The 72089-nt window shown below is 43.0% G+C and overlaps 1 protein-coding gene across 2 annotated transcripts; it reads right to left on the bottom strand.

Annotated features, from left to right (window-relative positions):
* Positions 1-22860: 22860 nt before the first annotated feature.
* On the bottom strand, positions 22861-50741 carry SLC34A2 (solute carrier family 34 member 2). Of its 2 annotated transcripts, XM_077136534.1 has the most exons (13): positions 50510-50741; positions 41154-41265; positions 40927-41061; positions 37621-37749; positions 36027-36170; positions 34618-34729; positions 32217-32412; positions 31330-31425; positions 30375-30495; positions 28557-28724; positions 27023-27139; positions 26805-26929; positions 22867-25927 (listed from the first exon to the last, which is right to left on the bottom strand). In XM_077136534.1, the coding sequence occupies exons 2-13, from the start codon at positions 41260-41262 to the stop codon at positions 25310-25312; spliced, it is 2070 nt and encodes a 689-aa protein (XP_076992649.1). In that variant the 5' UTR covers positions 41263-41265; positions 50510-50741; the 3' UTR covers positions 22867-25309. The 2 variants fall into 2 exon arrangements, with proteins under 2 accessions (XP_076992650.1, XP_076992649.1); XM_077136535.1 differs by lacking the exons at positions 40927-41061; positions 41154-41265; positions 50510-50741 and adding an exon at positions 38280-38924 and having other exon boundaries at positions 22861-25927.
* Between the last annotated feature and the right edge of the window lie 21348 nt (positions 50742-72089).

Here is a 72089-nt window from a genome sequence, read left to right as displayed (position 1 = left end):
AGTCTCATGTCCTACCTGAGATTCCAAGTACTTACGATGTTCAATCAAACTATCTACATAAGTTATATTAGGAAATGAACTAGTCAAAATATAACTTTTGTAACAAATAAATATTTTTTACTTTAGTCTCACACATAAGGTGACATTTTAAAATATTGATAACCATCTATTTTCAGCACCCTGCAGTAATGACATTCCTTTGTTCTGCCTCATGCACATTTTTAAAATGTGTACATTTAGTCACAATTATTATACACTCTAGGAATTCCTAGATCATACCATCTTAATCTTTATCACCTATCTTTCTTTCTGATTTCATTTATGTTCCTAGCTCTCCTCCCTCTATCATTCTCACATTCAGCTTCATTCAGTGTTTTAACATAATTGTATTACAGTTAGGTAGTATTGTGCTGTCCATTTCTGAGTTTTTATATTCAGTCCTGTTGCACAATCTGTATCCCTTCAGCTCCAATTACCCAATATCTTACCCTATTTCTATCTCCTGATGGTCTCTGTTATCAACTGTAATTCTCCAAGTTCATTCGCTAATGTCAGTTCGTATCAGTGAGACCATACAGTATTTGTCCTTTTCTTTTTGGCTAATCTCACTCAGCATAGTGTCCTCAAGGTCCTTCCACGTTGTTACATACTTCATAACTTTATTCTGTCTTACAGCTGCATAATATTCCATCATAGGTATATACCACAGTTTGTTTAGCCACTCGTCTGTTGATGGACATTTTGGCTGTTTCCATCTGTTTGCAATTGTAAATAATGCTGCTATAAACATTGGCGTGCAAATGTCCATTTGTGTCCTTGCCCTTATGTCCTCTGAGAAGATACCTAGCAATGGTATTGCCAGGTCATATGACAATTCTATATTCAGCTTTTTGAGGAACTACCAAACTGCCTTCCACAGCAGTTGCACCATTTGACATTCCCACCAACAGTGGATAAGTAAGTGTACCTCTTTCTCCACATCCTCTCTAGCACTTGTCATTTTCTGATTTGTTGATAATGGCCATTCTGGTGGGTGTGAGATGATATCTCATTGTGGTTTTGATTTGCATTTCTCTAATGGCCAGGGAAGTTGAGCATCTCTTTATGTGCCTTTTGGCCATTTGTATTTCCTCTTCTGAAAAGTGTCTGTTCAGGTCTTTTTCCCACTTTATAATTGGATTGGATGTCTTTTTGTTGTTGAGTTGAACAATTTCTTTATAAATTATGGATACTAGACCTTTATCTGATATGTCATTTGCAAATATTGTCTCCCATTGTGTAGGCTGTCTTTTTACTTTCTTGATGAAGTTCTTTGATGCGCAAAAGTGTTTGATTTTGAGGAGTTCTCATTTCTTTCTTTCTTTCTTCAGTGCTCGTGGTTTGGGTGTAAGGTCTAGGAAATCACCTCCTATTATAAGATTTATAAGATATTTCCCTACATTTTCTTCTAACAGTTTTATGGTCTTAGATCTAATGTTTAGGTCTTTGATCCATTTTGAGTTCATTTTTGTATAGGGTGTGAGATATGATTCTCTTTCATTGTTTTACATATGGATATCCAGTTCTCTAGGCACCATTTATTGAAGAGACTATTCTGTCCCAGGTGAGTTGGTTTGACTGCTTTATCAAAGATCAATTGTCCATGGATGAGAGGGTCTATATCTGAATGCTCTATCCTATTCCATTGGTCAGTATATCTATCTTTATGCCAGTATCATGCTATTTTGACCACTGTAGCTTCATAATACACCTTACAGTCAGGTAGCGTGAGACCTCTGACTTCATTTTCCTTTCTCAGGATACTTTTAGCTATTCGGGGCACCCTGCCCTTCCAGATAAATTTGGTTATTGGTTTTTCTATTTCTGCAAAGTAAGTTTTTTTTTGGATTTTAGTTGGTATTGCATTGAATCTGTAAATCAGTTTAGGTAGAACTGATATCTTAACTATATTTAGTCTTCCAGTCCATGAACACAGTATGCCCTTCCATCTATTTAGGTCTTCTGTGATTTCTTTTAACAATTTCTTGTAGTTTTCTTTGCATAGATCTTTTGTCTCTTTAGTTAAATTTATTCCTAAATATTTTATTCTTTTGGTTGCAATTGTAAATGGAATTCGTTTCTTAATTCCCCCCTCAGATTGTTCATTACTAGTGTATGAACACTAGTAATGTTCTAGTAATCTCTACTAGTGTATAGAAACACTACAGATTTTTGAGTGTTCATCTTGTAACCTGCCACTTTGCTGTACTCATTTATTAGCTCTAGTAGTTTTGCTGTGGATATTTAGGGGCTAATCCATTCCTGTGGGTGCAGAACTATTGTTGAGTGGGATCTTTTGATTAGGTTGTTTCCATAGAATGTGACTCACCAAATTCAAGGAAGGCCTTAATCTTATTTATTTGACTCCTTTATGAGAGGATAAAAAGCAGAGACATTTTAGAGAGAGTGCAGAGACAAAAATGCCCAGGGAGGAATAAGCAAGGGCATAAAGAAGCCCAGAGACATTTTGGAGAGAAGGGTCAGCAGACATCAACATGTGCCTTCCCATGTGATAGAGGAACCCTGGATGCCATCGGTCTTTCTTCAGAGTCAAGGTACCTTTCTCTGGATGCCTTAATTTGGACATATTCATGGCCTTAGAACTGTAAATTTGTAACCTAATAAATCCCCTTTGTAAAAGCCAATCCATCTCTGGTATATTGCATTTCAGAAGCTTTAGCAAACCACAGCATGCATTCCCATATTTCAACCTCCAGCTTTCCTTCTGGTAACATACATGACTATAAATGTCCCCTTTCAACCACATTCACACACATTTCATGATGCTGATTCTTATTTACACTAGTTAGATGGATGTTGGATGTTGAGATAGGCATTCTTTACTGTGAAGAAAAACCACCTTTAAATTATAGTTGACTATTTAAAAACAAAACAAATGGATATTGGAATTAATCAAATTTTTAAAAAAATACATCAAGGTTCCATCCTGAACAAAAGGGTGAAGGGAAGTGTAGCTAATAAAATATCAGTGGCAGAGAGAGTTCAAATAGAGTTGAGAGGCTACCCTGGAGGTTGCTCTTACACAAGGTTCAGTTAGACCTGTTACTATCATAACTTGCCGGGACCCAACCAGGACCATACAAGCCAATCCTAAAGAACACTAGAGTAATATATAAGATTCCACAAATGTTCCATTCACTAGAGTGACTTTCCAGAGACCTACAACCTCCCGATGGGTTCCTGGTCCACATAAGTCCTGAAACCTAGAGGGCCCAGTCTCTCCAGAACATCAGTAGATCCATCTCCCTACCCATATTAGTGACAGACCCTTCCAATGTGAAAAAGTTAGACTTGCCATAGCCCAAACACCCCTAAAGAAAGGGATGGAAAGATCAAAGGTGACGGTAGAGTTATACAGTGAAGATAGGATTTTAAAAATGAATAGGAATACTGAATCATTAAATTGATATCTCTTTCAGTCTCCAGCGTCTTAGAACAGCTGGAAGTGAAAACCTAAAATTGTGGAACTGTAACCCATGTCAAACTCTGAAATATGTTCTACAACTAACTGTGGTGCTATGCTTTGAAATTTATTGCTTTTTTTGGTATATATGTTACTTTTCACAAAATAAAGAAGGAAAAAATGTCAATTGTAATATTAAAAAATATTTAAACCTTCTAGCCTCCTATACTCTGGAGGAGCTAGAAGGAAAAAAATCTGAGATGATGGTATGGTGGCCCATGACAAACTCTGGGATCTTCCCTGTAACCACTTGTTGAAGAGTGCTCTGAAAACTATTGCTTTTTTATTTCTTTGCTTTGTATATATGTTATACTATACAATAAAAAAGTTTTAAAAAAGTAAAAAATATATCAAGAGGACAGATATTAATGTGATTTTTCTGAGTATATTTTCCATATTAAACCACCCATAATTCCTGACATGACATGACATCATCTGTTTTTTAATATACTGTGGGACTTTATTAGAATTTTGCCTAAATTTTTTGTTTCTATATACATTAGTGAACATCACTGTCTTTTTCTCCTAAGGCTGTGGTTACAAAGTGCCACACACATGGGGTCTTAAAACAAAAAAACTTTGTTGATTTCACAGTTTTGGAGGTGAGCAGTTAGAAGTTAAGGTGTCAGTTGGGCGGCGTTCCTCATGAAACGTTTTCTTGCTTCTTCCTAGCTTCTGGAAGTTACTGACAATCCTTGATGTTCCTTGGCTTGCAGCCTCAGCACTCCAATTTCTTCCTCTGCCATTAGCATAGTCAGCCACCTTCTCTCTGCCTTTCTTCTCCCCTTCATATAGGGACACCTGAGATATTGGATTAACAGTCCACCTCACTCCAGTAAGACCCCTTTTAACGTAACTGATTCCATCTGCAATGAGCACATTTCCTGATAGGATCACATTCACAGGTGCCGGAAGTTAGGATTTAAGTATATTTATTTCATTTTATATTTTAGAAGAAAAGTTGTGGGTTTAGAGAAAAATCATGCAGAAATTATAGTTCCCATATAACCCTCCACACAAAGTTCTCCTTATTATTAACACTTTGTCCCTTTGGTACAATTGATTAAACAATATTATTAAGCTTATGCTATTAACTGTAGTCCCTAGTTTACAGTAGACATATTTTTGTTCCTTTTTTTAAAAAAATGTCTGAATTAGCTTTATAAACTTAATTGTGATATATTCCTTGTCCTAGACAGTTTATCATAGGAATTATCTATTCCTTAAAGATCTTTTTTTTTTTTTTGCATGGGTAGGCACCAGGAATTAAACCTGGGTCTCTGGCATGATAAGCAAGAATTCTGCCACTAAGCCACTGAAGCATCACAGGCCAAGATCTTTTTAAAAGGAATTTTCTTTTCATCCAAGACCAGCATTTCTTATGGAGACAACCATCAACATTTCTTTCATGGTTATTGCTTGGTTTAGGTAATTATTTCTTGATTTGCTTTGACAATTTACGTTTTACTGGAAAATTGTAACCTTCATAAAGATTTTCAAATGTATTAGCATTGAGTTGCATGAAGAATTTGAAAATTTCTGGATCCACAAATTTTATCCACTACTCAGCATGTCATTTTAAATCCCTACCCTATGCTGAGTAGTGGATAAAATCCTTATGCTGGTAGGGATTTAAAACGACAGAATCTGAAGTTCAGAGCATCTGGGTTCAAATCCCCACTTAGCCATTTACTTACTGGATGAGCATGGATAAGTTACTCTAACTTCTCTGCACCTGACTTCTTAAACTGTAAAAAAGGTAATAATATTTCACACCTCTTATGAAGGTTGTTTTAGTTTCTGTGCTGGTTTGAAAGGATGTATGTCCCCTAGAAAAGCCCTGTTTTAATCTAAATCCCAGTTCGTTAAGGCAGAATAATCCCTATTCAATACTGTATGTAATTAGATCATCTCCCTGGAGATGTAACCCAATCAAGAGTGATTGTTAAGCTGTATTAGGGGAGATGTGTCTCCACCCATTTGGGGGGGGGTCTTGATTAGTTTTTGAAGTCCTATAAAAGAGGAAACATTTTGGGAGATTCAGAGAGAGATGTCTGAGAGAGCAGAGAATGACCTAGTCACAAGAAGCAGAGTCCACCAGCCAGCGACCTTTGGAGATGAAGAAGGAAAATGCCTCCCAGGGAGCTTCATGAAACAAGAAGTTAGGAGAAGAAGCCAGCAGAAGAACTAGCAGATGATGCCGTGCTCACCATATGCCTTTCCAGATGAGAGAGAAGCCCTGTGCCTTCTCACTTGAGAGAGAAACCCTGAACTTCATTGGCCTTCTTGAACCTAGGTATCTTTCTTTGGATGCCTTAGATTGGACATTTCTATAGACTTGTTTTAATTGGGATATTTTCTTGGTTTTAGAACTGTAAACTAGCAACTTATTAAATTTCCCTTTTTAAGAAGCCATTCTGTTTCTGGTATATGTATTCTGGCAGCTAGCAAACTAGAACAGCTTCCTATGTTGCTTAAAGCACATACCATGAAATGGGTTGACTTAAAGAATGAACATTTATTCACTTACAGTTTTGAGGCAGGGAAAATGTTCAAATCAAGGCATCATAAGACAATGCTTTCTTCCTGAAGATCTGCTGCTGGTGATCCTTGACTCCCCTGTTACATGGCAAGGAACGTGTCGTTTCCTTGTCTCTTTCTCCTCTTTTGAGTTCTGTTCAGCTTCTTGCTTCCTGTGGCTTTCTATCTCTCCCTTCCCCTTCTCTCTCTCTTTATTCATTCCATTTTACTTTTTTTTTGGTATGGCCAAGCACTGGAAATCAAAGTGGGTCTCCAGTATGGCAGGTGAGAACTCTGCCACTGAGCCACCATGGCCCGCCCTATTCATTCCATTTTAAAGGACTCCATCCTGAATGAGGTGGGTCACACCTTAAGTGAAGTTGACTCATCGAAAGATCCTACTTACAATGGGTTCACACCTATGGGTCACTGATTGTGCACCATGTATGGACTGCATGTTTGTGAAGATTTCTCAATTAAAAAAAAAAGTGATCCCATCTAATAATTCTTAAAAACAAGACCTGAGGGTAAAAAAAAAAAAAACCTCACAATTTCCCTGGTCATTCTCAGGTTAAAAAAAATGTCTTATGATGACTTTAATTTAAAAATACAGTGATGTGAATTAAAGATGGCTACAAATCCTTTGTCATTCTTCTTATGGAAAAGTAGAATCTATTTTCCTGTCCCTTGAACTAGGGCTGGCTTTCTTTGATCAGTAGAATATGGCAATAGTGAGGCTGTGTAACTTCTGAGCCTAGGTCTTAAGAGATTTACAGCTTCTTCTTTTGCACACTTGCAACATTCTGTCTTTGAATCCAGTCGCCACACTGTGTGAAGCCTCAGTACACAGAGAGGCCACAAGAGAGAATCGAGACTCTGGTTGGGCTTCCAGACAGCAGTGATGTGAGTGAGCCACCTTGAATGGCACTCACTTGGCTGTAAGAGAGAGTGAACTTACTTCTTAAAACCAGCCTTTTTCTTAGCTGACACCAGCCACTTTTTCTAGGATGTAATTCAGGTACCATTGCAACCAGTCCTCAACTGCCAGGGATCTCCTACATATCTCTCCAAGGGTTCCATTGAAGTTCTCTCACCAGGCTTGAAGCATGCCCATCTTGGATTGATGCTCAATAGGAACATGGGGCGGTGGGGACAGGAGGTTTGGTCCCAACCCCTAGCCCTCAACTTCTACCTGGGTCACTAACAACCACACCTGCCAAACTTCTTGCTGTGTCCAAAACTTCTCCTGATAGCATCTCCCCTCTAACACATCCATATTCTTGAAATTTATTTTCTTTCTTGGTTTATTTAGGGAACAAGCCTGAGGGTGAGAAGAAGATCAAAGTACTAAGATTCCCTTACTGTTTTCCTATCAGAAAGATGGGAACTGGGGCAGGATCAGGGCAAGGTGTGTACACAGCTCTCTGTGTGAATTTCCCTATTGGTTATTTGGGACAACAAACTCTAGTTTGCAGACAGATGAGACCATCCTTATTACTCACCTGGTTCTAAGGTGGCATGTAGAGAGAACCTGATTTCCTTTCACCCCTCAACCCCGGATGTTTGGGGAATGATTTTCCTGGCTTGGCTTCTGCCTGTGTCCAACTTAGGCTGCCCTCGGTAGTGAGGACCAAGAACCCCGGCACCCATGAAGTCCAGGAAGCTGGCTTCAGGGAGCTGACACTGAAAGCAGTGGGCATTTGATACTTTTTTTATCACACCGGGTAAGACTAGAGTCCCATGCCCTTTATTCCTCATGTTTGGACTGTTCTACCTCTTCTCTCTAAGCTTCTTCCTCCCAGAATGCCTTGTTGCTTCAGCACCATTATGACTGCCCTTCCCAAAAACCTAGAGTGCTCTGAAGTCAGTGAGCCATGAGGTAGCATGCCAGTGAACAACATGGACCCTGGATTTGAATCCTATGATCTTGGGACCATCAGCTAAGTTCTCTGAACCTGCTTTTTATCTAGTAAGTGAAGAGAAATAACTCCCACCTCATTAAACTACTATGACAGTCCATGAGCAGATGCAAGGGAAATACTTATCTAGGGGCCTCAATGGCTGTTTTGTGGAAGGCAGCTCTGCAACTCCCAAGAGTGACAGAGGGTTTCTCACCTTCTCTGGAGCATCCGTAGTAGCCACAGTCTGTGCCTCTCAGTTATCCAATTGGTAAGTCTGTGGGGAGGAGCTGGGCATGCTTGGCTTTGGGTCTAGACCACTCATAAGTCTCATTTATTCTGGTTTAGTTGTGGTGATGTTAGTGTAGGTTGTAGCCCCCCACGGGGGGAGGTCTGGGGCATTCATCTCTGCCTGTGACTGGGTAAGTCAGTTGATCTAATTCAAAAGTTGAGTGTTCATAATGACGTCTGACTGTGTATTTTACTTTTTCTCTTTACATATTTTCCCTCTCCTTTGTCATGTGCTTGGAGTGGTAGGGGTGCTCACAATGGGGTGGTCTAACACCATCTAGACAGAGTGACCTGTCCTCTCTAACTGTAGATGGTCCTCCAGAGACCTCTGTGAGTTTCAGTGCCAGGCTATCTGGGTGCTCAGATACTCTGATCTCTTGGTTTTGGGGTTCCACAAGCAGCCCCAGTATCTTTTAATTATTTATTCTCACTGTCTTCTGACTAGATATGCTTACCATTGTGTCTCTTCTTCCAATTAAATAATTACCAGTTCAGGATATTTACAGCTTTTTCTTTTGGCAACAGCTTATCAAGTGAATTCTGACACCCATCTCCCTATTCTACCTGTGAGGAAAAACAAGGTCATTCTATACATTGGGCAAAATTGCTTTTTAAAATGCTTTATTAAATACCTTCAAAATTAAAAAAAAAAAGAGTTGAGTGTTAGCAAGCTTTTTCCCTTCAGCAGATTGAAAAGGAACATCCCAACTCAATTTCCTTAGTAATAAAATGGATGTTTTGATCCCCACCCATCTACCTTCCATCTCTCATTTTAAAATTGATTCCAAATTCTGTAAAGGAAGAAGAGAAAGTTATTTATTGACTCTTGAAGACTTCAGCAGAATGAAGAATATGAAACTACAACCTCAGCATCAACAGCCAGGTCTCAGAATCCCTCTGGATCCTAGGTAATTAACCTGAGCATAAGCAGAAAGCATAATTTTACTTTACAACATCATAATTTATGCTGTACTCACTGGCCATGCATTAACCAGTGCCCAAGGAGGATGGTTTATTCTGCTAATATGACATACTGATGATATTAAACTGAAGGTAATAGTGAAATAATGCACCCTTGGTGGACCTTCAGGTCTACTCCACCATTCCAGGCAGGAGGTAAGAGGGTTATTCTCCAGAGGAATTAAACCAAAGAAGCCATAGTAAGAAGGACAGGCGGTGGGCAGTGAGATAGAAGAATACACACATTGGCGTTAGGTAAAATTCTATACTTTGAACAGTTGGGTTTTGTTTCAGTTGTCTATTACTGTGTAAAAAACTGCCCCAAACTATAGTGCCACCATTTTATTTATTCACTGTCATGGTTAGGTTCATGTGTCAACTTGGCCAAGTGGTGGTACCTGTGTGTCTGGTTGGGCAAGTGCTGGCCTTTCTGTTGCGATGAGAACATTTCATAGAATTAAATCATGATCATGTCAGCTACATCCACAGCTGATTACATTTGTAATCGGCCAAAAGGGAGTGTCTTCTGCAATGAGTAATGCTTAATATGATCACTGGAAGCCTTTTAAGGAGGATTCAGAAGAGACAGGTTCTTCCTGTTTCGGCTAGTGAGCCTCTCCTGTGGAGTTCATTCAGACCCTCCATCGGAATCGTCGGCTTCACAGACTGCCCTGTGGATTTTGGACTCCGCATTCCCGCAGTCACGTGAGACACATTTATAAATTTTATATTTGTGAGTGTTCCCTGTTGATTCTGTTTCCTTAGAGAACCCTAACTAATACACTCACCCTGTGGGTCAGCAATTTGGACTGAATCTTTCTGGACATTTCTTTTACTGGTCTCAGCTGGCACTGAGGCAGGGCTGGATGGTCTAAATGGGCTCACTTATGTCTGGTGGTGGTATCCGCTGGCCTCTGGGCCTTCTTCCCCATGGATCTCTCTTGCTCGAGATGGCTAGGCCTGGCTTTTTTTTTGTACATGGTGATCTCAAGGTTCTATAAGAAGGGGTTTCCAGGTAGCTCAGTCGTAGAATTATTACTTGCCATATTGGAGATCAAGGTTTAATTTTCAGCCCATGTACCTTCCACACCTACCAAAAAAAAGGAAGTGATGAACAAAATTCTTTAGGAGATCAAGAGCAGACCCTACAAGGTCTCTTGATGCTAAAGCCCAGACAGTGTAGAATGTCACTTTCATGATATTCTATGGATTCAGGAGGTGTGGAAATAGACTTCCCACCCCCCAATTTTTGATGAGAGGAGCTGCAAAGAATGTGTGTTCATTTTTAATCAACCACAGACTCCCAGCCCCCTTTACTCATTTTGAGGACACTATGTGTGTAGTGAAAATCAGCACACCAAAAAAAAAGAGGATTGGTAAAATATTGTCAATGAATTGTAAATCTCCCCAACTTGCTTTCCTCCCTCTGCTCCAAACACAACCTAGCAGCCAGGCGTGTGCTCTCTACCTTCACCCTCACAGGAGATTAGAGAATTCTTCCCTGGAGAGACTGAAACAACATCAGAGAAAAGGCCTCCAGATATTGACATTTGGAGATCCCTCCAATAAAATGATCTACTCCCTGCTTGATCACCAATGGCAAAACCCCAAGTCCATAAACTTCACCCTTCCTCACACACTCTGCCTTCAGTCTGTCTTTTGTGGCCTCATTCTTTTTTTTTCTTTCCATTTTATATTGCAGTATATTTGCATACCATGCTTCCAAAGTATAAAATCACTGGCTCGTAGTATCATCACATAGTTGTGCATACATCCCCATTATCACTTTTTTTCATCACATGGCACTTTCATCATCATATCACTTTTAGAACATTGTATCACTCCAGAAGAAGAAATTAAAAGATAAAAGAAAAAAATCTACACATCCCATAACCCTTACCCCTCCCTCTCACACTGAGAAAATAGTGATGCTGCAAGAAATGAAGGAAAATCTCCCCAAACTATTACTTAAATTTTCAGCGAGATTAGAAGAGATGTTGAAGTCTTCAAAAGAGAACATTTATGCTCTGAAAGCAATAATTAGTGAATAACAATGAGCATTAAGAAATTAATAATGATAGCTTAATTTAAAATTTAATATTGAAAGTGGAATAGAACAGTTTGAAGGCAAAGTAGATGTTCTAGTTTGCCAGCTATTGGAATGTGGTATATCAGAAACAGAATGACTTTTAAAAGGGGAAATTTATTAAGTTGCAAGTCCACAGTTCTAAGGCCATGAAAATGTCCCAACTAATGCAAGGCTATAGAAATGTCCAATCGAAGGCATCCAGGTAAAGATACCTTGGTTAAAGAAAGCCAGTGACATTCAGGGTTTCTCTCTCAACTGAAAAGACACATGGTGAACATGAAAACGTCTGCTAGCTTTCTCTCCAGGCTTCCTGTTTCATGAAGCTCCCCCAGAGGCATTTTCCTTCTTCATCTCCAAAGATCCCTGGCAGTGTGAGCTCTAAAATTTCTCCCAAATGGTTCCCTCTTAAAGGGCTCCAGTAAGCAATCCCACCTTCAACCGGTGGAGACACATCTCCACGACAAAAGTTACCAATGGGTGGGTCATATCTCTATGGATAATCAAAAAGCTTCCACCCAGCAACAATGAAGGAGAATTAAAGGACATGGCTTTTTTAGGTACACAGGAGATTCAAACCAGCAGAGTAGGGAAAATGTAGAAAATAGAAGAAAAAAAAGGAATGAAAAATAGAAAGAAAATTTAGGAATCTTAGGCTTAAATCAGGAAATTGCACACCTAATTATCAGGAGTTTCAGAAAGAAAATAGAAGGGAAAAATTATTTTTAAAAAAATTAGTTTGAGCCATATTAAACTGTTGATGCTCAGTTACTTTTGACCAACAAAAGCCGTTTCATATAGTTAGACACATGCTTTAGTTTCCTCGACTGCTCAAGCAAATACAATGAATGGGGATGTATTTGCTCACAGTTTTGAGGTTAAGAAAAAAGTCTAAATCAAGGCATCATAAAGACATTACTTTCTCTCCATAGAAAGATTGGCTGCTGGTAATCCTTGATCCTTAGTTTGTTACATGGCAAGGCATGTGGTGTCTCCTCCTCTCCCTTCTCTGTCAGGCTTCTTTGATTTTCAGCTTCTGGCTGTTCTATCTGCAGCTTTCTTTTTCTATGTTTGAATTTCATTATCTTATAAAGGATTCTAGTATAGGCTAAAGACCCACCCTGATTGAGGTGAGTCACACCTTAATGGCAGGAAACACATTAAAGTTCCTGCTTTCGATGGGTGCACTCACAGAAATGGATTGAATTTAAGAACATGTTTTCTAGGGGTACATATAGCTTCAAACCACAATCCAATAGTACAGGTTGAAGCTATTCACAAAGAGTTCAGCACAGTGAATGAAGAAATAGGCCACACTAATGCACATTGCTGTGAAATTTCAGAAGACCAAGGATAAAGAGAGGATCCCAGAAGCTTTTTAACAGAAAATTGGGGTTGCATTCAAAGGAACAAGAATCAGAATGGCAATAGCCATCTAGGATGCTAGAAGATAGTGGAGCAATGCCTTCCATATTCCAAGGAGGTGGTTTTCAAATTATCAATTAAGTGTCAGTATAAAATCCATTTCCACACCTGTGTGGACTCAAAAAACTCACTTTCTTTATACCCTTGGATGGGTGCTCCAAACAAACTAGAGAGTATGGAGTAAAGGAAAATGTAAAGTCCAGAAAACAGGGATCCATCCCAAGATAGTGGCTAAGCCTTAGATGATGGTTGCTCAAAAGGCCTACAGAAAAACTTGGTCCATATTGGGTAAGAGAATAAGGGTAAAAGAAAGGAAAGCAACTTATTTCTGCTTTTTATCAGACATTTTAGAGCAATTGGGGAAAAAAATATTGGGAGGTATATGATAGTGCTGAGGAAAACAAAGAAAGAGAACAATGTTGGTACATGTGATGGGCAATTTCACGTACATGTGATGGGCAATTTCACATACATGTGATGGGCAATTTTACGTGCCAGCTTGACTAGGCCATGGTGTTCACATGTTTGATCAGACACTGATGTAGATATTTCCATGATGGTATTTTGTCAATGTGATTAGCATCTATTATAGGTTGACTTCAACTAATGGAGATAGCTCTAATGTTAGTGGGATTCATCCAATCGGTTGAAGGCCTCTAGAGCAAAACCTGAAGTTTTTCAAAACCTGAATTTTCCCAAGCAAGAGGAAAAATTTTTTTTTTTTTAACATGGGCAGTCACCGGGAATCAAACCCGGGTCATCTGGCATGGCAGGCGAGCATTCTTAGCTGCCGAGCCACTGTGGCCCACCTCAAGAAGAAAATTTTGCCTCGAGACTACCATATCAACTCTTGTCCAAATTTCCAGTCTGGCCAAAGATTTCAGACTGAAGACCATAACATCAATTTTTACAGGGATTTCCAGCCTGCTGGCCTTCCCTACCAATTTTGGACTCACCAGTCCCCAAAATCTTGTGAGCGAATTTCTTATACATGCATACATATATCCTGTCGATTCTGTTTCTTTGGAGAGCCCTAAATGATACAGTATACTTTTACGTTATGCAATGCATCACATTTATATAGTCTAATAATATAAAAACTGACTATTGGGGACTTCCTGGAAGATGGCGGCTTAGTAAGACGCGCGGATCTTAGTTTCTTCTCCAGGACACCTACTAGGGGAGTAGAAACGATACAGAAAGCGCCCAAAGCCACAACAGAGATAAAAAAGACAGCGTACCCCATCCTGGAATGGCTGACTGGCTGAGAGAAGCAGCTCGGGTGAGATCGCCGAGGCGCGCGGGCCTTACCGGGCGGGGTGGCAAGCGGCCGGAGTTACTCCCTTCCCCCTTCCCGGGCCGGCTGGGAGAATTGGAGAGGTGGTCCCCTGAAACCAAGGCGACTGGCGCCCACACCACGCGCAGCCCCCGGACCAACTGAGAGAATTGGATCGGAAACCCCCAGGCCGCGGAGAACGGTGACCCTGTGACTCCCGGGGAACGTGCACTCTCTCGGGCGGGCTGCTACCGCTGGCGCCCTCCCGCCACGCTTGTTGCCCAGGGCCGACTAGGAAATTCGGACGGGCTCTTTCCCTGGCTGCGGCGACCAGAAACCCTCCCTGCGTTCGGACACCCTCCCTGCGTTCGGACCCCGGGCCGGCTCAAGCCGCTTCGGCTAGCGAACCCCCAGGATGGCGAGAGTTTTCCAAAGTTTAAGGTCCCACAGCACCTTTTACTGGTGGGACCCGCAGACAAACGTGTGCCACGAGCGCCACCTACTGGGCAGGATAAGAAAAACAGAACCCAGAGATTTCACAGAAAAATATTACAACCTTGCTGGGTCCAACACCAAGAGAAATCTGAATAAATGCCCAGACGCCAGCAGCAGAAGATAACTGTCCATGCTCAAAAGATTGAGAATATGGCTCAGTCAAAGGAACAAACCAATAGCTCAAATGAGACACAAGAGCTGAGACAACTAATGCTGAATATACGAACAGAAATGGAAAACCTCTTCAAAAATGAAATCGATAAATTGAGGGAGGACATGAAGAGGACATGGGCTGAACATAAAGAAGAAATAGAAAAACTGAAAAAACAAATCGCAGAACTTATGGAAGTGAAGGATAAAGTAGCAAACATAGAAAAAATAATGGATAGCTACAATGATAGATTTAAAGAGACAGAAGATAGAATTAGTGATTTGGAGGATGGAACATCTGAATTCCAAAAAGAAACAGAAACTATAGGGAAAAGAATGGAAAAATTTGAACAGGGTATCAGGGAACTCAAGGACAATATGAACCGCACAAATATACGTGTTGTGGGTGTCCCAGAAGGAGAAGAGAAGGGAAAAGGAGGAGATAAACTAATGGAAGAAATTATCACTGAAAATTTCCCAACTCTTATGAAAGACCTAAAATTACAGATCCAAGAAGTGCAGCACACCCCAAAGAGATTAGACCCAAATAGGCGTTCTCCAAGACACTTACTAGTTAGAATGTCAGAGGTCAAAGAGAAAGAGAAGATCTTGAAAGCAGCAAGAGAAAAACAATCCATTACATACAAGGGAAACCCAATAAGACTTTGTGTAGATTTCTCAGCAGAAACCATGGAAGCTAGAAGACAGTGGGATGATATATTTAAAATACTAAAAGAGAAAAACTGCCAACCAAGACTCCTATATCCAGCAAAATTATCCTTCAAAAATGAGGGAGAAATTAAAACATTTATAGACAAAAAGTCACTGAGAGAATTTGTGACCAAGAGACCAGCTCTGCAAGAAATACTAAAGGGAGCACTAGAGTCAGATACAAAAAGACAGAAGAGAGAGATATGGAAAAGAGTGTAGAAAGAAGGAAAATCAGATATGATATATATAATACAAAAGGCAAAATGTTAGAGGAAAATATTATCCAAACAGTAATAACACTAAATGTCAATGGACTGAATTCCCCAATCAAAAGACATAGATTGGCAGAATGGATTAAAAAACAGGATCCTTCGATATGCTGTCTACAGGAAACACATCTTAGACCCAAAGATAAACATAGGTTGAAAGTGAAAGGTTGGGAAAAGATATTTCATGCAAATAACAACCAGAAAAGAGCAGGAGTGGCTATACTAATATCCAACAAATTAGACTTCAAATGTAAAACAGTTAAAAGAGACAAAGAAGGACACTATATACTAATAAAAGGAAAAATTAAACAAGAAGACATAACAATCATAAATATTTACGCACCGAATCAGAATGCCCCAAAATACGTGAGGAATATACTGCAAACACTGAAAAGGGAAATAGACTCATATACCATAATAGTTGGAGACTTCAACTCACCACTCTCATCAAGGGACAGAACATCTAGACAGAGGATCAACAAAGAAATAGAGAATCTGAATATTACTATAAATGAACTAGACTTAATAGACATTTATAGGACATTACATCCCACAACAGCAGGATACACCTTTTTCTCAAGTGCTCATGGATCATTCTCAAAGATAGACCATATGCTGGGTCACAAAGCAAGTCTCAACAAATTTAAAAAGATTGAAATCTTACACAACACTTTCTCGGACCATAAAGGAATGATGTTGGAAATCAATAATAGGCAGAGTGCCAGAAAATTCACAAATACGTGGAGGCTCAACAACACACTCCTAAACAACGACTGGGTCAAAGAAGAAATTGCAAGAGAAATTAGCAAATACCTCGAGGCGAATGAAAATGAAAACACAACATATCAAAACTTATGGGACGCAGCAAAGGCAGTGCTAAGAGGGAAATTTATTGCTCTAAATGCCTATATCAGAAAAGAAGAAAAGGCAAAAATTCAGGAATTAACTATCCATTTGGAAGAACTGGAGAAAGAACAGCAAGCTAACCCCAAAGCAAGCAAAAGGAAAGAAATAACAAAGATTAGAGCACAAATAAATGAAATTGAAAACATGAAAACAATAGAGAAAATCAATAAGGCCAGAAGTTGGTTCTATGAGAAAATCAATAAGATTGATGGGCCCTTAGCAAGATTGACAAAAAGAAGAAGAGAGAGGATGCAAATAAATAAGATCAGAAATGGAAGAGGAGACATAACTACTGACCTCACAGAAATAAAGGAGGTAATAACAGGATACTATGAACAACTTTACGCTAATAAATACAACAATTTAGAGGAAATGGACGGGTTCCTGGAAAGACATGAACAACCAACTTTGACTCAAGAAGACATAGATGACCTCAACAAACCAATCACAAGTAAAGAAATTGAATTAGTCATTCAAAAGCTTCCTAAAAAGAAAAGTCCAGGACCAGATGGCTTCACATGTGAATTCTACCAAACGTTCCAGAAAGAATTAGTACCAATTCTCTTCAAACTCTTCAAAAAAATCGAAGTGGAGGGAAAACTACTTAATTCATTCTATGAAGCCAACATCACCCTCATACCAAAACCAGGCAAAGATATTACAAAAAAAGAAAACTACAGACCAATCTCTCTAATGAATACAGATGCAAAAATCCTCAATAAAATTCTAGCAAATCGTATCCAACAACACATTAAAAGAATTATACATCATGACCAAGTAGGATTCATCCCAGGTATGCAAGGATGGTTCAACATAAGAAAATCAATTAATGTAATACACCATATCAACAAATCAAAGCAGAAAAATCACATGATCATCTCAATTGATGCAGAGAAGGCATTCGACAAGATTCAACATCCTTTCCTGTTGAAAACACTTCAAAAGATAGGAATACAAGGGAACTTCCTTAAAATGATAGAGGGAATATATGAAAAACCCACAGCTAATATCATCCTCAATGGGGAAAAATTGAAAACTTTCCCCCTAAGATCAGGAACAAGACAAGGATGTCCACTATCACCACTATTATTCAACATTGTGTTGGAGGTTCTAGCCAGAGCAATTAGACAAGAAAAAGAAATACAAGGCATCAAAATTGGAAAGGAAGAAGTAAAACTATCACTGTTTGCAGACGATATGATACTATACGTCGAAAACCCGGAAAAATCCACAACAAAACTACTAGAGCTAATAAATGAGTACAGCAAAGTAGCAGGTTACAAGATCAACATTCAAAAATCTGTAGCATTTCTATACACTAGTAAGGAACAAGCTGAGGGGGAAATCAAGAAACGAATCCCATTTACAATTGCAACTAAAAGAATAAAATACCTAGGAATAAATTTAACTAAAGAGACAAAAAACCTATATAAAGAAAACTACAAAAAACTGTTAAAAGAAATCACAGAAGACCTAAATAGATGGAAGGGCGTACCGTGTTCATGGATTGGAAGACTAAATATAGTTAAGATGTCAATCCTACCTAAATTGATTTACAGATTCAATGCAATACCAATCAAAATCCCAACAACTTATTTTTCAGAAATAGAAAAACCAATAAGCAAATTTATCTGGAAGGGCAGGGTGCCCCGAATTGCTAAAAACATCTTGAGGAAAAAAAACGAAGCTGGAGGTCTCGCGCTGCCTGACTTTAAGGCATATTATGAAGCCACAGTGGTCAAAACAGCATGGTATTGGCATAAAGATAGATATATCGACCAATGGAATCGAATAGAGTGCTCAGATATAGACCCTCTCATCTATGGACATTTGATCTTTGATAAGGCAGTCAAGCCAACTCACCTGGGACAGAGCAGTCTCTTCAATAAATGGTGCCTAGAGAACTGGATATCCATATGCAAAAGAATGAAAGAAGACCCATCTCTCACACCCTATACAAAAGTTAACTCAAAATGGATCAAAGATCTAAACATTAGGTCTAAGACCATAAAACAGTTAGAGGAAAATGTTGGGAGATATCTTATGGATCTTACAACTGGAGGCGGTTTTATGGACCTTAAACCTAAAGCAAGAGCACTGAAGAAGGAAATAAATAAATGGGAACTCCTCAAAATTAAACACTTTTGTGCATCAAAGAACTTCATCAAGAAAGTAGAAAGACAGCCTTCACAATGGGAGACAATATTTGGAAATGATATATCAGATAAAGGTCTAGTATCCAGAATTTATAAAGAGATTGTTCATCTCAACAACAAAAAGACAGCCAACCCAATTACAAAATGGGTAAAAGACTTGAACAGACACCTCTCAGAAGAGGAAATACGGATGGCCAAGAGGCACATGAAGAGATGCTCAATGTCCCTGGCCATTAGAGAAATGCAAATCAAAACCACAATGAGATATCATCTCACACCCACCAGAATGGCCATTATCAACAAAACAGAAAATGACAAGTGCTGGAGAGGATGCGGAGAAAGAGGCACACTTATCCACTGTTGGTGGGAATGTCAAAGGGTGCAACCACTGTGGAAGGCAGTTTGGCGGTTCCTCAAAAAGCTGAATATAGAATTGCCATACGACCCAGCAATACCATTGCTAGGTATCTACTCAAAGGACTTAAGGGCAAAGACACAAACGGACATTTGCACACCAATGTTTATAGCAGCATTATTTACAATTGCAAAGAGATAGAAACAGCCAAAATCTCCATCAACAGAAGAGTGGCTAAACAAACTGTGGTATATACATACGATGGAATATTATGCAGCTTTAAGACAAGATAAACTTATGAACCATGTAATAACATGGATGGACCTAGAGAATATTATGCTGAGTGAATCCAGCCAAAAACTAAAGGACAAATACTGTATGGTCCCACTGATGTGAACGGACATTCGAGAATAAACTTGAAATATGTCATTGGTAACAGAGTTCAGCAGGAGTTAGAAACAGGGTAAGACAATGGGTAATTGAAGCTGAAGGGATACAGACTGTGCAACAGGACTAGATACAAAAACTCAAAAATGGACAGCACAATAATACCTAATTGTAAAGTAATCATGTTAAAACACTGAATGAAGCTGCATCTGAGCTATAGGTTTTTGTTTTGTTTTGTTTTGTTTTGTTTTGATTTTACTATTATTACTTTTATTTTTTTCTCTATATTAACATTCTATATCTTTTTCGGTTATGTTGCTAGTTCTTCTAAACCAATGCAAATGTACTAAGAAATGATGATCATGCATCTATGTGATGATGTTAAGAATTGATGATTGCATGTGTAGAATGGTATGATCTCTAAATGTTGGGTTAATTTCTTTTTTTCCGTTAATTAAAAAAAAAAAAAAAAGAGAAGGGATAATTGGAGATGAAGGGATACAGACTGTACAACGGGACTGGATATAAAAACTCAGAAATGGACAGCACAATACTACCCAATTGTAATGCAATTATGTTAAAACACTGAATGAAGCTGCATGTGAGGTATAGGTTTTTTGTTTTTGTTTTTTTTGTTTTTTTTTTCTTTCTATTATTGTTTTAATTCTTATTCTGTTGTCTTTTTATTTCTTTTCCTAAATCGATGCAAATGTACTAAGAAATGATGAATATGCAACTATGTGATGTTATTAAGAATTACTGATCGTACATGTAGATTGGAATGATTTCTAATTGTTTTGTTAATTCTTTTTTTAATTAATAAAAAAAAAAAACAAAAAAAAAAAACTGACTATTGGTTTGGTGAATGGGCAGCACTGGGGGTGATAATGGGAAAATCAAACCTCATCTACCAAAGAACAGATAAATAAATGCATTAGGAGAAAATCATTATAATCACATGATAACTGTGATATTAAATCCCAGAAGAAAGCACTAAAAGTGTTGGAAAGGATTCTCTCTGGGGAGCCAGAACAGAATAAGGGGAAATATGGGGCAGATGACAATGTTGTTTATAACATTCTAGAACTATTTGATTTTTAAACCTTGACAAAAAGCCTTTTTAAAGCAATGCCACCACTGCATCCTTAGTTTGGACTGGAAAGGGAGATCTGTCAGAGGCAGGAAGTCAGGAGGATTTGTTTTTGAAATACTAAGTGTTGATTTACATCTTACTCCCTTGCTGCTTCTTAGCCTGGTCCCCTAACTGATCACAGGTATTTTGATATGAGTCACAATGACGTATCCAGTTCGTCCTAATACTGAATTCAGGGCCAGTTCTGGACTCTCTGGCTTGAATTGATAGCATCTTCTTGACTTGACATTTCACTTTGGAGATATTAAAAAAAATATTAACAATATTAAATATTAATATTAAAATACTTTAAAAAATAAATATTAAAAATATTAAAGAAAAATAAGTGCAAACAAGCATGGAAAGTGAATCCTATTTAACTGCCATGCAGGTTATTCCTGTATTTTGAGGCCTAGCTATTTGCCAAACCCTTACAATAAACAACCCTGAGCTAGATATTTACGTATATTACCTTGTTTTAATAGCTATAGGATCCAAATGCTACTGTGCCATTTTCCAATTGAGGAAATCGACATTGAGAAAGGTTTTAAAGGTTTCGCTAATGTACTGGTTTGAAAGAATGTATGGACCCTAGAAAAGCCACGTTTTTATCAAAATCCCATTTTGTAAAGGCAGAATAACCTCTATTCAATACTATATGTTTGAATCTGTAATCAGATCATCTCCCTGGAGATGTGATTTAATCAAGAGTGGTTGTTAAGTTGGATTAGGGGATATGTGTCTCCACCCATTTGGGTGGGTCTTGATTAGTTTACTGGAATCCTATCAAAGAGGAAACATTTTGGAGAAAGCGGGAGAAAGAGCAGAGAAGAATGACATAGTCATGAGAAAGAGAGAGAACCAGTCAGCGACCTTTGAGATGAAGAAGGAAAACGCCTCCCGGGGAGCTTCATGAAACAGGAAGCCAGGAGAGAAAGCTGGCAGATGATGCCGTGCTCGCCATGTGCCCTTCCAGCACAGAGAGAGAAACCCTGACTGTGTTCACCACGTGCCTTTTCAGATAAGAGAGAAACCTTGAATGTCACTGACCTTCTTGAACCAAGCTATCTTTCCCTGGATGCCTTTGTTGGACATTTCTATAGACTTGCTTTAATTGGGACATTTTCTCGGCCTTAGAACTGTTAACTAGCAACTTATCAAATTCTCCTTTTAAAAAAGCTGTCTGTTCCTGGTACATTGCATTCCAATAGCTAGTAAATGACAGAGCCAGGAGTGGAACCCAGCTTTACAGGTGACCACAAAGTCCAAATTCAGTATCCCTCTACAAAACGGACACAGCCCTAAGTGCTATCTTCAGCTGACCTCCTGCATATATTTCTTAATTTAAATGAGGTCTTCCTTGACATGTTATTACTTTGTCATGGGACAGTGAGCAGGGCTGACTTCCTGGGTGTGTAACTTGTGCAATTGCTCACACTCCAGTGCTCAGAAAGGTCTTGCCTGTGGCTTAGTGCTCTGCTGTCAATGTACAGAAATTCTCAACAATTTTGTTTCAACCTGTGTTTTTTAAGTAAATCCAATGGGACACTGGATGATGCGTGTGAGCAGAGGAGATATGTGCAATGTTTGCCCACAGTTCATTGCCATCCAATTCACATACAATGCTTGCAGTACCCCAAAATTTCAGTGGACCTACAATGCATGGGAACCAAGCCATAAAGCAAATACAAGTGTATGTCTACAACTACATAAACTGATGGCCCTGAGAGGTGACACTTTCCATTCAAACCAGAACTTCAACACAGCAAAAAGGCAGTGGTGTTCTAAGAAACATGCATGACTCAGGAATACTATCACATCCTTCCTCACTCATGTTATTTCCTAATGTTAGCCAGCTACTTTTAGCCTAAACGGCACAGGAGAGGGAAAGAGTTCCCCTCTTTCCTTTCCCTTTCTGTCCTTCCTTACACATCCGTAGGCTGAAGAAAGAGTATTGCTATAATAAAACAACTTTGTGCACATTTCCACTGTCCGGTAAGAACAAAATATAAATCCACTACAAAATAGGTGTTGTGCAACGATTCCACATGTGACTTAAAAGCTCTTATATTTGTATTTAAAACTGGCATTGCAATGTACTAAGAAATGATGAATATGCAACTATGTGATGTTATTAAGAATTACTGATTGTACATGTAGAATGGAATGATTTCTAATTGTTTTGTTAATTCTTTTTTTAATTAATAAAAAAAACAAGAAAGCAAAAAAAAAAAAACTGGCATTGCACAATACAAAGATGAGCCATAAAATTCATGCTAAAGATCTTTTTTTTAAAACTTAGAATGGCATTAAATAACAAATAAAGAAAACCATGACATGTCAGGAGAGGGACCATGGAAGAAGGAAGAGGCTTTATTTTTTATACCTATAATGACATTTTCCCTGTTTTTCTGAACAAGGGGCCTGTTATGGAACAAGGGACATGTTCTTTTTCTACCCCCCAGATCTATGCATGTGAATTTATTTGGAAATGGGCACTTTGAAGCTGTTATCAGTTAAGATGATGCAAAACTAGACCAGGATGGGCCTTAATCCAATATGACAAGACTCAAGAAGCTAGGAGACAGATGGGGAGAGTGATGGAGAGGCCATGTGACAGAGGCAGAGATGGAGTTAGGGATTATTGGCAAGCCACCATCAGAATGCTAGACTTCCGTGAAAGCACAGGCCTGCCAACACCTTGATTTTGGACATCTAACCTACTGTTAAGACAACTAATTGCTAGTACTTTGGTACAGCCACCCTGGCAAACTACAGTCCCCCACAAATTACAGAGCTGGTCCTGGTGGTGCCTGGGGGCTGGTGATGGTAGGTGAAGAAAGAAGTCTCACATTTTTAGGATATTGATCCAAGAGGCCTGCTTCCAAGTAACTGAAAGCAACACACTGTTTTTGGGTCTGATTTTTATTTTCTTCTTTCTCCCTCCCCATAACCAGTAAAAAAAAACAATCAACATAAGTACAGAGATTCCATTAAAAATAAATCATCAGAGTGCAAAGAGGGCCACAGCCTCTGCCAGTGTTGTGTTCAACTTACATATTTACAGAGTGCCTGGTAGGGGCATGGCTACTGAGGCCTGTTTAAAATATCACAAAATATACAAACGTGGTCTTTTTTCTTCTTTGCTTTTCTTACATTTCATAGAAGAACATCACCCCATTTCCAAATGAAAGGACTCGTTTTAAGACAAATCATACTGGTTACTTACCATATAAGTTATGAAAAATGCTGTACAGGTGCATGACTATAAATATAGAAAGTATATAAATGGCTCTGCTATCTACACAGGGGAAGGTTCCATTTGGTTAAGACGGGAGATAAGCTAGGATGGAGGACTGGGTCTTGGCACACAGCTGCAAAAATTCCCCTTTCCCAGACAGTTGAAGTTCACTCACAGGTGAGAACTGGGATTGCTGGAGGTCTGGAGACATGGAAGGAAGAATACAACAGGGGGCTCTAGAAGACACAGAGAAGGCACCTTTGGGCCCACTGACTCATGGGCCTCACTGCTACCTGATGACCACAGAAATAGCCATCATTTGAGAAGAGTTCAGGGCTTCGTGCATGTGCAGAGAGGGCAGGAAATCAGAGTTCATTTATGAGGAAGTGGAGAAAAGTTTGGTAAGATGTTCTAGCTTAGATTATGATATATACATTTATGGATGGACAGATGGATGGATAGAGGGATGGAAGCTGACCACTAAAAGCTGGACTGGAAAGTCACCTTTCAGTGCACAGAGAGTGAGAATAAGGCAGAAATGCAGAACCATTCTATACTCAGATATGGAAAGAAAGGCCTAATTTTTGCCTACTAAGAGAACAGTACTTGGTTTTAATACCTGTCAACTTGGCTTTTCAATTAGCCAAATTAAGGTGCTTTGAGTATATAAATCATCTCCCCCAAATACTAACCATTCACTAGCCCTTATTCTTCATCAGCCCAACTTGGGAACAGGACACCCGGGCTCTTTTAAGTAGCCTGGAGCACCAGGGATGGGAGACAAAGCACGTCCTGCACTTTTTTTGTGTGGCTTAGACCTATGTTCCCACTCTGAAAAGTTTCTAGTTCCACCAGAGTCTTAGTTGCCTCACTTTTGTCAGGTAATAATGAAAGAAAGTCAGTGTTTGGGTGCTGAGACTAGCACGTGAGCTGCCTGGAGCAGCTCCATCTGCCCAGGGGAGGAGGGATTTGGGGACAAGCACTGGGAAGTGGGAAAGACCCAAAGTGCAGTCTCCTCTAAGTATTTATGAGCTACAATTACACTATGTCCAGGCTCTGGGCTGGTTTGGGACAAGGGTGTCTGGGAGTAGCTGACCCTGTCCTGATTGAGGCCAGTCCTTGACAGATAAGTTTGAGCTTTATCACAATAAAAGAAAGCATATGTGTCTGAATACACAGAATATTTACATGTGCACCTTTGAGAACCTTCTATAAGTTCCTCACTGGGGTCTTTTCCTTCTGAGGAGGATGGTTTGAGTCTGAAACCAGTTCTTATCGCCCAACCCAGCCTGTGTACAAGAGAGGGCATGATCACTGTCTAACTGTTGAATATTCTCTCCATGATGTCCCGCGCCGTCCTGGGATCGGAGGACCAAGGCAGCAGGGGGATCACGAGTTAGCGCTGACGTTAGCGCCACTTCTCATGGGTGAAGGATCCTCACGAGGTATTATAAGGCATGCAGGATCAGGAGGGAAGCTAAAGCAGTAGGACTGGGGTCCCGGCCTCCTACCCACTCTGAGCAGCCCTCTAAAAGGCTGTGGAGGTGGACTTTGTACCCAGGGTATTGGCTTGAGACTTGGCCCCATCCTGAGTCTCTGTGCTCATGGCCATGTTATCGTAGGCCTCGGGGACCTTGATGGGGATGTCCTTAAAGGGCTCCTGCACTTCCTCCAGGTCCTCGCAGCACTTGCTGCAGCGGCAGCAACTGGGACAGCCGCACAGTGTGCAGCACACGCGGCAGCAGCAGCAGCAGCGCGTCTGGCAGCAGCTGGTGAGCAGGGAGATGACACTGTCCCAGGGCTTCAGCGAGTGCATCCACGAGGGCAGGAAGTTCCAGTTCTGGAGCTTCCTGGGCAGGACGCGTGGGCAGCGGGACTGCAGGATTCTCAGGAGCACCACCAGGAGGAGCAGGAAGATGATGGGCACCCCCACACCCACCAGCACAGGCCAGCCGGCCAGTGAGAGGCCAAACACGGCCAGTGGGACCAGGAAGAAGAAGAAGATGAGGTAGAAGACGGCAAACCAGCGGTACTTGGCTGTGATGTTGCCCAACCCCTTGGCCAGGCGGATAGGCAGGCGCGTGAATGGGATGGGGTACCAAAGGAGGATGCCCGAGATGTTGAAGAAGAAGTGGCACAGGGCAATCTGTAACACAGAGGGTGGACATGTGAGTGTGCATGCCTGGGCGCCCACAGAAGGGGGGGCGTGGGAGGGACCACTCCGCAGATGCCCAGCAGCACCTGAAGGCTGCTGAAGATGCCCGAGGTAGCCCCTGAACACTTGAAATGTATCTAGTCCAAACTCACAGGGGCCACTAGCACAAAAACTGTATCGGATTTCAGAGACTTCGTTCACAAAATAATTTAAAAGAGTTCAATTTTTACAAAGTTTTTGATTATATGTTGCCATGCTAGTGTCTTTTGATCTATTGGGTGAAACAGAATACATACATTAGTTTCCCTGTTTCTTTTTTTACTTTTTAAAAATGTGGCTACTATACACTAGGTAACTTTCCAGAAACTTACAACCTCCAAACGGGTCCCTGGACCAGGTAAGTTGCATTTTGCCAAGGGTCACACCGTAAGTAAATGGGGGGGAAGGTCAGGATTCCACTCCCTAAATGTGCAAATCACTTAGTTTGTTTCAGGCAAGGCAAGTCCCCTGACACTTCTTGTAATGGCAGGTCCAGGCCATAGGCAGCTTCCCCGGCTACTCCAGGAAGTCTCTAGGAAGGGGACAAGGAGATGGGCAGCAGCATCTGTGCCACCCAAATACTCTCTCCATCCTGTGGCCCCCAGCCTTTGTTTAAACCACTGCCGAGTGTTAGGAGTCTTGCTACCTCTCCAAGTTGCAGAGAGCTTTGAGTATTCTTTTAGGGAGCTCCTGTGGCTTCTCCTTGACATCTTAGTTCTGGCTTCTGGAGGATACAAGCCTGGTTCTTGTTGGAAACCATCCATTTGCAAGACTACAGAGAGTTTGATCCCATCCCCCAGAACCCCCACCCCTCACAGAGGGTTCTGACCTGGAGGGAGCTCTTTAAAGTGCTGCCTGGGCTGGCTAAGGCGGCCAAGATGGCAGTGGTGGTGGTGCCGATGTTGGAGCCCAGTGTGAGTGGGTACGCCCTCTCGATGCTTATCACACCAAGGCCTGGGAATAATCAAAGGGCAGAGCATCAGCCCCAGATAGTGACAGGAAAGCAATGGTGGTCACAAGGAGAAGACGAGGAAGCAAGAAACTCACCAATCAGCGGGGTCAAGGCAGATGTGAACACAGAGCTGCTCTGCACGATGAAGGTCATGCCTGCCCCCACAAGGATGGCCAGGTAGCCGGTGGCCCAGCCAAAGGGAAAGGGTAAGTCTGGAAGAGAGAAGAAGAAGGTCTTTCCCAATCACTTCAGGGAAGGTACGGGCTGGGGGGTTCACTGGTACCTCCAAAGGAGGTAGAGGGTAGGGGGAACAAAGGCTCTTCATCCTACACCAAGCTTCACTTAGATTGGCAAAAGTTTCATGTTCCCCTGTCTTTCTCCCTGCATGTGGGTGAGGACAAAAACACAGATTCTCTGGCTGGAGAGCAGAGATTAGAAATGCTGAACCCACCCAAATAAACCTCCCACAACTTGGGACACCCAGACCTTTACATCCCACCCACTTCTTTGATCTCCCTTTCCAGCTTTCTTTTCCCCACCTTTGTTTCTACTGAAAGGAGCAGGAAGAAAAGGCTGCAGCTTGGGACAACCCCGCAAGTCCAACCCTCAGCACCACCAGCACAGCACCAGCTCCAGCACACCCAGCAAGCACCCAAAGTAGCTTGGTTCACATTCATGGCCACCCCAAGAGGCAGATTTTCTTGGCCCTGGTTCACTGAGATTTCATTGGGTGGCACTGTCAAAGACTTCACAAGCTTTCATTGGCTAGAACGCTATGTTCAGTGGGAGCTCCCTCTGGCCAGAGAAGTCTCCCTGACTGTGTCAAGATACTCATGTATTTATCCAGAACATCATTTTCTCCCCAAAAGTAGAAGGGAAGTGGGGATGAGGATGAACATCTGTTACCCTTTTCCTAAGAATTCCTGATGGACCCAGTAAAGTCTGAGACATTTGGAAAACCTGCCAGGAAGGAACGTGCAACTCAACCAGAGTTGAGTTGGCTCCTTCTCAAGACACTGACAACATGGAATGGAACCTTGCACTTGTTTCCCAGGCCCATAGCCGAGCACCAAGGGAGATATTGATGGAGAATGACATCTTGACTTCTGGAGTTTATTAAATCCAAGGGAGAAGCTCTTTGCAGAGGCCATAGCAATGCAATCTTTTGGAAAGCTCTTTTTTTGGAAGGGGGTGGGGTGCTGTTATGGGTTGAACTGTGCCCTCCACCCCCCAAAATATGTTCAAGTCCTAAATCCCTGGTACCTGGGAAAAGTGACCTTATTTGGAAATAGGGTCAATGCAGATGTAATTAAGTTAAACTGAGGTCATACTGGAGGAGGGTAGGTCCTTAGAAGGGGAAAAGAGATTTTTTGGGGGCGGGGGAGAGAGAGGAGAAATCCACGTTATGGCAGAAACAGAGCCTGAAGCACTGTAGTCAAAGAATGCCAAAGACAGCCAGCAAAGACCAGCACTTTGGAAGAGGCAAGGAAGAATTCTCTCCTACAGGTTTCAGAGGTAACATGGCCCTGCTGACTCTGCGATTTAGGACTTCTGACCTCCAGAACTCTGAGACAATACGTTTCTGTTGCTTTAATCTACCCATTTTGTGAGGACAGCCCAGGTGCCTACCAGTATTGAGGGTCTTCTTGATGACCATTGCGACTTGTCCCCGGAGCACAGAGTTCAAGAGCTTGACGATCATGTACAGGCAGCCACACAGGACAAGTAGGGAGAATGCCAGCAGGATGATTCCAACGACCAGATCCGGGAGGTTGGCATTCACAAAGATGTGCTGACCTGCAGAGACCACAGAAGCCCTATGTCAGGAGGGCATGGAACCAACCCAGGACACAGATTTCTCTTTGGGGTTAGTCTGCAACCTTATCTCTCAGTCATAAACTCTGGGCATCTGGCAACCCAGAAGGAAAAGCCCATTTACCAGCCTCCCTTGCAGCTAAATGTGGCTCCTCTGTGGGATTGCAGGGGTTGTAGTACACACGTCTGGGCAGTGCCCATGGAGAGAAGGGCTGAACCATCCCTTCCCATATTCCCCTCCCCATGGGATATGGGTGTGGTACCCAGCCTTCCTGGACCACACAGATAAAGCCAACACCCTAGCTGGGCAGAGCTTCAACGTGGAAGGAGCATTGTGCCCAGGATTTACCACAAGGCCGCCAGGCCAACTCTGGACTACTTACACCTGGGTTCAATTAGAGACACTCCTACCTCATTTAAGCCAAGCCTATATTTTCATTACTAATACCAAGTCCCCGAATCATTCTCTAAAGGAATAGTTGCCATTCTCTGTCTCCCTCTTCTCCAAACTTTCTGGACAAGAACGGAAAGAAACAAAATGTCTATCTGGAGGGCATGAGATTTAAGGCAGGGTCATTACTGCAGATCAATCCTAATGAAGTGATTTGAGCACCTCACTTTATTAGCATGCTAAGCTACTATCTAAAATAAATGTAATAAAACAATCATAATAGCAATTGTGCTTATTTTGAATTGAACATCTACCTAATCTATGCTTCATGAAAACTCAAAAAAGTGGAATTTTAATTATTGCCATTTTACAGTAGGACACCTGGGCCCACAGAGCTTCAAAAGTTGACCAGGATTATATAACCAGGAAGTGGTAAAGCTGGAATTCAAACCTACTCAGTCTGTAACTATTTCTTTTAGGCATGAATCAGTTTATGTAGCAGTTTCCTCATGAGGCTGGGAGATGAAATGTGGTTCTTACAGTCACACAGCTAGCCAGGGGCAGATCCAGGCCTCAAGCCCAGTTCTACCACTAAACCCCATGCTCTTCCTTTACTCACGGTATGGAGGATATTTACAACAAAGTGTTTGAGAAGCAAGATGGAATAGGATGGGCAAGTCAGAGGAGGGGGTACTGCTAAATGTGAAATCCCTCATTCCACAGAATTATCCTACAGCCTTTCTAGCAAATGTGGTTATATTGATAGATATATAATACTTAGAAGGTAGGAGGTAATAAGCTCACTTGACTCCATGGCATAAATCGCTCCTGGAGTATTATGTATACTTCTGGGAACTGTAATTTGGGCCTGGGAGGGGGGAACAGGGATATTATAAATGGGTACAAATTTAGGAAAACAATCAGGATGTAACCGGTAGTTTGAACAGTTTTTCAGAGCAGTATGGAGTAGACAGCAGGAGCTTTGGAGCTGCCAGAGGAGCTGGGCTTCAAGGCCCACTCTGCCCCTTATTGTGGGACTCTGAGCAGATCACCAAAATTCCAAAGCTTCTGCTGTCAACACATGCAGCTCAACGCCCGGTACAGGCCAGGTGCTCGATGAAATCTCACCGTCCCTTCCTTCCTTCCTCCTTTCTCACTTCCTGGGGCTCCACACAGACAAGGAACACCCATCAGCACCCTACAGGCCCTCCCAGGCTGCCGACCAGCTGGGCTCCACTCACATTTGCCGATGTTCTCCTGCCAGGTCACATTCTTAAGGGTCCAGTACTGAACACCATCCGTCCAGCAGAGGGAAGGGGAGGTGCAGTTGTTGGCCGAGGGGACGGTGACATTCATCTCAGTCTGGACAGCAAACATGAGAAATGCTTATCACCCACAGCATTTGATTTGGGTAGGGAGCAGCAGGCAATGGTGGGGGCTGGGGGACATCACACATCGGCTCGTGCAGCGACTCAAGTGTAATCTTATACTTTGAGGTTTTGTTAGTTTTTTTAAGGTGCCAAATATGATAAATGTAAGGATTATTTAGCCTTTGTAAAATATTCAGGACTCTGTTGCTGCTGCCCCTTCTTTACTGGAAAAACTCTTGGTATAATTGGGGACAGACAAAAGCAGACCTTACACTTTTAAAGCATTTAGTTTGTGTATTTCTTTTAGCCCAGAGGGTTTAGCATCCCCCCAAAAATGACAGCACACATATACATTCTACTAGCAAGGATGAGCTACAACCCTACTGCTAAGCAGGCTGGATAAGTTGTCATCCTGCCGGAGGACAGGAAAGCCATGAGCCTCCAGAGGAAAATGACTTGGGTGCCCTGGAGGGAACTTCTGGACCAGCAAGTGAGAGGTGCCTCCTGTTGCCAGCACCTGTGTAGTGTAACAACGCAATGCTTCCATGGGTCCCTCCATAAATGAGAATAGAGAGACAGCCAAAAATCAGCCTCCTCTATCAGACACAGAGACGCAATCACAAGTCAGGAACAAGGTGGTGTGGTGTGGGATGGGGTGAAAGGGAATCTGCGTGTCCTACTGTGTAAGCTAATCCAGCATTCAAGGGCTTGTTTCTCCACTGAGTCAAAAGTTTTTATCCCCACTTTGACCCTTTATCTTCCCACCTTGAGGCTGAAATGACACAAGGGTGAATTCACCCGCCCAGTACTATTCTTAGACGCTTACCACATTGGTAACCGTGTGGCACCAAATCTTGACGAGACTCTTGTTTTGGGCTGCTTCATCCTTCAGCGCAATTTGGTTGATAACCTTTTTATCCAGCTAAAAAAGGCAAGAGACAGAAGGGTCAGCACTTGGGAAGGGAGCATTGGAGGCTGGTGTTAGGTGGGCTGTGAGGCCATGAGCTAGATTGTGAGCTTCTGCAGGGGTGAATCGGGACTCATTTAGTATGTGATTCCAGGACCTAGAAGTCAGAAGGAACTTGAAAACTAAATGGCTGATTGTGTGAACAAAATAACTGGTATCTAGGAAGCACAGAGCAGGTATTTGCTGGCTGACCGAATGTGAGAAAAACAGAAAATAAGAGTGAAAGTACAAGGTTCAAGCTGGCCTCTTCTCCGGAACGCAATATCCACAAAGGTTTCTTTCATGTCAACACTGTGGGTAGACCTTAGTGAGTAGAGCCACGAGATGGGCCCCAATAGCAAAGGGTAGGCCGTATTCTTCCCCTTTGGCCAGGAGTACAGACAATAATACATGGCAATTTTCCTCTAAGTTTATTGTCAGTGGTATTGAGGACAGATGCAGAAACTTCATGGTACCAAGCAAAGTAGCCCCAGGTGTTCAATGGGAGGTCCTTGAGTCTCTTAAGAAGTGCCCCCTCATCACCCAAATAAAGATGACACGTGTTGAAGGCCAGAAGAGAAGAAAAGCCGATGAGTCACCAGGAGTCCCTAAAGCCCCACCTTCCGTGGCCTGCTTCAGAGGCAGCCAAAGGCAGTGTTTATAGACCCACTTGTCCTCCTCCACCATCTCTGCTCAGTTGGTGGAAATGTGGGAATTATGGGTGGAGATAGTCAGTGCCTTTCTCCCTCAGATGAAAGCCAGTTTACCTGGACAATGAGCTTCGTGAAAGGGTCCGTGATGACTTTCAGAAGCTCTGGGGCATCTTCTCCATTTTTGATGTGGAAGGTCTCCACCAAGAGGTTGGTGAGGATCTCCAGGTAATGGGTGGCAGCCTCCAGGGGCAAGAGCACGAACACAGAAAGCCAGTTGAAGAAATCGTGGACCGTGGCACCCGCAAAGGCCCTACAGGAGAGGAACCAGAGCCAACAGCCAGATCAGTCAACAAGCCAGCAGGCAGGAGCCTATACAGGCCATTACTCGCATCCAGCGCCACCTGCTAGGTGTCCCTTATTTGTGCATATAAGTGCACAAGCTCATTTCCAGTCTCACAATTCCAAAGGGGTCATCTAATAACCATGGTTTGGAAGAACCGCACTGTGATCACTTGTGCATCAGGCAGATGAATGGAAACAGCTTCCCATTAGGACAGAGATAACTAGTGAAACCCTCTACCACGTGAATGCTGGACTTTTTTTTAGGATCATGATTACTTTGGAGAATCTGACAGAGCACATGAACTGTCTCCACAGGAAAGAAGGTTCTTACATGCTCCACTTGTCATTTGAGAAGGTTCACAGATCACCCCCAATTTTATCCTATCAAAGTCCTAATTAAGAAACTGCTCTAGATTATTTTTCTCCAGGAAAAAGTTTTTCCTTTCAAAAACATCGGCACGTCAAAAAAACACCCAAAACCAAATGGACAAACTGACAAAGGCCATGAACAGATAGAAGCTAATGAACATGTGGAAAAATAAATGCTAAACTTCACTAGTAAGAACAGGAATTGCATGTGCACATTTTCACCTATCACATCCATTAGGAAAGATTTTTTAAAAATAACTTTTAAAAAGTAATTGCTGGACGATGCAAATGTACTAAGAAATGATGGTCATGCATCTATATGATGATGTTAAGAATTACTGATTGCATATGTAGAATGGAATGATTTCTAAATGTTGTGTTAATTTCTTTTTTTTCTTTAATTAATAAAAAAAGTAATTGCTGGAGTGGGTGATTTAACGCAGATACTTTCATATACTGTTATTATAGTAAGTGAGGCAAATATTTGTTGGTAGTTATGCAAAATGCTTTAAGAGCCATATACATGTTTGATATGATAATATTGTTCTAGGAATCTATCCAAGGAAAATAATCCAAAACACTGGAAACAAAAACACATTCCCAAAGGAATTTTTTGGTTATCAAAATCTATAATTAGTCTCAAACGGGGCCAGCTATGCTAATTTTATTTCTATGAGCTAGGCACCTTGCTAGGTCATATATTTCATAGGCATACACTACCTCAAGGTAAAACTTAGTACAACAGTGGAAAGGACCCAGAATCTGGAATATGTGGATTGAATCCCAGCTAGGCCCTTCATAAAAGTGACTTAACCTGTTTGAACCTCAGTTTCCACATCCATAAAATGGGTTATAGGAATGGCTTCCCTGTTTCTTGGGAATCAAATTAGATTAAATGTGTAAGGTTATTGTTTGGGTCGTCAGGACAATCCAACAGGGACCCGAATAGGTGAGCCATGGCTCAGGGAAGATAAGTGACCCTGAAGACATGCACTGGCTTTGCCCATTCCCCCAGGGACTGGGGACGATGTCTGGTCTCCCCAACCAGCCTATTTATCTGCCACCCTCCTGACCCACATGGGAATAGCATCGCATAGGTGAGCCTGGAACTGTGTTTTTTATTGGTTCTTTAGAGTTTCACAGCTGTAAATATCTTCAGCCTGCCCTACTCAATGCTCTTCACATATGTTTTAAAAAGTGTTGGTAAAGCCCATCAACAGTTAGGAGAGGCTAGAAAATGTGCTTAATTTTCACATAGACATTTTTTGGGAGAAAAAGGTTCCCTCTGCCTATGTTCAAACCACCCCATTTTCAGATCTTCAGCAGCCACAAAATCTACACATTGCCTTTAAGAGGCATGCAAATGAACAAAGAAAAAAGTGGCCTGAGCTGAGTTGGCCCAGCTCTGAAGAGTAGCTGTAGAAATGTATAATTATGACTAAGCAGGACAGTCAAGCTGACCCTGACTGACCTTGTTTTAACTACACCATGTGGCAGGTAAGCTTATAGCTAGAGCTGGTATCTGTAGAGCTCTGAGTATATGCCAGGCCCCTTGCTTAGCCTTGGCATTCACTGTGGTACTGGACCCTCTTACTGTCCCTGCTCTGCAAACCAGGAAGCTGGGCCCAGAGAGTTTAGCTGGTAAGCCCTTTAGCCCAGCCTCCAGCGGTTATGTCCACTGTAGCTGCCTCTAGGAGCTCCAGCAGGAACAAGCAAGATCTCATCAGCTGATAAAAGAAAGTTACTGTGGTGATAACATGGCACAGCAGTATGGTTGAACAAAGTCTGGTTCTGAACCTCCTACCTTCTGAACTCATTTCTATCTCCTGCCTGCACAAGTGCCACGATGGTGTTGGTGATTGAGGTCCCGATGTTAGCTCCCATGATAATGGGAACGGCAGCCCGCACAGTCAACACTGGAGGGTGAGAAAGAAGGTTAGCAAGGTGAGGAAGGTAGCCCAGCCATGTGCCTGAAAGCAGCAGCACTTAACCTACTTAAGGGTCATGCACCTTGCTGGGAATGAGAAGAAAAGTTGAGGTGGCTTACCATACAAATTTGTACACGGGGCACATGTGCACACACACACACACACGTACACAAATCTTGCCCATAATTTTGGAGAATTCAAAGATCCCCTGTAGCATTTCTGTGAACCCCTTTCACAATTCACATTTACAATACCTTTCAGAATTTCTCCTCTCCTTTAAGTAGCCCTTAATCTCTATTACAGATGTAAAGCCTGCTTAAAGGAGGCCAGGAAACAGCCAGTTCTTAAGGACTACATTCCAGGGGAAGCCTATATGATGGAGTGGCTTGTGTCTGGCAGAAAGGCCCACATTAAGGAGGCATCATTTCCATGCTAGACCCCATACACTTGTCTATATGTATATTCTGACAAATTCCTAGCAGTATAATTTCTTTTACTAACAAAATTAGTATGTTAGCACAATTTTCTGTGGAAGTAATGCCTTTTTCTATTTTGGCCCAGAAAACTTCACTAGTTAATTTTGGGCATAATCCTGGTTTTGCTTAGATTATCAAGACAATCACCTTCAACTAGAAACTTGGCCAAAGATTTTTAAAAAAAAATAGGAATTGTGGGTGTGATTCAACTCCAGCCTTAGAAGACTCAGCCAAGCTCAAAGAATTCAAGGTTAATGAAAATCAATCAGTGCACACTGGTCTACCTGAGAGGGGGTTATCCCAACTTTTTGGAGCAAATATCAGGTGCAAGTGTGCAATGCCATCTTTCCAGGCTCAGTAATTCCAAAGTGGGTTTGTGAAGTGATGCAATGGCTTATTCCCAGCACCAAGCGTAGTGCTGTCCCACAGAACTTTATATGTCTGCATAGTCCAACATGGTAGCTGCAAACCACGTATAAATACTTGAAATGTAACCAGTGCAGCTAAGGAACTGAATTTGGTATTTTAAATATAAATTAATAAAAAGGTAAACAAAATTAAGTAGTTGCATGCTAGCTAGCAGCTACTGGTCTAGAGAATTCAGAGCTGAGCCCTGAGCAGAGGCTATGACTCAGCTATCGAAACCAATGAAACAGAAAGCTGCCTGGGCTCAAGAGTGGAAAACACTGTAGCTGGAGAAGATAGGAAGATAAAGTTGACAAGACCAGGGTATAAAGTCAATTCCTGGCTCCTCAAATGGACCAGAAAATGCTTGGGATGAGTCTGAACTTGTGGATTTCTGAACTCACGTGAGGAGGACACCATGCTGACAATGATGGATGTGGATGTGCTGGAACTTTGAACCAGGACGGTCACCAACACCCCAATCACCAGCCCTGCCACAGGGTTGGACATTATAGAATTGTCACTGAAGAACTGCCCAGCCACCTTTCCTGAAAAAAGCAAAGCCATGGCGATTGATTAGGTTGAGCACTGAATACACAGAAGTCTCTGCTCAAGGCTGACTTGGCCATGGGGTTTGGGACTCCAGCCTGAGCTATGCCTGGAACTTATGGCCTCTTGCTTCCTCATGCTTCTTCTCCATTATGCCCTCTGTTGCTGCAGCAGACGAAGTGTGTGGGCTGTCCCTCACAAAATTCTCTGACCCAGTTCCTGGCACACCGCCATCCCCACTATTCCTCTTGTTCCTTTACCCTCCATCCCTCCTTCCTTCCAACCAGCGGACTTGAACTCCCTCTGCAGCAAGCTCTTCTCTAGCTTTCTATGAGTATTAACTTGGCATCATCTGTTTATTTGGCCTGGTAGAGGCCAGGGAGCCTCTTGATTCCTTGGTTTCTCTTCTGTGTTTCTGGGGTGTAATCCCAACTCAGAACTCATCTTCCAGGAGCAGGTCTTCTCATTCTCCCCTATCCATCCTTACCCACAACCTACATCTGTAATAAATATCTGAGAACTTTAAGATGCCTCTGAGCCCAACAAGTCTATTCCTCTTACTTTATAAGGAGGAACAAGGCCCAGAGAGGGAGGGTGGCTTCCCTGAAATCTGTGACAAGACCTTCACTGATGCTGTCATAGACGGAAATGATGTCCTCCCCTCCCTTGCTCCCTTTAGTTCTCAGAGGTCCTGAAGATGGGCTCTGAATGAGCACAGGAAACCACGGTCTTTAGCATCACCTGCATAGCATTTGAATCCTGCTATGCTGATCATAGTCTGTGCACCTCTGGAATAGCTGCTGGCCTCTCTGAGCCTTGGTCCTCTCCTCTGCAAATGGGGAGGGCTTTGGGAAGGAATGCTTAAGACAAGGCCCTTGAAAGTGCCCGCACCTGGTGGGCTCAAAGTGCTGGCACATTACTATTGACCCCCATTAGGGTCAGCAAGGTAACCAGCACCCAGGGATTTTATCCTCTGGGTTCCCCCCAGGCAAGGGAACTCCTGACCATCCCTCCACAAAGGTCCAGTATGAATTTCATAATTTCTATAACCCAAGGGAACACTCTAAGGAACACCCATGGGTGGTGAGGCTCAAAGTCAGCAGGGATGCCACAGTTTCCTGCCTAAGTTTTGCGGACAAAGACACAGATGGGGCTGTTGGGGCCTGGGAGTCACACCAGCTTGGAGATGGCTCCAGCCCTGGTTTCTGGCCTATGCCACCTCGGCCAGCTGCAGCCTTTTTGGAGGCCTCAGTCTCTTCTTTAAAATGGGGGCATAGACTTCGTAAGATGATCTCTGAGGTGGCTTCCTATCCTAAAACACCCCAGGATCCTGCAGCTGGAGAGGGCTAGCTGAGTTGAGCCAGGTTCAATATTAACATTTATTCCTTACCCCCAGGCCTCCGACCCTTTTAAATAGGGGGTTATTTTTAAATAACCTTTCCACCATACCTCCAACCAGCTGGAAGGCACTGCTGAGGACATCCAAGGAGCACACAAACAAGTAGAGAAATCCCAGAAGGAGGATGAATTTCCCAATCCCTTGCAAGACACTTAGAATCTTCCCTTTGGTGTCTCTTTCTGGAAAAAAGGGGGGGGGGCAGGTTTTCAGTGTCTGAAATAGTGAGACATTTGGCAGTGAGCTCAGAACTCACTCCCCTCCCCTCCTAGTCAGAGCTGATCAGGCAGGGCTATAAGCTCTTGTGTCTAGGAAGGTCTCAGGATGTGTCATGGGTGGCTGCTGTTTTCAGAGCAGTCATCGCCTGATCCACCCAGATGAAGTGCCTCTAAAGGATTTGCATTTGGGACAAAGTGTTCAGCCTGGTCTGGGGCACGGATGAAGCAAACCAGCCTCTGTACTTGGCTGAACTACAGAGCTACTGAATGAGGTGGATGAGAGCACTTGACACCGGCTAAGTGCTGGGTCAGAGATAATGGCCCTTCCAAGCATCTTAAGAACAGCGCAAGGGATTTTCTATAATGTAGCTTCACAGTAGCCAACACAGCCTCAATTTGTGGAGGGCCTCTGGCCCTCATCTATCCCTGGGATGCTCCATCATTGAATGCTGTTTCCTCCACTCATTTTAAAGCCCTATGTTGGTTCTCATCACCTCTTCCTCACTTCTTGCTCCTTTAATGTTCACCCCATCTTCTTCCTCTAGGCTCTGTCTGAGGAGCTGTCTTATTTTCACACCCGCCTCTCTCTGATTAAGAGCACGGAAAATGAGGGATGAACTCCTCCCATTCCTAGCTCCCCTCCCTCCCAACTCCATCTGATCTGCACCCAGAAAAAAAAGCACAGCATTTGTTTTCACCCTGGCTCATCTGGCTCTACATTCACATGTCTAACTACATCTTCTCTGGATACCTGCACAGGTGCCCCAGCCAGGTGCAAGCTCATATGCCTTGCAGGGCCTGAGTATGTGGTAGCAATGTCCCTGGGGCCTGATGTCTATGACAACAACAACAGGAACCAGCGACCTCACAGCTCAGCTCAACCACCAGAAAGACATAGCCCTGCAGCTTCTGGACACATCTCCTGCTATTCAGCCCAACATCTGGATCACCTCTGCCCCCTCAATATCTGCGACCCTCTCTGCCTTGGGAGGTGATGAGAAAAGGATAATATGAATGGGATCTGCTCCTGCCACCTCCCTCTTCATCTCCTGGTGCTCACACCAGCTGGAGCACCCTCCAGCCTTCTTGATGTTCCAAAAGACATACCAAACTTACCTTCCCATCAGACCTCAAGGTTCTTGTACCAACCATTCCCATTAAACCACTCTTTCGTCCTCTTCTTCATCACAGGTCTCTACCCAATGTCAGCCCCTCAGAGAGACCTTCATTGTCCCTAAATACTAGTGATCTCCATTTGCATTACCCTATTTTGATTTTCTTCACAGCAATCTCTGATGTGATCTCCATGAAAGCAGGGACTTGCCCATTTCATCATAGCTATCTTAGTGCTTGGAATATCTCAGAAGATAGCTGGGACTTGATGAATTTTGAGTGAACAACTTCCATTCACCACACATAAGGATTTAACAAACTTTCTCTCATTGAATCTCTACAACTGTCCCATGAGGTGGATACTACTGCTATCCTTTGGAGATGCGGAAACAAGCTCAGTCACTGTCATTTACCTCGGGCCCCTTAGACATTAAAAGGAGGACCTGGGATTTAAACCCAGTCTTGACTCACAAATCTAGTCATTAGGTCTAAACACGCTTTCTAGTTTCCATTAAAGGCAAACAGTTTAGACTCGGAAGGGTCTTTTGATGCTTTGGTGTAAGCCCTCAGAGCTGGCCAACCAGGTTCTTAAGACAAGAATCTTATCACCCACTGAGGCAGCAGCCTGTTTCACTATTACATGTTTTAACTGTTAGAAAGTTTGTTCTTATTCTATGTCCCAGTCTGCCTCCCTGTGACTTCCTGTTTTCTACACTGGACCAGTAAGCTAGAATTGGATCCAGACAAGTTTGCTTCAAGGACCTTGAAAGAGGCCCAATAAGAAACTGTCCTCCAGGTCAGGTGTTCACTTTCTTCTAAGCCTTGGCTGGTCTTCATTGTATGGTGGGGTAAGTTAGCTCAGATCATGTGCTGGATGCCCCTTGGGGACTTCATTACCAATATTCCCCCAGAGTCCTTCTGCCCCCAGCCAACACCCACTTACTTCTTTCCTCAGAGAATAACTCCACCAGGCTCTTAGGAGGCAATTTTCCATGCTCTCGCCTCCTCATCCATTCATCCACACCTCTTCCATGGTCTTGGTCATGGCCCTTCCTCTCTCCTGGGTCACCCCCAGAGCTTTAGCAGCCTGAGTCATCTTTCAAAAATGCCACTCTGATCACTGTTTTCATCCTAAAAACCCTTGCAGTGGCTTCTCTGTGCCCTCAGGAGAAAGTACAAAATCCTTAATATAGGTGAGAAGAGCCTCTGAGAAGAATGGTTCCTGTCCTTAGCCCTGGCTTCACCTTTATGACAGTGGCCAAGAGCCAAGACCGTCCATGCTCACATCACAGTCCTAGCACTTGTTGGTGTGGCTTGGGAAGCTTGCTCTGCCTCTCTACACCCCAGACATACTGCGGTTGGGTCTAAGATTAAGAGTTTAGATCTTTGAATGGCACACAGAAGTTGTTCAGCAGCTGGGGCCATTGTCTTTCCCCGCTTCTCCCTCCCACCCCCTCCAGTCCCACCTTCATCCCTCCCTCCCCCCATCTTGGTCTGTCAGTGCCTTTCAGTGCCTTAAATGCTCTGAACTCTCTCTCACCTCATCTTACACACACACTGACCTCTTCACCTGGCTTATCCTACACACCCTTTTCCAAGAAGCCTTCCCTGATCCTTAAGCATAGGTGGAGGCACTTTGCCAAGTAGCTCTCTGAGAATAGGGACCTCATCTGTTCATTGCTGTACCCACAGCATATCTAATGGTATCCAGAACACTGTTGGCATGCAGTGAATAAAGAGCAAGGTGGTCTCTGGGTTGGTTATAATCCCAGTGCCTGGCACCTTTGTTGGATGTGTGAAAGAAACAACAAAGCACCCCCCAATCATCATATAGTGTTTCAATTCCAAACCTCAGAGACTTCAAGGCAACATCCCAGGCTGGGACCCTTGTTCTAAGGGCATGAGAGCATGAGAAGGGGAAGGAGAGCGACCCAAAGGAGATGACACTTAGAATCATTACATTGGAGTGCTAGTCACTTTTCAACAAGCAATCCCTTTCCAGCTGCCATGCACTGGCCTCTTTTTTACCTGACCACTTGATCCCTGTGTCCTGCAGCTCAGGCAGATCCCAGGGATCTTCCACTTCTGCAGGTTCTTCTATCAGGCCCAAGGTGGAGTAAGATGGCAGAAGTTCAATCTTGGTTACAGGGGACCCTGAGGCATCTGCCCAGACAAGCAACAAAAGCCATTAGGAATTAGACTGAGTCTCCTGGCATTCTTGAGAGGCAATCAGGAGCAGAATGAGCCACACTTACTCTTGGTGGTCTCTTCACCTTTTGCAGACGTGGACTGCTGACCTGTGGTCCCTTCGATGTATTTACTGGAGTCTGGCTGGGCATTCTCCAACTCAGGCCAAGGCGCCATGGTCTATGGATGGGAAAACAGAGCTTAAAGCAGCAGCCAGTGAAAGGCAGCAAATCCTGAGAAGATCAAAGTCCAGCTGCTGTGACAGGGAGAACTACTGGTTTGGGGGAGAAGAAGGAGTGGGGGCATATCATGTTTACATGCTCTAAGTTGGGATCTTCTCTGTATCCCACCCTCAACCTCTCAAACAGGCTCTCACAAAATCAAAGCGCTTCTTCCCGCATGCTTCCACGCTAGCCTCAAATCTTGCAGGGCTGTTATGACATGAATCAGGATGCCGGGAAAAAGCCTGGTCCAGGGCAGACATCCAATAAATATTAGCAATTATCACCATGCCATGCTGCTTGGATTAATGACCTTTGTCACAATCACATTCTATCTAACTTTCTGTAGATACTTCCTCATAACCCATTCTCTCCACAAAGTCTTTCTTAGTTAACTGGAGAGGAAACATAGCTCTCGACACACCTGGCAATCCATTCCTTGAAGCTCTTGTCATTTGAAACACATTAAACAATGCTGCCCAAGAGGACGGGGACAATTCACAGAAGAGGAAGTATTCATAGCTGAACTACTTACTGACAAAATGAAAAAAAAAATCAGCAATCAAAGATATACAAATGAGGGCAGGCTATGGTGGCTCAGCAGGCAGAGTTCTGGCCTGCCATGCCAGAGACCCAGATTCGATTCCTGGTGCCTGCCTATGCAAAAAAAAAAAAAAAAAAAAGATACACAAATGAAAACAGTAGAGTTTCAATTGCCAATTAGTTAGGACTTAAATTGGTCTGTTATCTGCCTCCCAAAATGAAAGCTCTGTTCTGGGGCTCTGTTGTGCTCCCTCAGAGCCTGGAGCTCTGATGCCCACTAAATATTTGTTGGCTGAATCAATGAGATGCAGACCATGATTTGTTTTTCAAAAAGCTGTGCACTGCACTGTCATTTACAAAGCTGAAAATTTCTAGGGAAGTTATGGTATAAACTATGGTAAATTCATACTGTAACATAGCACACCATTAAAAAGGTTATAAAGAATCAGTAAAAACACAGGAAAATACTTTAGATAAATTGTTAATAGAAAGGAATTTATTTAGTCCTATCCACAAGGTGACCAACTTAACAAAATCCAAGATACAGTCAATGGAGTTCAGAGCGGCTGATGGGATGGTGGGTGATTTTTATTTCTATCTGTATTTTCCAAATTCTTTAAAAAGATGCAGCCCAACCCCCAACCCCAACCCCCCCCCCAAAAAAAAAAACCATATGGGCTTCATTGCTTATATCAGTAAAGCTAGAAGTAAACCAGCTGATTCTGTGCTGTCCCATTACGAGGGGCTTGCAGAAAGTTTCTTAGCTGGCCAGAGGAAGCCCTTTCTAACTTTCTCCATGCAACTGGGGCACGTGGAACATACTTCCGTGATCACAGGAGACATCCTGCAGTCACTGGCTTCCACGTTCTCTCATTTCAGCTTAATAAGCATCCAGCAGTGCCTGGCACAAAATGGGCCTCAATAATATTTGCTGAATGAGAGTGTCATGCTTCCTGAGTGAGTACAATGCTGACTTTCCTGTCCAGAGAGCCGATAATTATTGAGAGTTGACTCTCAATAGGCCAAGTCTTACTGAGCACTTTACACAGCCTCGCAGCCACCCATGGAGGGAGGTGCTGTTACTCTCCCCATTTGAAGCAAGTCAGGCACAGACAGGTGAAAGAATCAGCTCATGCTACCAAAGCCCTTGAACCCCGAGTCAGTTTGAATCCAGAGTCTTGTCCCACAGAAGCTCTTGGGTTGGGGTGCCCTCTGTGAACCTCCAGTGTCAAGGGCAAGGCAGTTTTCTAATGCCCTGCCTCCTGCCTCCTAGAATTGCTATGCCCATCGCAAAGGTTTGAATCTTCCCTGTCTCAATAAACAGCCTTTCTATGGCTGACAGTCAAATGTGGGGTGATGCCTGCTTGTTCTCAAGGCCTGCTGGATGGGGCTTGTTCTGGGGTGTGCTAGAAACTTGGGGCCAGTACAGGGGAATTGGGGTGGAGCTGGGTAAACTCCAGCCACAGCACAAGGCCATCATGCTGGGTGAACTGCACTGGGCTTGAGGTACAGAGGTTAGAAAAGACCAAAGGGTTGGTACAGTGTGCTTTTTTGTGACAGTAACTAAAGCATCTTTACCTCTCTGACTCTACTAATACAGGGATCCTTAGCAGGGATGTCTTGGGGGGAGAAAACATTTTGAAACTCTCAATTTTAATCAGGCACTATGCTTGGCACTTCACAGCACAGAGGTTCAGAACCAGACCCCCGAGCCAGCTCAAACTGCAGCTCTGACCCTGGCACATTGGGCAAGTCACCTGAGCTCTCTGTGCCTCGATTTCTCATCTGTGAAATGGGCTTTACAATAGTGCCTACCTCCTTGGTAGGAAGCTTAAAAAGAGTCCATTTTTGTAAAGTGCTTAGAAGAGCCATCTCTTAAATGGACTGGCCCCATGACACTACTCCCAGTAACTCTGTGAGGAAGTATTATTCCCATTTTATAGATGAGAGGCTAAGTAGCTTGGCTCCAGGCCACAACCAAGATTTGACAGTTTCTCTGACTTCAGAGTCTATGCTTGCCTCGCAATTAGTACCTGACCTGGAGCACATAAAGACCCATCCCGGTGTGTGATGTGTAGAAATTCGTGAATAATCGTGCAGCAGGAATGAATGAGTCAGGTGTTAATAGCCTAAAAATGAGATGTTCCTGATTAAAGGCCCAATACTAGGCAAATGAAGATGCTTCAACATTCTGATGAAGGAGGTCAGTGAGTGACTCACCTACTGTACTTAGAATTGTGGAGAGAGAAGGGAGGATCCCAAGACCTGGGCCTGGAGGCAGATACACCAATACCACACAGGTATCTGTACAAAAGGTCTCTAACCCTTTGCCTGCACTCCAACCTCTAGGCCCCCTGTCTCCAATGCTCATGGGTCATTTGCACCAGCAGATAACTCAAATTCAACCTAATCTAAACCCAACTCATCATTTCCTCCACATCCCAGATGCTCCCTGACCTGAAACTCTCTTGACCTTGTGGTTTCTGCCATCATTCTCCTAGAAGCTTCAACTCAGACTGCCCCCAAATCCATCCAGGCACCAGGACCTGCTGCTTCTACCTGGGAACATCTCACGGGTCTAGCTGTCTCGTTCCTCTCACCATGTCCCTAGCCTAGGCCTCAGCACCTCCTGCCCAGACCATCCCAACACAGCAGCCTGTTTAACAGGTTTGGGCCCCAGTGTCTCTTTGGGGATGAATTTTCCTAACACAGCTGCATCCATGTGGATATGAACTGACTCCCCAGCTGCATAACCCACTCACTGCTCTCCACATAACTCCTCTCCGAAGGTCACACTGGCCTAAAACTGGGGCCCTGAGCACTCCCCCTAAGAGTTGTCATCAGCTCTTGCTCAGAAAGTCCCCCCATAAAAGGCCTTCCTCTCTTCTTTCTGTCCACCCTTTTGTGCTCAGCCCAATCCTCACTCATCGGTCTGAATTCTCTGGTTTTCTCTGGTCTTGCCTTTCTCCCTGTCCCCAGTATGTGCTACATGGATGACTCATCTGCACTCACATACTTGGGTGTTATCTTTCATTGAGCTCCCCATTTGATGAGCACCAAAGAGGGACTTGATGGAATTTGATTATCTCATTCAATTGTTATGCAAATGAGCCCAAAGAGATTAGCAACTCTTTCAAAGTCCTCCAGTAGGTGAGTGACAGTTTTACGCAGGTCAGGTTGACCTGCCAAAGAGGTGGGTGCCTCCATCCAGGAGGCACTGGGACCCTGCTGGGGGAAAGAGGGTGAAGGCGGGGGAAGGGGGTATCAAGCTATGACATAAACAGAACTCTTCCTGGAGCATTGATTTTTATTTAGAGGGAGTGTTAAATATTTAACTGTATGTTTGGGATATGATATTTATGTGGAGGAAGCTGATCTGGAGCAGGGCTTCTCAACCTTGGCATTTGGGACCAGATAATTCTTTGCTGGGGTGGAGGAGGGTGTGGTTGTCCTGAGCATTGTAGGATGTTGAGCCACACACATGGTCTCTGCCTCACTAAAGGCCAAGAGCACAATCCCCCCTCCTGGTTGTGACAACCAAAAATGGCTGCAGATATTGCCAATCACTGGTCTAGAGATCTGAGAGACTGGACTGTAGGCCCCAAATGCCAGATTCAAATCCAAGCCCTGCCATTTGTTGCATGACCCTGGGCTAGCTCCTTGGACTCTCTGTACCTCAGTTTCCCTAAATGTAAAATAAGAATAATAACAATACCTGCAAAGGATTGTGGTGAGGAGAAACGTGTTATGTTTTGAAAGTTCTCGGAATGCTGGCACAAGATAACCCTCATGTGATTACCATTTATCTTCAAAAATAGCATGAATATATTATAGTATAGAGTGCAAACTTTATATGAATTAAAAAAGTTAACAGAACAAACTTTTTGGTGCTTGCCATATGCCATTTTGAGCTACCCACAGATGTCCAGAGGCCCATAGACAGGCTCTTCTGCTCTTGGGAGCACTTTGATGGGAAAATTTGAAAAATACTGTGATCTTTTACCAGCTCTTTTCTTATAATCTTCATTAACTGTATGATGGTTTTCATATCCCTTACAGTGACATCTGTTATGTGTTTTCTTACAGTGTCTAGTACACTGTATGTAGTAGATACTTTTTTAATGGAGGAATCAACCCGTGGGGTTCACTGAAGAAATGCACTGGATTTCATGTTCATTGTGATGTGTAAACAGCTCAAGGCTCAATCTTACTGATAGGTGGCTTCCCTAATCATCAGATGCAAGTAGGGTTGACCAATATATGTTGGATGGAGCAATTGTCGTGAGGACGTGCAACCTGGACATTGCAGCAGCCCCACTTGGGAAACTCTTCTCGGTACAGTATGGAAAGCTTAAGAAGGATTATTTGCCTAAATTAAATCTTGTCTTCCTGATTTCTATCAAAATAATTTCAAGGAACAAGCAACTCTCTAGTGGATACAAAAGCAGATGCTATTATGGTCCAATGTTTTATAAGGAGCAAAAGCCTTAGAGCTAAGAGAATTCAGATACCCCTTGCATCAAACTGTTCAGAAATGAATAGGATGCACTGGCAAAGGACCCAACATGCCAAAATGTCAGGAATACTTCCTCTGAGGTCCGTGCTGGCTTCATCCACTAACACTTATTCACTTAATATTGGTCAGCATCACTAGAAAAACAAGGGAAATTTCTATCAACTGTGTGCTCCTCCTTCCTAAAAGCCTTGATTTCCCTCTTCGAAGTGCCATCATTTTTCACAATCCTGTTTCCTCTTGACTAACACTTCCTCAATGAAACAGTTATTTCCCCTCACTTAGCAGTCGATTTTCTCATACATTCATTGACTCCACCATTATTTCTCGAGTGCAAGACCTTGAAGAGACAGAATACCACATGCCCCGGCAGCAGCCCTCATGCAACAGGTAGCCGAGACAGTCAACCGACTGAACAGCCCAGGGCTCTTTGAAACTGTGGTCTGCCCCTCCTCACCCTCTCCACCCCCAAGCTTGAGTTGCTCCTCCTGGGAGGTGGAAAGCAAGAGAAAGGTAGGGTACCTGGAAACTCAGAAGCAGGAAGGAGAGAAGACACTGGCAGCTGCCCCTTGGCATGGGTGCACAGGCTCCATTCACTAGCCCTTCTGGCCAGGAAAGCCCCAGCTCTCTGTACAGGCCTGGGTAGGGCAGGACCTGGGAGCCAACTCCCCAGGGTCAGCCCCATGACATGGCACCATTCAGGGGATCCTCCCAGCCTCAGGGGTTGCCACTTTTGCTGATATCCTAGAGCTAGCACATGGCACTAAGTGAGAGTAGACCAGGGCCAGCTCTGCAGATGCACTGTGTGCCCCTGAGATGAAATGCTAAACCTCTCTGAGCTGCCAGTTTCATAATCTCAAAAATGGGGACAACCTGGTCTCCCTCAGAACTGTTGGGAGGATTAATTAATGTGCATAGGTGAAGCCTTTAGCACTGTGCCTGGCACAAAGTAAACATCAGAACTTTGTGAAATGAATGAACTGCATCATGAACGCTATGAAGTTTTGCCTTAGTGCCAGTCCCTAGGTAAATATCTTTGCAACACATGAACACAAAGCACCTGAGAGAAAGGAGCTAATGTTTGCTTTATGACAGGGGAGTGCCCTATACAGTTTTTGTGACCTCGTTAATTCTCATAACAAGGAAGGGGTTCTTCTATCCAGTTTACAGGTAAAGAAACCAAAGCATAAGAAACTCAATTCAAATCCCACACCTAACTAGGGGTGGAATCAGGATTTGAACACAGGATTGCTGGAGCTAAGACAGAAAGAAGAGGAATCCTAACCCCTTTCAAAGTACCAGAGTGCTCAGGGGCTTCAAGTTCAGGCTCAGTGAGGGTTTAGGGTGTTGAGGAGAAAGCAGGCTGGGCTGGTGTGTCTGCAGGACTCAGCCCTGCCTGCTCATTCAGATGACTAGAAATGTCAGCCAGGAATGCCATAATGACGGGCTGTTGAGCAGGGGAGGCAGTACCAAATGGGCCGGACAGAGGATGTAGCGCAATTCTGAGGTCATCCTTTCCAGGGATGTGGCAGACACAGGCCTGAACTGGACCTGCCTTTCCCAGGAAGGGGGCTCTGAATACCGACAAGGGGTCCCTGGAGCCTTTGAACTCTCCAAAGGCTTTCTCCCTTCCCAGACCCCCAGCCCAGCTGTTGTCCTGCTATTCCCTTTCCTCGCCCTTCCCAAGGCCACACTCCAGCTTGCTGCCTGCCCAGTAGCAGAGAAAAGTTAAGGAAAGACACACACAATTTTCTTGGCAATTTGGTAATAATACCTGTGTCTTCAATGCCTGCCCAGGAAAGAGGTTGGTGGCTCTCATGAGGCCTCCAGGTTTCAGAGGGATCACTCATCCATCTGTGCCCTTGCTTCCTACCAACGGTCCCGACAATCGAGCTGGCTGTGCTGCTGACCTCCAACTTCCTACAGCCACCTGAGTACCCAATGCCGAGAGGAACTCGGCACTCATTCTCTCTGGCAGGCCAAAGAGAGGAAAGTTCTTGGCTCCTGTACCTAAGCTGCTGGCTGCTCAAGCAACATTGTTTGAGCCTCTCCAACCAGGACCTGGCCTGGGGCAGCCTGTGCTGGCAATGGCATGGTGGGAGAGAAGAGGGGCGAGGTGGTGGCAGTATGGGGGCCAGTGGGCCTGCAGGGAGATCCAGACCCAGGAGCTGGCCTCCACAAGGGCAGGGAGGTCGAACACTGTGTCCCCAACACAGTGCCTGGCATATAGCGGCCAGCCAATAAAAGTTAATTGCACACTTATTTTGTGCCAGGTACTGATCTAAGCCCTTTACGCAGATTAACTGATTTAATCCCCTAAGTACTTTGTGAGGGAGAACCAACATTGTCCCCATTTTACAGGAGGAAAATGAGACAAGAAACGTTGATTGCTTCAAGTCACACAGCTACTACGCCCTCAGAGGTCGTTCAAACCCAGGTGGTCTGACTCCAAGGGCCATGCCATTTGTAAACTCAAGAAACGCTTTCCTGTGCTTTGAAAGACTTCAAAATTCCCAAGAGGGTTATGGCTACTTTTCTTCAGCTTCCTTTAACTATCACAAGGAAAAATAATCCCCATGTACACAGGGATCATGGGAGCGGGGATGCTATAAGCAGAGCACACGAGGAAACAATTGACCTGGACATCACTGAAGAATGGCTTAGTTTAGACTTCTGATGAGAGGCACTAATAGGATATTTAAAAAGACATTTATCATATCACCTTGAACTTGGGCCCCTTTGCCGAACGCTCATAGCATTTACATTTAAATAATCAACCCTGCCTTAGCCTGCAACTATCAGTTATTTGTTATCATATTATGGGGCTAAAGGGTTAATTTGTAAATGTGAACATTCAAAACATCTTATAATTTTTTTGCAACCCTCTTTTTGCATTTCTTATCACTTCTGCAATCACCTAGACCCTGTTCTCATATCAAGGGGGAACTGTTTCAATGAGATAGTTGAGTGATTTTCAGGGTGGGCGTGGGGGGACAATTTGTTTAGCATCCAAACCTTTTTACAAAGCATGCCAGTCTTGCTGCCAGTTCCCAAAGTTACAAAAATAGAGACAAGATCATTATCAGCTGGTTGGCTGGCACCAGGAAACAATGACTGCTACTAGTAGGCAGAACTCTTCCAGGTACACCCCTCACAGAACAGGTTCAAGAGTGTGTCACAGGGAAAAGGAAAAGCAGAAAAGAGAAGAAAAAGGAGGCCTGGAGCAAGCCCTGCGGACACAGAAAACTCTTGGTGAGTCTGTACAGGAAGGGAGGGGGCTTCGGAGAAAGGCACTCCACAGGCTGCCGCCACAAGCTTAACAAGCTGGAGGAAAGCTGCCCCCCTTTACCCAGGAAAACAAGAGCTTCAAACTCTCAACTCAGCGCCAGCTATTCCTGACAGGGATCTGTCCTGGTAGTCTGTAGGATGAGTTAATTCCATATAAACCTTTCTCCCTATCTCCGGCCTGAGTAGGCACCCACCCACCCAATCCGACCACACCGGGCACCTTTCCCTGCAAGCCGCTTCCCATTTCCCTTGGCCACTCTTTTTCTCCCAAGATAGCGGAAAGCCATACCCATGGCACATGAGAATAGCAAAAAGCCAGACTGTCCCTCACAGTGAGCTCAGGTAAATAACCGCAAACAAGCATCATGGCTCTGGAAGCCATCCTGGGGTGGTGGGGTCGACCCTGGAAAGATGGCCCCTTTCCTCTTCTTGTAAAGACAGGAAAGCTTAGGCTGGGGGGCTTGCTGGGACCCTGGGATCTATCTGCCTTTATGACCCAGCCAAAAAGAAAGCTCCCCCTCTTCCCAATTCCATTACACCATCCTCCTTCCCCAAACCATGATTCTCAAACCATCTGTAATTCTAGAATCCCCAAGCGTGGCTGATTACTAGCACTATTACTACAAGCAGTACTTGCAGTAATAGTGCAGTAACAGAAGTAATAATCTCAGCAACAGCAGTAACATGAAGAAGAAAAAGAAAATTTGAAAAACTTGGAAAGGTTTTTTATTTTCTCTTCTGCTGTTCAAAGTCAGGTTCCTTGAGGTCTTCATCGAAGGAGCTATCTAAAAGAATTTGAGTCACTTAAGGCAGTTTAAAGAGAAGGAGGCCCCCTTGCCCCGGCGGCGGCGGTACTCACCAGCGCTCCCTACGCAGGTAAAGGGCTGAAGGAGGCACCCAGGTAGAGCGCGGCGCCCCGGGTATATATAGCCAAGGTGTTGCGCAAAGGGGCCGGCAGCTGCTGTCATCACGTCCCTCGCACATTCCAGGACGGCCCGCCGCCGCCGGGGAACTGCCTACCTGCCGGCGTGACAAGCCCATCGGGACCTCGCCCGCTGCGCTGAGGCCGGGCAGGCGGCCGGGACCGCGGAGAGAAGCCGCGCACGGTCCCCCGCCGCCGCCGAACGGCAGCGAACGTCCCTGCGCGCCCCGTCGGCGCCCCGCGCGCCCTGGCCCCCTGCTGGCGCGCGCCCTCGCCGCCACCCAGCCCCAGCAGACACGGGGCGCTAGTTGGACGCGCTATCCTCTGCCTTCTCCTTCCTCTAAGAACTAGTTCTTCGGAGGCTGAAGAGTCCGGGGAGGTTGAGATATTGAGATACAGAGAGAATACACCTGGAAACAAGGCGAGCATTTGTTAGGTCTTATCACTGTTTGGAGGAGTCTTCTGCCCTGGGAGCCTGACTTGGAGCCTGGAGTTAAGAGACCCGTACTACTGGGAAAGGCCTGGTCTGGCGGGGCTGAGCAAGGGGAGAGTCGGCTCGCCCTGAGAACTCCCTCCGCGGGCCTAGGGCTCTTATTTCACCGCCCTGTGTGTGTGTCCTGAGTCTCCACACATAACCTTTCTCCATCCAAGCCCTTCTCCACATTAGCAACAGCCATCCAGTTGTGTGCTGGGGAAGTCACCCGTACACACACAAAAGCTTCCCCTGGGGCTTAGATTAGTTCCCTTTTGCAGCTGAGGTTAGGGAGGGTTGGGAGCATGACACAGGATAACAGGATTTAGCTGAGCTGGAATCAGACCTGGGTCCAACTCCAAAAGCTCTGGGCCTTCCCTCACCATTCCATACTGTTTTTATACTGGAGTCAGTGGGGCCTAGAGAGTTTCCTAGTTGCCCTGCTGTTCACAGCTACTAGGTGGAAATCCCCACTGGAACTCGGTTGAATTTCGTTGCAAAGTTAGGAGTCCCTGTGTAGGGAGAAGAAATTAGGAGAGCTGTTTCTAGGAACCTGCAGAGCCTGGCTCTTTCTCAAGCTGAGAGGTCAATGGTGAAAGCGCACTGACTCTTGTCAACGTGTCTGAATCAATTCCTGTCCTGCCCCCTTGCATTCCCTGCCTCTGTTTGCTGGTGTGCAAAATGGGAATAATGGTTTCTATAGGCTAGAGGAAAATGGGCTAAAATACCTGAAGTGCACAGAGCAGTAGCAGGCATGTAGCTTAATGGGGAGCACGGGTTGGGAGAAACTGGGTGGAAGGATTTGATAAGACTCATCAGGAACCTTGAGAGTATGTGTTCTACACAACACTCTCTGGAACCTGGGTCCAGACCCAAGGGCCCGTGGACGTATGAGCTTGGCGAGTGGGCACTGGAATCAAGTCGGTCTTGGCTGCTCATAGCAGAAGGATGATGATTTGCCAGTGGGTGCTGGACTTAAAAGCCAACCTTGGGAGACCTTTCCACTGAGTGAATTCTAAAGCAGAGTCTACAGATGGCATGGTGACAGGAATCCACCAGCATGTGTTTGTCAAGCTCAGCTTTGTCTCCAGCCCCGGGCACAGACATGACATGGGGCTCATGGGGCGCAGGACTTAATTGGACATTTATCCTGACAAGCGTCCCACAGTGAATGAGGACTTTGATGTAGGGCACGGATCTAATCTCATTCACATCGCCTTTATGTCAGTCCAACAAGGAACTAATGTAGAGAGACTTCAATTTCAAAAGCTTGTAAAGAAAAAAAGACGGTTTCCCTTTTATGTTCCAATTGGAAAGACAAAATACGGATTTGGTCCAGGTGGCTTTTCTTTTTCTATTTTTAAAGGTATATTGATCTCAGGATAGATCAGGGATGGTATCTGTTTGATTCTTGATTATAGTTTTTGGTACTACTTTTTGTACAAAGCACGTGTGTGCACATGTGGGTCTCCAATCTTTCCTTTTAGGGGAGAATAGTTTGCTGAAGGATACTTTCCTATCTTTTTTCCATCTCAGATATGAAATGCTCCTACCATTTAGTACCCAGAGAGCCTATATGTTTACATCATGCTTGTAAAGTACTTTCACATGCATCGTTTCATTTTTTTACAACTCACTTTAGTGCAGTGTTTTGTGCCAACTGTTGTCCTTGCTATAATGTGGAGTTGATTGAACTAAGTGGTATCAATAATGTAGAAATTGCAGCCTACCCAGAGGCCATGAGACTGTTGCCCAAGGTTACAAAGCAATGAGCAAATACAGGCCCACAATCCCTTAGTGAACCCCTGGGGCTAAAGGTGTTTCAGAATTTAGAATTTTTCATTTTTAGAAAGTAAAATTCAGATGCTGTCTATTAAGTAACATCCCAGTGTGGCCCAGATAGCACCCTGCAATCAAACCCATTGTCATTTTTACTCCAAAAATGTGTAATTATTGATACTAAGTTCGATATATAAATAAGATTGATATATAAACAATGCCATGTCAATTCAAATGCGTTTCTAAATTGCAGATTAAAGATTGTGAGCCATAGTATTGAATGTTTAAGATGTGCAGACACTGCTCTAAGCACTTTACTTACATTAAACCTTTTAATCCTTATATTAAATTACCACTATGAACTAAGCAAGAAAACGGTAGCCAAGAGAAGTTAGATAATTCAACCCCAAGGTCACAGGATTAATAGGTAGCAGAGTAAGATCTGAACCCAGGTGGTATTACTTAATCATAATCAGTAAAGCTTTCTTCACAGAGATATTTGGTTGCTGAAAGGACTGAAGGTGAGTGGAATGGGATAAGATAGAGAATCCAGAAACATGTGGACACTTGATTTACAACAGAAATATCACTGCAGAGCAGTAAGGTAAAGATAATCTTAGCAGTAATGGACATCCCAGTGGGAACAAAAACTTGATTCATACTGTACACAAAATCTATTTTAGGAAGAGCTGATTTTATCTAAATATAAAAGGCAAAACTATAAAACTTGAAGACAATATAGGCAAATAATTTCATAAACTCAGGGTAGGGGAAAGACTTCTTAGACAAATAGGATACAAAAAGCATTAACCATACAGAAGATGTACAGAAGATGTGGGGACCCAGATCCACCCCTGCACACCCATTAGCCGCCTCCATGACCTGGGACCAAAGTCACCTACTTGATCTGGGAGCAAAGTCATCAGAACCTTCCCCCCACCCCGCCCCGGGGAGGGGGGTGGGACATACAGTGTTATGGTAAACAAAGCATTAAAACTCCCCTCCCATAAGAACGAAGGAATGTCATTGCTGCAGGGTGTAGAAAATAGATGGTAATTAATATTTTAAAATTTAACTTATTTATGAAACTAAAACAAAAACGTTTATTTGGTACAAAATTTATATTTGACTAGTGAAGTCCCTAATAAAATTTATGTGGACAGCGTAATTGAACACCCTAAGTACATGGAACCTTGAGTAGGGCATAAGATTTTGTAGGTTTGTCCAGAGTGATGCCACAATAAATCCCAGAGTGATTTGAACAGTGAGTAAAAAAGTATTTGCAAAGTCCCCTTCGGGGAATGGTGAGAAAGGGGGAAATTTCAACTTCCCCAAGTGGAGAATTCTGGATATTCTCACAGGCAGTGGGCACAACCAAAGCCATAGGCTGAGCCCCCAATCTTGGGGTTTGTTTATATGAAAATTAATCCCACAAAGGATAGGTCAAGCCTACTTAAAATTAGGCCTAAGAGTCACCCCCAAAAGAACCTCTTTTGTTGTTCATATGTGTCATATCTCTACAGCCAACACAACAAGCTAACTCACTACCCTCCCCCTGTCTACGTGGGACATGACTCCTAGAGGTGTGGACCTTCATGGCAACATGGGACATAAATCCTACAATGAGCTGGGACTCGGCACCAAGGGATTGAGAAAAACTTCTTGATCAAAAAGGGGAAGAGAGAAATGAGACAAAATAAAGAGTCAATGGCTGAGAGATTCCAGAGTCGAGAGGTTATCTTGGAGGTTATTCTTACACATTAAATAGATATCACCTTGTTAGTCAAGGTGTAATGGAGAGGCTGGAGGGAAGTACCTGAAAATGTAGAGCTGTGTTCCAGTAGCCATGTTTCTTGAAGATGATGGTATAATGATATAGCTTTCGCAATGTGAACTGTGTGATTGTGAAAACCTTGTGTCTGATGCTCCTTTTATCTACCTTATGAGCAGACGAGTAAAACATATGGAATAAAAACAAATATAGGGGGAACAAATGTTAAAATAAATTTAGTAGATTGAAATGCTAGTGATCGATGAAAGGGAGGGGTAAGGGGTATGGAATGTATGAACTGTTGCAAATGTTCTAAGAAATGATCATGGTGAATATGCAACTATGTGATGATATTATAAATTACTGATTATATATATAGAACAGAATGATATGTTAAGAATGTTTGTGTTTATTTGCTGTTATATTTTAAAAATAATAAAAAAAAAACCTTCCCTCCCACGATCACTGTTGATAACGAATCTTCACACTCAGTGTCATAAGACCCTGTGGAAACTCCGTTCTTCTACCTTATGGAATGTCTTTGTCCCAAACCCTTATAACTACCCATGCCCTCTCCCATGGCACCCACTGCCCTTTATGACCCACTAATGCCATTTTTAGTTCAACCAACCAGGGACCCTCTCCTCTTCATAAGTCCTGTTTAAACTCATGTCTAACTCTGTGCCTGGCATGTTCTTCGATCTTGGGACCGAGCTGGGCTGGAATGACAGGTATGCGGAACTACACTAAAGTTAAGACTGTCTGTCCATCAAAGGCAAACCAGAATGGGAAGAGAGATTGGGGACACATAAAACTGACCAAGATCTTATTCCCAGACCATGTAAAGAACAGGCACTTAACAAACAAAGATAAATTGCCAATAAAGCAATGGAAATTGAATTATGAGAGGCCACTATATACCCACCAGAATGGTTAGGATCGATAGCAAGAAGATCAAGTGTTGGAAAGCATGAGAACTGGGAACTCTGACACACTGCTGGTTAGAATGAGTACAACCAATTTGGAAAAAATAGTTTGACAGCATCTACCAAGCATTCCCTGTGAGCCACCACGTCCTCTCCGAGGCATGTACCCAACAGAAATGCATATATAACGCTCACCAAAAGGAATATTCAACAATGTCTGAACCAGCACAATCTAGAAACAACTCAGATGCTCATTTCCATTAATAAAATGGGAAGTTAATTGTAGAACCCTCATACAATGGAATACTATCATGCAGTTGCCATTTTTGTAGACCAGAAGTGATCAAATAGCATACAGCAATGAAAATGAATGATTTATTGCTACATAGAAATAAATGGATAAATCTCACATATATAATGTTAAACTAAAGAAGCCAAATACAAAAGAGTTCATACTGTATGATTTCATTTGTATAAAATTTCCAAACCAGCCAAAGCTAAACCAGTGTTCAGGAATGCATGCTTAAGTGGTAAAACTATGAAGAAAATAGAAAGGGTAAAATTTCTGAAGAAGTCAAATAGTAGTCAATTTTTTGGAGAAGGAATAGGATTGATGGGCTCTTGGGATCTCCTGAGGGGCTGACAATGTTTTCCTTGGTTGCAGTGTTTTATTTTGTGTTAAATCTTTGAGCTGTACTTGCCTGCATGTACTTTTTCCCTGTTAATATTTCACAAAGGGTTTTTAAAAAATGAATGGCGTAAAGGCATATAATGAAGAGCGTAACCTCTGGATTATACAACTGAATTTGAATCTTGACTCCTCCACTTACTGGCTCTATCACATAAACGTTTACCATAACATTAGCATAGTTTACACTTACATATTGTGTGTTTGAGCCAGATATTGTTATAAGTGTTTTTCACAAATTGACTCATTTAATCTTCAAGAAATCTTATGGGGTAAGTTTGTCATCCCCATTTTATTGATTAGCAGAGACAGAAAGGTTAAGCGTCTTGCCTAAGGTCACACAGTGAGTAGCAGGGCCAGGATTTAAACCCGGATGGTCTGGCTCTGTTATCTGTACTTTCACCTAAAACCTTCTAACGCTATCACTTGAAAATTAGAATATCCTATAGGTAAATTCTCCAGATTAAGTTGTACCTTTTTAAAGTGCCACAAAAAATATTTAACCAATTTTGTGGAAAAAAAAAGTGTACAGTAGAAGACACACACATCTTCCTGCTGGGAACAAACTTAATTTAACTGAAACTCCTGATGAATTATGATCATTTTATAAAGCCCATTTCTCAGAGCTATTGATTCTTCCCATCCTAAACAGGTTCGAAAGATAATTTTGTGCGTGTCTATTCGTGTATTTTTTAAGATCATTTTTCTGCTACTTTCTTTGCTCCATTGTTGACAATTAAGCCATTCATTGACAGTAACCTCCTCTCCTTTATCACCACCATCAGCAACATTCTCATTATTTTATTTCTATTCTGTTGCAGGTTAAGAAAATCACAGCATTTACCCATTCAACTGACACAGTCATCAAAATTGTATGTCTAGCAAGAGTACATAGGCCCGAAAGGGTATGATGATCTATTTATGAACATGTTTTACTGCCTAAACTTAATTGCATCTACTTTGAGTAATCAGGAAACTTGGTATTGTCCTAGAGTCTAAATAGTTAAGGCCATTGGCACTAAACTTAAAAAGACAAACCATAACGGGAACAAGAATAACAAGCTAGTGCCACACAAAGGCCTGGGGTAAACAGTGTGGTTGGAATGAACTCTTTGGGCCTCATAGCCTGGTCAGTGGTTTCCACCTACAAGTATTGGTGGATTCCCCATTCCATTGCCAGAGCCCACAGCATACACCTGCATCGGTTTCCTCTTATGCGCGCTCACCCTTGCCCCCTACAGTCCAGTTTCATTTGTTTGCCAAAAACCCAGCCAGTAGCTCCCCATCTATCTGAGCACAAGCCCAAGACACATTCCCCAGACCTCAAACCCCATATTCAGAGCCCTGCTTAGCTCCTCAACGTTGTCTCCCTGCCCTTCCTCCCCAAAGTATGACCTTCTTTCTACCTCCAATACTTTGCTATGGCCCTCCCCTCTGCCTGGAACATTCTCCCCCAGATTTCCACATGGACCCTCCTCCTTATTATTCAGACTTGACAGAGACCTTCACATTTCCCAGCCTTTTTTAGTGCTTAAGTCACTGTCTGAAATGCTTGTGTGTGTGTGTTTATGGCGCATCTCTCCTATCAGAGCAAAAGTTCTTCAAAGGAGGAATGTGTCAGTCTTGCTCTAGCCCCAGCAATCAGAAGAGTGCTTGGCACACAGTTGGGGCTCAAACATTTTGCTAAATGAAGATAGGAATATATGCATTCTTCTCTCCTAAAACTATTGGATGACATTTTCTCCAATTAAGACAGACCACTGGAGAAACGGTTCCTTCAGGGATTGGGAATCTTGCAGTACATACTGAACCTTGCAATAATAAGTGGGTCCCTAACATTCCCAGTATTCCAACCCAGCTCAGCCCCAAGACCAGAGAACACTTCAGGCATGGAGGTAGACATGAGTTTAGTGGGACTTACGAACAGAAGAAGGTCTCAGGTGGCAGCCAGGCTCTGCAAAAGGTGGAAGGTGTTGGGGGCTTATAAGGGTTTAGAGGAAATACATTCCATTGCATGTGAGAACAGAGTTTTGGCAGGGTCTTAAGACACAAGGGTGTGAAGACCAGTGACCAGAGGAGGGGAGTGTCAATTCTTTGTTTACGATACCATTTGTATATCCCCCCGCCACCCGGGAAGGTCTGATGACTTAACTTCTGTCCTGCTCAAGTAGGCAGCTACCTGCAATAACTTACCTTCACTATGATGGGAAGTGGGGGGCAAGGACCTAGATTCCCCCACCCAAACGAACTCCCCAGCTGGTGGTGGCCAGGCCTTTGCGGCAGCCAAGGGGTTCCCAGCGGCCCCGATGCTCCATGTGTGCAATTGTCAGCAAGAGGTTAAACTGGGACCCCGCACACCATGTCCACCCACCCTGCCCCCCACCAGTTACCACCAGGCCGGCCTTCTTCACTTAGAAATGAAAACCATATCCAGGAATTCACACTCATCCTTAGAGATGGAAATAGTGTGCTTTTTTACTTCCGACTTAAAACATGTTCTATCACTGGGATTTAAAATTCTCTGTAAGAGGCCACGTAGTACATGATGGGACTTTTTATCACATTATTTAAAGTTAATTGATAGTGATGACTAAATTAAATAATAAAAATAAAGGTTAAAGAACTCACAATTCTGAAGTTAAATCTGAAAGCCATCCAGGTGGTCTGAATCTCCCTTCTGTTCCCTGCTGAGGCTGGGCTCACCAGGCCTGAAAAGAAAATGCCAAAAGAAGTTATGTGAGTCATTCCCAAGCACCCAGACTGCACAGAAATGTCTCCCCAACAGCCCTCAGGACATTTCATATTCACACCATGAACAAGGCTGTATTGATTAAACTACCAAAATAAAAGATAAAATCATAAAACCCAATGTTGATAGAGCTGTGGCAAAACACACTCACAGACACAGACACACACAGACACACACACACACACACACAAAACTCAGTGTTGGCAGTGTGGCTTAACAGTAGTCTTCCATTTGGCCTTAGCTCCTAGGGTACCTAATAGGCATTCCCTACCACGTCCTGCAAAGTATCTGGTTAATTAGATATTTCTAACAGGGGCAATCTGAGGGTGAGACTTAATATTTCAGTATTGTTTGAATTATTTATTTATGCAGATATAGATACTCACACATGTTAATTTTTTTTGCTAATTTTTGAATTAAAAAAAAGACATAAAATTTAATCCATCCAACCATCCACTTAGTTCTGTTACTTCATAGCTTGAACGAGCTACCTGAGCACTCTAAGCTTCTGTTTTCTGTTAAATGGGGACAACATTGAGACCAACCTTACATAACAGGTAGACTGCATGCATTGTATGTTTGTGCACTGACAAGGATGAGAGTGCATTTAAAACATTTTTGTCAGGTGCCTATATTCCTTTGGCTTACCTGAAAATCTTCTAAAATGAACAATAAATTTAAAATAACCATTAGGTAAACACAAATGCCACCCTTTTGTACCTACTATCATGCACACAAATTATCTAAAAAGAATACCCTCTGGGGGGCTGATGCAGGCATTGGTGGGAGTTTATATTGGGGTGGCACAGTCTGCATAACAGTGACACCGACCTCTTCCTCCCTCCTGAAATGCTTCCTGCATGGACCTGCAGGAGGAGAGGGGGGAGAGAAACACCAGAGACAGGAGAAGGAAACATCTTCAAAGTACTAATGGCTTCTGGAGCACCAGTTCACCATCCATCAGTTCTTTTTAGGAGATGAGTAAACAAAGTGGCAAGCGCAGATTGCACCACACTCTGTCACACCCTAAGTTCCATGCAGAGGACAAATGGGGGGGGCAGTTAAACAGGCAGAAAAGGGATGGATCTTTGTGTGCAATCTGCAGAGGGCTTGCCCTGTCTAGGGCCAGATGCTACTCAGTTCTAGATGTTGCATGAAAGACATGAGCTGATGCTGCCAGAAGCTTGGACTTTTCAGGAGAGACCAGATATCCCAGTTTTTATATGAAATTTTCCATTTAAAAACATATACTAAGCAGGCCCAACAAAGCATATCTGTGAGCCAATTAGGCTTACAGGCTGCCAGTTTCCACCCTCTGACATTGAATGAATTCTTGGGATGTCCAAACCTGGCCAGTGCCTTTTCTACCCTCAGCTGTGGTTTGTCCACTGGGCCTTCTGGCACTTCTTCCTGCCAGCCTCCTAATTAAATCAGTGTGGCTGGTATTCTTTACAAAGTAGAAAAGGTAGAGAGAGAGGCTCCAGAGAGGGGTTTGATGCTCTTCCCTGGAAGATGGGCGTGCCAAAACAAGAGAAGGATACCCAGGAGCCTAGGTTCTCTTTTCTCTTCCTGGGCTCAGTGACACACCCTCTGAGTCATCAGGCCTAGGAAAACCAAAGAATTCAGACCCATGGAAAAAGCCCTGGCCCTGCCCTGTTCATTCCAAATTTCCCAGCAGAAAGACACTGCCAGTCACTGAGTCAGGATGGAGGTGAGGACGGCAGAGACTGCCCACATGACCCCCAGCTGTGTTCCAGGTCTGCTTGCTGAAGACCCGCCCCCAGGGGCCAGGGGCCAGCAGTTTGGACAGAACTGTGTTAAATATGCAGAATGCATGGAGTCTGTCCATAACTCTCCTTCCTGACCACTACTGCAGTAAAAAGAGACATAGAGTGAATTGCATCATAAAAGCCTAAAAAGGTGGTTCCAAAAATAACACCTGAACCAAACCACCTTGAATTTTGCAGTCATTAGGAGCCTCTTCCTAGGGCCTACGGCTGGGCTGACAAAAGAAACTACGTATCCCCTGAGGTATGGCCAGAATTTTAAAAAAAAAAGCCAAATCCTGTGTTACGTCGTCATGGGAAAGTACCAGGCTCCAACTCAAAGAACAGGTTTAAATGGAGAAATGCTAAAGCAACAGAACACAGATTGACATAATTATAGGCTGTTTTCAGCCTTGCTTTAAGAGGTTTGTAAATATGCAGAGAAAAATACTTGAAAGTAATGCACAAAAATGTTCACAGTAGTTATCTCTAGTAGTGGGATGATAGATGATTTTATTTTCTATCTGTTTGTGGGCTGCTCCAAAAAAGGATTTAAGGCAACTTACAAATAGACAAAATAAAATTGATTCAGAAGTAAGTGAGAAAGAAGAGGTAAAGTGAATGTAAATGTAGGGAAGTAAGCAGGAGAGAGGCAAGTATTACATTTTAGGCTGAACCTTATGAAATTATCATTTTCATTAGGTCAAAAAGTTAAATAGAAGCAATTTCATATGGTTCAACCAGATTTCATATGAAAATGCATTTCATATGAATGCAGATTTACAGCTTTTGGAGTTAAGTCAATTTTGGTTCTTAGTTTTCTAGTCACTGACTAGAAGAGAGAAATGTGACCAGCTAAAACCTATGGTGTCCTTTAGGTAAAAGCAAACTAGATATTCCAGATTTTTCTATTATATTTTCCAATAACATATTTTCCCTTTGTAATAAGAATTTTGAAAGCAGGTGATTTGAAAAGAAATTGCTCCGGAGTCCTCCAAAACCTTGAGTGTTTAGGCTTGGAGCAAATTCTTCTCAATATCAATGGGATAATCCCTGCTCAAACCATATCCAAGGGTGGTTATGAGTATTCAGATAAGATGAAGGTATGTGAAATTAACCAAAGGAATTTTTCAAAGCATAGTAAAATTTTACAAAGCATTGTGCTTGCAATAGTCAGTACTTTAATGGTGCTTAGTAACAAATAAGCCCAAAAGAATTATGCTGACTGATATAACAGAATCATCCATTATGAAATTGGTGAATGGAAATGTTAAGCAGAGTAAAGTGCATTGTGCAGGGTCTGATTTGGTAGGGAACAATCACAGTAATGATTATCAGTACTGGTAAGAGTTGTGAATGCTTTCACTGAGTCAAAACTAACATGTCCCAATAATAAAGTCTGTAGAACTTTGTACAGTTTATAGGTCATTTGGTAATAGTGCTATAGTGCTTGGCACGTAGTAGATGGTCAGCGAGTGACTATTCCATTTCCTCTTGTTATGGGTCTGTATTTAGGGCAGCATCATTTAAGAAATTAGGACACTAAGGCTTGGAAAGACTTGGTCAAGGAACTATACATGAGATCTAGCCAGAATTTCAACCCCTGGCCTCCCATGTTCTCAAACCCTTCTCACTACACTATATATAACGTACACACTATATATGCACTGTATATATACATAGAGACTTTGTTTTGCATTTGGATCTTGCCCCATGAAGCCAGATGTTGGTTTTTTTTTTTTAAGTTAGAAATACTACCTTAAAATACCCTGCTTCTCTTCTCTTTTCACTGCTACTGGTTTAATTATCATGACTAACTCCTTCTCCAACCTGTCCTAGGATGACTAACAATTCTTTTCTTTTTTTAATTTTTATTGATAAACAATGTACAAGCACATATGTTCTTTTTTTTTAAACTTTTTTTTAGCACATACATTCTTAACATACAAACATTCCATACATGGTGTACAATCAATGGCTCATAATATCATCACGTAGTTGTATATTAATCACCATAATCATTTCTTAGAACATTTGCATCACTCAAGAAAAAGAAATAAAAAGAAAAAACTCATACTTACCATACCCCTTACCTCTCCCTCTCATCAACCACTAGTATTTCTATCCACCCAATATATATTTTTTTAATTTTAACATTTGTTCCCGCTATTATTTATTTATTTTTAATCCATATGTTTTGCTCGTCTGTCCACATGATGGATAAAAGGAGCTAACAGACACAAGGTTTTCACAATTACACTGACTAACAATTCTTGTATTTCATTTTGCTCCAAGAGTTGAGGTCTCCTCTATCCCTTCTCCCTGGCAAGCAACAGTGTCTTCATTCCATAGACAGCCGCCCCACCCCCTACACCTACAGAGCAATCAACAAGCCTTTACTGGGCACCTACTGTGCATGTCAGGCACTTATAGTTTGCACTGGAGTGAAGTGGAAAAAGGCCTGGTCCCTGCCTTCGTGGAACTTTTAAGTTAGAAATGCTCCCTTAAAATCAAGTGGAATGAACTGTCATAAATTGGTAAATTAGTCGAAGAATTTATAGCATGCAATGTAATGTTTGGCACACAGTAGGTTTGCTGCCCAAGTTATTATCTTTACTATATATAGCTAGCCTCTTTATCGTCCAAGTGCTAAATCTGACTTCTCATGTGTTACCTCATATAATCCTCACAGGGGCTTGATTATTTTGACAGTTGAGATGAAAAAGCCAGGCCACAGAGGTCAATTACTTCCCCAACCAATTGGGATTCAACATCAGGTCTGCCTTAAGTCCAAAGCTTATGTTTCTTTCCAGAGCCAAGCACTGGGTGAGGCGAGAGAGGCAATGAAGGCACACATTTAAAGGCAGCGCTCACTCTCAGATTCATACAAATGTACATTTTCATTTCCTCCAGGATCTCAAAAGGCTCCTGACTGTACCACTTCCTACCTGATGAAGTTCCAGCTTGAAGGTTTTCCATGAAATTAACACATTCATTTTCTACCTGCGGACATCTTTATATTTTTACCCTGTGCCATTCTCAACCCCCAATCCAGCTCACCACTGGCTTCTGCCCTGCTCCAAAACCATAGCAGAGTGGCGCATCCATGCCTGGATTGCTGGCAGCACAGATTTCTGGGCCAGTGGTGCCTGAGGAAAAGGCATGATACAACTGCCAGGTGACTGGGATCTAAATCCCCAAAGCAGCAGTCCAGCAATAGGACTGGACACAGCTCATACGGCCAAAGATGTTTTATATTTTGCTAGACAGTAAGAGGCAGGCCAGAGATCTCACAATAGTTCCCTACTGTCTAAACAGTGGTTCCTAAGTGTAGTCCCCAAACCAGCAGCTCCTGGGTACTTGCTGGTGGTACAACTTCCCAGGCGCCCCCCTAGATCTACCAAACCAGCAGCCCCTGGGTACTTGCTGGTGGTACAACTTCCCAGGCGCCCCCCTAGATCTACCAAACCAGCAACTCTCCAGGTGATTCTGGTATGCACTGAAGCTTGAGCACTGCTGGCCTTTAAGACAGAACCCAAACTCTGCTCTAGCAGAGACCTCACGGCTCCTGCCTACACTTCCAGCCTCATCTCTCCCCTTCTCGTGTATCACCTCTTCCAGGAAGCCTTCCTTGAGGAAGGGCAAGAATCATGTTTATTAATCTTCCCATCTTTGGGTGCCAGGTAGGTCTGAGTGAAAAAGGAAGGTATAACCAAAGGGCACAGCCACTTCTCAGCTTCAGCTGATGGTCACTGTCAAGGAGTAGGGTCAGGAGTACTAATCCGCCTACATTTCAAGAAGCCAGAAAAGAAAATTTCAGAATTTTTAGATGTTGACTCAAATTAAAAACAAACAATACGCCACCAGAGAAGCCAGACAAAATATGTCTCAGGCCAAATGCAGCACCCTAGCTACTTGCTAGCTTGCTACTCCTGCCTGGCATTACCACCTACTTCGAGGAACTTAAATTCTTGGCGACAACATGTTATATGAGGCCAAGGATCTTCATCCTTTATTCACCGCCATCTCCTCTAAACCTAGCATGGTGTCTGGCTCAGAGTAGATCTCAATTGGCCTTTTTAGAATGAATGACCCAGGACTGAGCTAAGTCATCAACCTGGTGATGACTCTTATACTAATTTCCCCTTTATCAGAACCTGGTTCATTTCAGGAAGGTCATCCCTGATGTCTCCCCACATGGAATGGTGATGGGCTTTCTCCTTTGGCTCTATCCCATCACAAAAGTGGGGAGGGGCTGCTTGTCCCTGTGATGTGCAGGGGTCTGAGGATTGCATGCTAGGAACAGCTGCTAGTTAATGTGAACTTTACAAGCTCTTTGCCCTTAAAGGAACCTAACAAAATTGACATCCTTTCCCTCCCTTGTGCGAGACATTAGCACCCCTGACCAAAAATGGTCAGGAGGCTTGCCATTTTTAACTGCAGTTATTTCATTCTTGTTGATGTCCAAAGTAGGACATCACTTGAGCATGATTCATACCTCTTAAGGAAATGGCGGTGGGCAGGGGATCCATAAAGCAAACACGGTTTTGTCTCATTAGCATGTTATTTCAGGAAATGGAACTCTCCTAATTTTGGTTTATTGCACAAGTCACAGAGTCCTTCCCCTTTACAGTAAATCTGGCCGAAGTGCACTTCTATCCAGAAACTTCCAGAGTAGCCCCTTCAAATCCACTGACCTCTCTCATTAGAAACCTGTCAAAGCATTCCTTTCTCTCTTAGGCACTTAAGATACTATCCTATGTAACATTCTGTGTAAACCTTTGTTGAGATAAAATCAGCACTATTAATGTTATCAACAATTTATAGATAACACAGAAGTCTAGCTGTTTAGGTTGCAGCAGATCTTATAAATCATCTAGCCCAATGAATTTTCATGGCAAACAGATAAAAGTAGAACTGCTCCAATGGGATCAGAGATGGGCCCTGGATTCCCCATGTCTGCTGCCTGCCCCCCTCCCAATCAGCCTTCCTGCTCTTGGATAACCTTGGACTGGGGTGAGGGAGTGGGGGTGGCATTGGGGTAAAGTTCTGTAAACCCTGGGATTCCTGAGTTGTGGTTTGAAAATTTGATCCAACTCTTACATTTGAAAAAAATTACTGAAGAGTTCAAATAGCTATGTCAGAGTCTTTATGTAAATTGTGAAAAATACTCCAAAAATGGTGAAAGAGAAGGGAAAGGTACCCAGGCTATCCCCATCAGTGAAGAGCCACTACTACAGCTTTAATGCATTTCCTCCCACCAAATCCTGTTTCCTATTTTTGATTTACTTGGGACTGTGTCCAATCAGATTCAGTGCGTTTTTTCCTAATTCATACAAGAGAGTGACCCAGTGGCAGCCCTGAGTATTTTAAAGTTGTACAGACTTCAAATCATGCCCGGGCCCTGGAAACCACAAATTTTTGGTGACGGATGTGGTCACAGTTGCATAACATTGTACATATAATTAATGTCACTGAATTTTGCATTTAAAAGTGGCTAAAGTGACAAGTTTCATGTTAAATATATTTTACCCAAATAACAAAAAAATAGTCAAGGAGACCCCTTCTAACAGAGCAAGGCAATGATAAAGGCACCCAGTGATTAAAGCTGAGGTGACAGAGCCCCAGAGAGGCCACTTCTAGTGGGTTCTGGGATCCTAGCCTTGCTCTCACACCTCCTGGGCAGTCTGAAAATACCTCATTCCCTGAACTGAAGCTCTCTCTGCTTAAAAGAGCTAGAGCGCTGGTTCTCTACTGGGGACAGTTTTGCTCCAAGGAGATATTTTGGTTGTTACAAGGGGAGGGGGCTGCTACTGGCACCTGGTGGATAGAGGCCAGGGATTCTGCCAAACGTCCTACAATGCACAGAACAGCCCCTGCAATAAATAAATAAATAAATTATGTGGCCCCAACTGTCAATAGTTGAGAAACCTTGAGTTACAGAGAGTCATCTTTTTTCTTCAAAAGAACCTTAATTGGTAGAAAACTTAGTCTTTTTTTGTCATGCTGGTAAGTCCCCAGCAAAATAAATTAAGGGAGTTTGACAGAAGTTTGTATATCTGGTATGACAGGTACAGTATGAAAACATACAGCTGCCCCTTTGACAACAATACAGCATGGGTGATTGAGAAATTCTAATACAGTTTTGGAAAAGGGAACGCTCCCCTGGCCTTTGTACCTGGTGTCAGAGAAGCTTCTGCTAGATTCACCAATCGAGCTCTTCTATGCCCACTGATTTCTGGTCTTTTTAATCTTCACCCATCTCAACCTTCCTGTAGTTTTGACATTTTTGATAAATGGCTTTTTCTGGAAACAGTTTCCACCCTTGACTTCTGTAACACTGTATGGTTCTAGTTTCCCTCCTGACTCCTGGCTCCATCTGTGCTGTCACAACTTGACATCCTCCCATTCCCCGCTTACCCTCTTAGAACAAGTTCTCTTCTCTGCCCTGCTTTCTTTAAATTCAACTGTTAACCCAACTTGAGGAATCATAATTTGGGGTTCATGGGTCTCTTATAGCCTCACTGGCACAGTCCGAGATTTATGTGATCACAGAGTCAGACAAAGCCTCGAGAAACTCAGTCAGACTTCATTGCACCATCTGTAAGCTGTGGACAGCTGATAGCTGGATAACTAAAAGTGTACTCAATTTTTATGAATCTGTGACTTTTATTTAGTTTTTAAATTTTTTTTCTGCTTTCTTCTGAACTTTTGTCATTTCTTTGTCTGTTTGGATTTATAAAAGCCCAAACCACCTTTCCCACTCTGAGTTGTTCTTGGGAAGTCTTTCCTCCAGTTCCTTGATGATGCATCTTCAATAAACTCACCTTGTCATCAAGATAAGGAGACTTGCTTCTCTGCTTAATGTGCAATCAGATGGACCTGACTATTTAGAACCATGTTTTCTGATGGTAACACTCCCACCAGATGTGAATATAAAAAAGAGAAAGAATCCCATCAAGTTGAAGATCTTTGGAGATAGAAAAGACTTTCAAATATCCTAAGAGTAAAAATTCAACAACAACAAAAAACAAAATCAAATCTAGTAAAAAAAAAAAAAAAAAAAGGAACAGAAGAAAAGAAAATGCAGTCTTATCATGGAGCAGCAGCCTGGGTAAGAGGCAGATGTCTGTATGTGGAATCATAACTTTAAGTTAAGAACTCCTGACAGAATAGTGATTGTGAAAAAAAGACTCAACACCAGGTTGGTGCATAATTGGAATGAACCTGGAGGTTACAGTTCCAGATCTTGCATGAGGCAGAAACTGCCCATCTTTTGAGAAGACATCTCCATATTCCTAGGGAGGCATTCACAGAATTGTGTGGCGTGATAGAACTTTTCCTTGATGGGTAGGCATCATTAAACTGGAGTGGGGAGGAGATTCAGAGCGAAAAATGAGCTACAAAGTAAATTGAAGCTAGAGTAGGTTTAGAAATAATCTGTATATACCTGCTCTTTTAACTTCTTGAAATATTAGGGATAATTTAGTGTCCTAGTTTTCCAGGCTGCCATGATGAATACCTCACAATGGGTTGGCTTAAACAATGGGAATTTGTCTCATGTTTTCAGGAGCTCCGCTGCTTGTTTCTTCGAGGGGTCAGTTGCACTCCAGTGCTGACTTACCACAATCCTTGGGGTTTCTTTGATTGAGTCCCTGTCTCACACCACCTATCTCATTTCTGTGACTCCCTGGTTCTCCTTATAAGGCTGCAGTAATGAGGATTAAAGCCCACCCTCATTTGTTGAGCCACACCTTAACTGTAAAGAACACCTAGGGCTCTAACTGAGACTCTGCAAATGTCTTCTGTACTACGTTTACTTTCCTGAAAACTATCATCTCCAAATTTAAAATGATTCTTTTAAAACTGGAATTTCAGGCGGGCCGCGGTGGCTTAGCGGGCAAAGTGCTTGCCTGCCATGCCGGAGGACCTCGGTTCGATTCCCAGCCCCAGCCCATGTAAAAAACAAACAAACAAACAAAATACAATAAAACAAGAAAATGTTTAAAGATGTTTCCCTTTCTTCCTCCCTTCCTTCCTTCCATCCTTCCTTCCTTCTCTCTGTCTTAAAAAAAAAAAAAAAAAAAAAAAAAAACTGGAATTTCATGTGGGAGACCCGGGTTTGACTCCCAGCCCATGCGCATTCCAAACAAAGAAACTAACAAAAACAGACTAACAAAATTCAACAAATGGTGCTGCAATAATGGGATATTCACATAGGAAAAAGAATGAAATATGACCCCACCATACAAAAAAAATGATTAATAATTAATTAAAAAAATACAACTGGAATCTTTTATGAATAATCCTCCCCATGCACAAAGGTCAGTCGCACAAGCACCCATAAGCACACACACATTTGGCAACTGGGTTAGATTTGAATGCAAGTTTTTTTGAGTATGTAGGTATGTGCATTTTCTGGGAAGCCAGTCAAGAGTTTTCTTCATATCCAGAAAAAGTCCTTGACCTAAAGACATTTAAGAAATCTCTCTAGCCCTGTGGATCCAAATGACTGCAGGAGAGCATCATGAGATGTCCTGCCTGGGCCGCACATGCTGGTCTGCAGAGCCATTGTATTAGCGTGACTCTCCCAAACCACCTCCCAGAGAGATCCCCCTCCATCCACCAGATTCCTGTAACCCTTCACGCACCCTCACCTTTGCCAAAAACATCCAACCAATTTCCTAATTCTATTCGGTTTTCCCCATCTTTGCTTCTTCCTTCCACTTTGCCACCAAGATCCAAATGCCACAAAAACCAGCCAATTCTTCCCTCTTAAAGTTCCCTATATCTGTTTCCTTTCCCCAGTCCTACCTTCTTCCCTTCACCCCTCATGACAGAATTAACATGGCAGCAACCCCTGCACTTTGAATGATATTCACCCAAATACCACCTGGATGTATTGCTCAAAAGCTTTCCCGGATGGGAAATGCAAATCAAAATCACATCAAGATATCACTTCATACCTGCTAGGATGGGTGTTATTTATTTTTTTTCAATGGAAGATAACAAGTGTTGGGGAGGAAGTTTAAAAACTGGACTGCTCATGTATTGCTGGTAAGAATATAAAATGGTACAGCCACTAGGAATATAGCTGGAGTTCCTCAAAAAGTTAAACATAGAATTACCATATGACCTGGCAATCCCACTTATAGGTATATACCCCAAAGAGTTAATAACAGACTGGGACACATTTGTAAACCAATGTTCGTAGTACATTATTCACAACAGTCAAATGGTGGAAACAATCCAATTGCCCATTGATAGATGAATGGATAAACAAAATGTGCCATATAATACAGAGGATCCAACCATAGAAAGGAATGAAGCACTGATACATGCTACAAGTGGATGAACCTTAAAAAACATTATAAGATGCCAGCCACAAAAGGACAAATATTGTATGACTCCGCTTATATGAAATACCTAGCCTGGGTGAATTTATAGAGACAGAAAGTAGATTAGACCTATGGGAGTGGGAGCGGATGCGGAGCCGTCATTGTTTAATAAGTAGCATTTCTGTTTGGGGTCATGGGAAAGCTTTGGAATGGATTATGTTGATGATAACACAACATTGCCACTGAAACCACCGAATTGTTTGAACTGTATATTTCAATTAAAATGGTTAGGGTGGTTCAGTGGTAGAATGCTCACCTTCCATTTGGGCAAGCTGGGTTCAACCTTTAACCCTCATTCAATATTGCTGGGTGGGAGCATTTTGATTGTTCCCATGGAAATGTGATACATCCAGTTGTGGGTGGTAACTTTTGATTAGATGACTTCCATAGAGGTGTGTCTCCACCCATTGAAGATGGAGTTGCTTTAAAAGAGGAAACATTTTTGTAAAGCCACGAGAAAGCCAGCAGACACCACCATGTTTGCCATGTGCCCTTCTAGCTGAGATAGAAATGTTGAACTTCATCATTTGAACCAAGATATATTTCCCTGGATGCCTTAATTGGACATTTCTATAGACTTGTTTTAATTGGGACATTTTCTCAGCCTTAGAACTAGAACTTTTTAAATTCCCCTTTTTAAAAGCCATTCCATTTCTGGCATGTTGCATTCTGGCAGCTAGCAAACTAGGACACCCTCCGCGTCTGCTTGATCCTCCTATGACAGACCATTCCCCAGGCATCAATGGCTTTATAGGGTCAAACTCCACAAGCCCCACCAAGGGAGGTTGTGTGAGCACTGCTCATGGCTGCCTCCATCCTTCCACATGTAGGAATACCCTTAAGATGCCCTAAGCTTCACCTCTAGAAAGCATATTTTCTGTCAGGACTCACAACCTCCACAAAGACCCAGGGATCCTTTTCTTTTTGAACAGCACCTAATAATCACATGTTCCCTTCTAGTGCTTTGGACTTCTCACCCCTAAGTACTAAAAGCTCTTGGAAGGTGGAAATACTTTGGCTGCTGTTTTGTATCCTATGACAAGAGAGGCCTTCCTTTCACTCTCTTATTAAGCATCAACTGTGTGCCAAGTATTGTTCTAGGCATTGGTGATATAGTGGTGAACAAGACAAAAATCCTGCAATCTAGAGGGAGCAGAGAGGGGCTGAAAGGCATGGAACAAGTAAACCAAGATACACACAGTTATTTGGAGCAGTGACACATACAAAGGAGGCTAAAACATAGATAGAAAGTGATAGTTCGGGGCAGGGCTTTCTGAGATGGTGATATTTGTGCTGAGACATTAACTGTGAGAAGGAGGCTCCATGTGAAGATCTGGGAATAGCAGTCTTAAGGATGGGGCAGCAAAGGCAAAGATGGGGCAGGAAGACTTGGCATGTGGAAGATATGTGACTCTAGCATAGTAACTGAGGAAGTCCTGTGCCAGAGAGACTGCAGGGGGTTAGGATCAGTCACACAGGGTCTGAGAGGAAGTGCTGAGGGCTGGATTTGGGTACAAATGCATCAGAGGGACTGGCTCGAGCAGTGGATGCTTTCCTCTGTTCCCGTTGTCTAAAAGCTCACTCTGCTGCTTGATGGAGAAATGACTGTGGGCCCCAAGTGAAGCAGGGAGACCAGCTAAGAAGTAAAATAATGGGGCAGCTTGGACTCAGGTGGCTGTGGCAGTTTAGGGTAAGCAATTGTCCTCGAATGCTTGGGACTGAGGATTTTCAGGGCTAGAATGAGAACGTCCCTGTCAAACCTGGATGGTTGGGCACCTTGGGCCACGAATTGTTGACAGACCAGGTCAAAGGAAAAAATCTTCCATGACTCCCAGGATTTTAGCTTGAACAGTGGGTGGATGGTGGTGTTGCTTACTGTGATGGCGGAAATGAGAGAGAAAAAATTTCGGGGAGAAAATCAAGAGTTCTGAGACCCCTACGATGAACTCCTTAAAATCTCTACCAAGT

The sequence above is a fragment of the Tamandua tetradactyla genome, chromosome 19 (genome assembly GCF_023851605.1).
Source record: "Tamandua tetradactyla isolate mTamTet1 chromosome 19, mTamTet1.pri, whole genome shotgun sequence".
Lineage (NCBI taxonomy): Eukaryota > Metazoa > Chordata > Mammalia > Pilosa > Myrmecophagidae > Tamandua > Tamandua tetradactyla.
Note: the sequence above shows the minus strand (reverse complement) of the source record. Positions and strands in the feature narration are given on the sequence as shown.

What these genes read in the sequence shown, in the direction of transcription:
- SLC34A2 (XM_077136534.1), bottom strand. Translation starts at nt 41,262, where the DNA reads ATGGCGCCTTGGCCTGAGTTGGAGAATGCCCAGCCAGACTCCAGTAAA. An exon ending in TCACGAAGCTCATTGTCCAG is followed by an intron (nt 31,426 to 32,216) that starts GTAAACTGGCTT and finishes TGCCTTTTTTAG; the next exon opens with CTGGATAAAAAGGTTATCAA. An exon ending in CTTTAAAGAGCTCCCTCCAG is followed by an intron (nt 25,928 to 26,804) that starts GTCAGAACCCTC and finishes TCTGTGTTACAG; the next exon opens with ATTGCCCTGTGCCACTTCTT.